The sequence below is a fragment of the Cupressus sempervirens genome, chromosome 1, assembly GCF_028749045.1.
Source record: "Cupressus sempervirens isolate cs-2001-9-10 chromosome 1, ASM2874904v1, whole genome shotgun sequence".
NCBI classification, from domain to species: domain Eukaryota; kingdom Viridiplantae; phylum Streptophyta; class Pinopsida; order Cupressales; family Cupressaceae; genus Cupressus; species Cupressus sempervirens.
The window spans coordinates 74015766-74087854 of record NC_143118.1 but is presented as its reverse complement, the minus strand read 5'-3'; the positions used below and the strand labels follow the sequence as shown (position 1 = coordinate 74087854).

General features: G+C 33.2%; 1 protein-coding gene across 1 annotated transcript; it reads left to right on the top strand.

Annotated features, from left to right (window-relative positions):
* The first annotated feature begins 70835 nt into the window (after positions 1-70835).
* On the top strand, positions 70836-71828 carry LOC149576237 (F-box/kelch-repeat protein At2g44130-like). Its single transcript, XM_089794093.1, has 2 exons — positions 70836-71505; positions 71602-71828. The coding sequence occupies exons 1-2, from the start codon at positions 70836-70838 to the stop codon at positions 71826-71828; spliced, it is 897 nt and encodes a 298-aa protein (XP_089650219.1).
* Positions 71829-72089: the final 261 nt, after the last annotated feature.

The following is a 72089-nucleotide window of genomic DNA, read 5'->3' as shown; positions in this document are numbered from 1 at the left end:
CTCTTCTCTCTTTACTTTGAAATTCACTAGTCACTTTTTCTACTTTGATTTTACTAACCCAATCTCTTATTGTTTTAAGGACATAGGTGGTTCTTTCTTTTAAGCTTTTAAACTCTTAAACTAAACAATGAATAGGAGGAAGATCTAGTAATTCAATTTTCTCATAGTAGAAGGGATCAACCAAGGAAACTTCATCATCATTTAAACCTATCACATTAATATCCACCTTGAAGTCTATCGCATGCCTTACAGTAAGCTGCATCCAATCTTTCTTCCATACTTTGAAATCATTTTCACAATCCTCTCAAAAGTCATCTAGAGTCAGAAAGTGACCGAGGCTAGGGTTTAGCTTTAACTAATTAACTGCATTGCTTTTACTATCGTAAGGGAAACACAGAGTATAAGGATGCAAATTAATTGTGGCAATGGATCTCTCCATGTTCCTTGCATTTGATGTAGTCTCATAGCTATAATATCCAATGCCGATAGGGAAAGGTATTTCATCTATTTTCCTATTCTTGCAAAATTTATTGATTTGACTAATCTACTTGCACATTTCAATCAAGAGCAATTTATCATCAACAAACCTAGGTAGCATTAGGCGATACCCATCATAGGTAGCTAATCTGATATAAGTGAACTTCAAGAACTGTCTGAAAACACTTCCATATTTTTGTACTTCCATTGTTCCTTCCGATATTGAAATTTTGGGTCCCATGTTTACTTGAACTTCTGTTATAGTCAACATTGTGAATGCATCATTCACCCTTCAAAAATGATGTAGGCTATTTTTATACTATATCTAAGGGAGATGGTTGTAAATAATAGCCATATCATCATATATACCTTGCTGATTAAACCCTGGCCAACTTTTGGTGCTTGCAATAACATAGAAAAGGTACTAAGTCATGTAGAAATAATTATTTTCTTGGAGTCCTATCGGCTCCCTATGTAGTGAGTCACTAATAATTTTAGCTCAATCAATGCACTGCTTCCCTTCGTAGACCATGTTAACAAATAGGAACATCCAACCTTCAAACACTTGTGAATCCCGAAGTCCTATTATTCTACTTAATAGAGTTACCATGTTCACTACATCTTCCTTTAACAATGATCTATGGATGTACTTGGATAGTTCAGATTTTCCTTTGCTTGGTTGCAAGAGCCATGACCTATCAACAATGTTGAAACACTAAGTTTGATTCAGCATTTAGTACTCCTTGGCAGTTCTTAAATTAATGTTGGCATATTGCATTTTGGAAGGTAATCAGAAGGAAATGGAAATAGAAATAGGATTTAGATGGACAATCACTTTATTATTTGATGAAATGTCTTCCCTAGTATTTGGATGATAGGCCTTCGTGCATTCCAACACTAGATCAGGGAACTACACTAAGATGGGGTTCTGTCCTACTCGAATCAGGCTACTTTCCAATATCTTTCTAGCTAAAGGGGTCGTGTCCTTACTCTCAAGAGATGACAAAAAATCTTGAAGGAAAACACTTAATAAATGTTATCACCATTGTCAAGAAGTGTGCTTTTTAAAATGGGAGCTAATCTGACCTTTGATATTTGTATTTCATAGTTTGGTTGGTGATCATCCTATTGATTTATTTACATGTTTTCAATTTCCTCAATGTACGTCACAAATTAGAGACTTCAAAAAACTTATTTAGAGATGCTCAAACATCAACTCCATTTGGAAACTCATCCGTCAATTCCCATATACTACTTTGTAAAAGTGCCTAAGCTAGCTCCAATATTTGGTTTTAGTACTTTTAATAACTCTACATGTATTTAATTAATGCATCATTTGAAGAAACATATATATAGAACTCTATCTTGATACTTATCTAATTGCCAAGTTAATTCACAAAACCACAAGTTGAGGGAAACCTGCCATTTGCTCGAATAGTTTGATCACATTCTAACTGCTCATTCCATCAAACCAATCAAATCTAGTCCAATGGATATGATGTATGCAAGAGCTTTTTGTTAAATCAATCAATGTTCATTCTTGATGCATTCGCATTGAGTGTTGTGGATTGGGAGATGTAGGGAAAACTACAACCGAGAGTATTGATGTTTCTCCAAATAGCTCACATCAAAAAGGTAGGAATTAAAGCAATTTGAATATCTAGGTAATAGCTGGCTCTATTTGTGGACAAGGACTAACAATGATGAAACTCGAATCCAGAATAACTAGAACAGTGCTTTATCCATTAGGTTGTAGAGTCACTTGAGGAACCACTTTGCAAAAGAGGGAACAAACACCAAAAATGGGACAACAAAAAGAAAAACCAAAAGCAAGACAAACTAATAGGAGCACACCAGAAATGAGACAACTTATATACAAAAAGGTGCCACACTACACCTTTACTAATGATAATGCTTCAAGTGTTGCCCATTGTAAGGTAAGGGCAACTGGGTACCACTTAGGTATGATAAAATAAAGTAATTTTTCATGCATACCTATTTGATTTGAAATGGACCTCTCCATAAGGAGTCAAATTTTCCATGTAAACCCTTTGGCTCTCTACACTTATCACAAAGTAGGATGAATCACCTTCCTAGAACACCCTCTGTTTAGCTTTTTTATCAAATAACTTCTTTATGTGGGATTGATGTTCTTGTATTCTGTCTACAACCACATCTCCCTTCTCTTCTAGTTTGGTCAAATATAATATTCACTTTTCAAGAGCATCTTTGAATTCATAGTTTTCAATAGCATCTTTTAAGTTCAAAATAGATAATTCCAAAGAAAGAGGGAAAACTAGTTCAGTACCATATAGGATTTCAAAGGGAGATAGTCTTGTTGCTCTCTTCTTTGTGGTATGATCTACCCATAGTGCATCATACAAGTGTTTGTGCCAAGACCTCTGATTAACATCTATCAATTTTCACACAAGGGACATAACATTTGTATTGCTCGATTCTTCTTGACCATTTCCTTGTGTGAAATAATCTGAGTGAGAGAGAATGATTCCATATTGATAGTAGAAGACTGATATCTCCTAGGAGGAAAATTTTGTAGCATTATCAGTAACAATCTTGTTAGGAACCCCAAACCTAACTAAATTATTTTTCTTGATGAAATTGCACACCACTTCTAAAGTCCTTTGCTTGACTGGAATGGCCTCTACCCACTTCATAAAAAAATTAGTTGCCATTAAAATGTAAGTATGTTCGAGTGTGGATGAAGGATGGATAGGACCAATTAAGTCCAAACCCCATTGTCGAAAGGGTTCTTCGATCACTATTGGTTTCAAGGGTAGTGCTGCTATTTGGACTCTTCCTTTGAAATATTGACATGATTCACACTTCTTGACACATTCTTCTGCATCTTCGAACATCCTAGGCTAGTAAAAATAGTTTCTCAAAATTTTATAGGCTATGATCAATGTTGAGTAATGACCTCCACATGTCTCATTATGAAACAATTGAAGCAACTCCTTCCTTTGTTAAGAATCTTCACATCTCAAGAACATACCATCTATTCCCTTCTTGTACAAATTGTCACCCGAGATAATGTACTTCACAGATTTCAATTTTTGGGTCCTCTTCTCTTTGGGTGATAGATGAACTGGGCATTCTCCATATGCCAAAAAATAGGTGATATTAGGAAACTAATTATTGACATTACTAATGAATAGAACTAATGGAATTTCTTCTTTTGTCTCTTCCTCATTCTTGGAGATCCTTCTATGATAGCTTTAGACAAACCTTTTCCCTTGACAAGCTTTGTAGATATCAAAGAATACTTTAATTCATGTTTCTTAAGACGGATACTCATGAATGCTACTGGGGCCTCAGCATTGTCTTTGTAAGGTTGAGTGAGTATAGCAAATAAGGTGTTCTTAGATGCATATCAATAAAAATGACAAAATTTAGAAAAATTTGGATAAGAAAGGGTAGGGGCATTAGCAATCACAGCCTTGATTTTTTCAAAAGAAGCCCTACCTTCTTTTGCCCATTTAAAATTTATATTCCCATTCATCATATCCACAATCAACTTCGTAATTTCAAAGAAGTCTAGTACAAACCTCCTTATGAAGTTTATCTACCCAAATAAAGACCTAACCCCTAGTTTACTCATGGGAAGTGATAATTGTTGGATAACTTTCACTCTTTTGGGTCTATTTGAATACCCTCTTTGGAAATAATGTGTCCGAGTAATTTTCCTTCTATCACTCCAAATATAGACTTCTTAGGATTTAGCAAGATGTGAAGGGTTCTACTTAAATGCAAGCTAGATTCCAAATGATGCACATGGTCTCTTCTATGTTTCAAAAATATTGTAAGATCATCAAGGTACATGACAATGATCTTATTCTTGAGATTTTCAAATGAATGATCCATTTCCCATTGAAAGGTGGGTCCAACATTTATCAAACCAAAAGGCATACGATTGTAGGAAAATGTACCCCATGGAGTGGTAAATGTTGTTTTATGATCTTTAGGTGCAACACTAATCTAATTATAACCAGAGAAACCATCTAACACTAACATGAGCTTAGAACCAGATACCATCTACAAAATATGATCCATGGTACGAAGCCCATAATTATACTTAACTGATGCCTAATTCAAACTCGAAAAGTTGACACATATTCTTATCTCACCATTCTTCTTCCTAACTAGGATGATATTGGCTACCCACGTTGAATGGTGAATAGGGTAGATAATCTTTTCTTTAAGCATTTTATCAACTTCATTAAATATAGCATCAATGACCTTCAGATTGAATTACCTTTTTGTTTGCCAAAATGGAGTTGAACTAGGTTTCAAAGGAATCTAATGTTTAAATTTTCTATTCATGAATTCTTTCAAACCTTCATAACCCCAAGCAAAAACATCTTGGTAAGATTTCAACAGATTTGTGAACTCTACTTTCTCTTCTGATGACAAATCTTTCCCTATAAGGACCATCTTTGGAATTTCTTTAGAACCAATGTTTACCTTCTTATAACCCAAAGAATTAGAAGATTTAGTATCTTCAACTTTCTCTTTCATTTTATCTTCCTTATCAAAAAGACTTTCAAGGGTGACTAACCCTCTTGGAATAACATTACCTTGCAATTGAATGATCTCAAGATTATCTCCTCATGATCCTTCAAAATTCAAATCTGAAAATGGAGGATGTCCCTCAAGAAATGTAATAATTTTCCCATCATCATCAAAGACTTGCCAGTGTCGATCATTATTCAGCACACTGGGTCTATGAATCATTTTTACTATGTAGATATGTTTGTTGAACTCAAGATGAGGAATAAGAAGAGAGGTAGAGACTATGAGACAATCAACTTTGGAATTTTTTTTCATGAGGGATAGCAGATAAAGAAAAAGCATCAAAATGCTCAATCTCATCCCACACTCTATTTCTATATGCCTTTAGTCTTGCATCCTTTGTTTGATATTACTTTCGCACCTAGTTAACAACTAATTCTACATCTCCCAATACCTTGAGTTGTTTGATCCCTTTTTCTCTTGCATAGTCAAGGTCAAGTAGAAGAGCTTCATATTTTGTGTTATTATTAGTGGTTTCAAAAACCAATTTATAAGCTTTTGAGAACTTTTCTCCTTTTCATGATATCAAAACTATCCTAACACCTAAACTAGATGAAGAAGAACTTTCATCAAATTACATGGAGCATAATTCATTGGTTACATTAGGCATAAGGGGCTCAGTAACATCCTCTTCAATAGATATCATCATATATATTCCATGTTCGGTATCAACATACAATATTTTTGCCCTTGGATCATATAATTTCAAGACTGTATATTTAGCTTTATGTTCAAGATTGAGTTTAACACTTTTATCTCGAATCAGATAAGGGCATGAAACATGTCCATCTTGATTTCACCACTGAGATCTTTGCAAAAATTTCTGCTTAATAACATCCCATAACTAGTTGAGAAGATATTCAATTTTGACCTCTTTTTGTGATGTGTTGCAAGGGCTACTTGAGCATCTTTTGACTAGCCAACCAGAGGGAATTGTTTCACCTCCATAGAAGAAACCTTTTTTGATGGTTTGTTTAAGAGATTCCTAGGGCATGGGCCACATTTGAAGGCATAACATTATCAGATGGACCAGAACCAGTGATACAATTACTTAAATTACATCTGGCTGTATAGAGGGAAATATAGAATGGATCAGGTTTATCTTACAAAGAAGCTGAAACAAATGATTCTTTCTCAATCATAAGCCCTTCTAGATTATTTTCCTCTTCTATAGAAACTCCTGACTCATGGTTGATAGTAATCTTACTTGAACCTTTTCCTTTACCAATGCATTCAATCAACCTTTCTAACTGATGTGGGTTGGCTTTCGGGTAGTCTAATTGGGAAATTTGTACTTTAGTCTTCATACAATGATCAATAGATCAAAAGAGTCTTCAAAAATGCAAGAAGATTTGACTTTATCTACTTCCTTTGCTTGCGAAGGCTCTTCTAGAGTATTCTTTCGAGATAGAATTTTCTTAGCAGTCTCATCAAAGGCTTTATCGTTTGCTTCTTTTTCCCACTTCTCTTCTAATCTTTGTCTCCAATTTGTTGTAGCCACATTGCAAGAATGATTGTTAATATCTTCAACTTTCTCATCATCAGATTCATATTCTAGAAAGTAAATGGAAGAGGACCCAATACTAGGTTCTCTTACATCTTTCGAGGCCACATATTCTTCTATTTTCACTACTATCAAATGTATTTGCAAGAATCTGGCCATCTCAGGACAACTTGCACCATCATGATCTATCATTAGGTGAAAATCACACATAGCAGCTTGATTACTGGATGATGGGAGATGCTCGATAGCTAATCTTGGTGTTGGCTGGGGTAGCCATTTAGATTTTTTATTTTCTTGATATGGCATATAATTCCTCCTTGAAATATCTTGATACAAAGGTGGAGGATTGTGGGGTAATTGGTTCTTGATTTGTAACACATCATTAGCCAATTTTTTATATAAAGGGTCATTCACAAGAGCTTGCTGACCCTTTACATTTTGTCGATCATGGCTCCATTTTACTGAACTAAGCAAGTCATCCTCCACCTCGATAGCCAAAGTTTGCGCGACTACTAGATTAGGAGCTCTTGCCATTTGTATTCGAAAACTTACATCAAAAGGTTGAGAATTGATGAAGAAAGTCATTTGATTTTCTTCAATGGGTCTTTTGGTTATAGGAATTTGATTTACTCTGATCAAAATGAGAAATGAATTCTTGCATTGGTTCATGAATTTCATTCTTCATTTGAGTTAATTAGGAGAGAATAAAATGTTCATCTTAGGCAGTTTAAAATCTCTTGAAAGCTTGAATCAAGGTTTTCCATGAAGTCACTGATTCAGTTGATAGCTGACCAAATCATTCAGCCGTAGCTTCTATGAGTATCTTAACAAAGAGACAAACATAAACATCTTCATGTTGAATTGCAAGAACCCCACTTGCTCCACTTGCTATAAAAAATGCATTGATGTGTTGATCAGTGGTGACTTTTCCATTACCAGAAAACTTAGGAAGAATTTTTCAAGAGCCAATGGGCATGTCATGTAATTGATTCCCTAAACCTAAGGTATCAATAGAAGCTCCCCATGGGACTGTGGGTGAGGTTCTTATTGTGCCATATTTGGGAGAATGATGTTCAAAGGATGCAAGTTTATGGCTAGAGGTACAAGGGTACTTGGTAGGATGAGAGCTTGAAAGGCCACAAGATAAACAATAGCCTTGGGTGGTGAAGATGGCCTACTAACAGACTTAACCTTCTTCCTCTTGGGTAAGTGCACCAAGTTGTGGTGCCAAAAGGGGGGTATAAGTGGACACCTTTTTTTCTTAAATCAGCAATTTTTGGACTTCAACAAGAATTTGAAGATAGTTACGCTCAAAATTTTAAGATATGACAAAAATAAAAGTCATAGTCCTCTGAATCTAGTTTCTAAACTACTAATTTTTTTCCAAAATGGTTTAGTTTTAGGTCCTCAAAAAAGGGGGCCACAAAAAGTGGTACTATTTATTCCAGAAAAAAATAGCATACTACAAAGTATGGCCCCCCTAAAATTTTAACTTTTTTTTTGAAAATCTTTAATCGCTCTAGTCAAAAGTTACCTAACACTATTTAGTTTATCCCAGATTTTTTGGGTAATTTTATAATGTGTATTTTTTTTTAATGAATTTTTTAATCAGACACATCCCAAAAATGTGAAATATATGTGTGCTCCCCCCAGAAATGATTGAAAACTAATCTAAAATCAAAACTTCTTTTTTTCAAAGTGTGTAGAATGGAGTCTAGTTTCTAAAAAACTAAGTTGTTGCAAAATTCGATGAACAAGCTCAAATCTACAGCCCAGTTAGTACATGTTGGTTTTTGACAAAAAATGGACATACATTCAAAAGAAATTATAGATGAAAGGCTTGAAATAGTTCAAATAAAAAATAAATTATATGGTTGTGTAGCTAACACAGAGACCTACAATGTCATCTAACCTGGTTTTCTCGATGCTCAACCACGAGGAAACTGGAAGGAGAGCACAAAAGAAAAATCAATCATTTTTTTAATGTTTGCAGCAAAACACGTCTCAGACTAGTTTATAGACTCCAAAGCTTTGGGTTGGACCCCCAAGCCAAAGCCAAACATTAGGCTTGGTAGAATGTAAAGCTTTAAACTATTTAAAGCCTTTTAAATTTACTTTTAAATAGCATGTACGCGCTTTGTAAATTTTTTTTTTTTAAAAGTGTGCACATGCTTTAATGCGTACACATTATAGCGTGTATGCACTATGGCTTGGCACACCCAAGCCATCGTGCGTGTGCACAATAGTGCATGTGCACTATAGCATGTGTGCACTTTGCAAAACTAGTATGAGAAAAAGAGGTGTCATCTTTTTGGCACCACAACTTGGTGCACTTACCCTCTTATTAGGAGTAATCGGCTTGAGATCTAACTTCCAAAGGGCTACAAAATCTTCATCTAGTAGACCTTTTTGTTTGTCCACTCGGGTATACGGTTTGTTAGCCAGTTTATTGGTTATTATTTACTTTCGCTTGGATGTGACCAAGATTCTATCTGTTTCTTCTTGGGATAACTACTATTCTTTCAATGACCAAGATTTTCTAACCAGTAGGAGCTCTTCACAAGATTTCCCCAAATTCTTCTTCTTCTTCTTCAAGAACTTGATTTACTTGATGATATTGCTAAGCACTTTGTCTACACCTCCAGGGTAGATTGTTCAAGTCTAAAATAATATCCTCCTGGGTATCTTAGAAGCCAACATTTTGTTGGAGAATAGGAAAAATGTTCTCATGGGGTACCACCATTGTGCTTCATCATAGGTGTATGTCAACCTTTTTACATTTAGTCTCCCTAGTAGAGTCACCAAAACTCTATTGGTAAATAGATTAGTCACTTAGGAAATACACGATTTAGCCCAATGGATTTTGTGGCAAATCGATGTCTCCAATAGTTGGATATGCCCTTGATATCTGGCATTCCTCTGCATTTAGAGGGGCAGCTCCCTTGTATGATGTAATTTTAAAGATTTTCAAATAAAGAATCTAAAATTTTAAAGATCAATAGAAAGCCATTCATGAAAAATGCTACACACGACTTCACAACTTTCTTGAGTCAACATAAAATGATAATAAAGCCAATCAAGAATTACACTTGAAAATGATCATTATTACCTTGCTAATTCATGATTTGTAAGCATTCACACAATACTATAAAATAAATAACCACAAAAAGAATCAATAGCTTATGCTACAACAATCTATATTTTAGAACAAGAAATCAAATGCATGTCTCATTTTATTTTCTTGCACCAAGAACATAAATAGAGATTTTTTATTTCAAAGAGAAACATTGTACACACTTTCCAAAATTTGTCTCCTAATCAAAATTTTAGCATAATGTTCCCTTATTCTAAAGTCCCTTACAAAGCCAAAAATACTCCTTATCTAGATGCATAGGTTAAGAACTACCTCTTTGTGGTTAATAACTAACTCAGAAACACATAATTTTGGAGAGGTTAATTAACCTCATTAAAATTAACCTATACAAAGAAAACTTCCAAAACCAAAACTTTAGCTAGAATTACTAAGAATGTATACATATCCAATCACAGGTCTTCTACCTATGAACTCTATCTATCTAGACATGATTGACTTATCTTGGAAAGTCCTATAAGCATCGAGGATGATTAACATTGAATCATAATCGAGAATGAACATGTTCTCCATCTTGAGTTTGGTTGTAAAGTATTTCTCCCGGATCTCTTCTGACTCTTGTTGATAGGCTGAAATGTTGCAATCTTCTAGAGTGACAATGACCAGACTGAGCTTCATCATAGTTTTGGCATCTGATACTCGAGTCTCTATTTCTAAATGAATTTGGATACTAAAAGAATATAGAAGAAATTGGGAATCAATATGTTGAACATCATGTACTGCCACCCCACCTGTGATAGTAGAGACTAGTTCATCTGCAGCTTTTTTTTTCAACTATTCCCATGAAGCTGTTAACTTTTCAAACTCAATGATCCCTTTGTTGATATTTATCACCTTCCAATTAATATTTTTACTCCATATACGTGTCTAATTCTTACTTGGACCAACAATAATTTTCTAGAGAACCAGGGTGTTTGTATCTAACTTGGCCATTTCTTGTAATTCATCAACTACCTTTTTCCAGGTGACTTTATGCTCTTTGCTTCTTTCTAGCTCTTTAGACATTTCTTGTACCTATTTCATGGCTTTTCCATATATTTCTTTCACTCTAATTATGAGCTTGAAGCATCTTCTATCATTTTGTTTATCCAAGCTTCAATCATCATACTATGTGACTTGTGTTTGTTTACTCTTTCAACAACAACATGATCAAGAATACCATCAGGGCCCGCTCAAGCTGGTACAGTAACTACTGCCTTTGTATTAGAAGAATAACTAATTGAATTGATGTAATACACCATCATTTAAACTTTCTCTTTGAGTTGCTCCTTGGATCTTTTATCTTTCTTTGCTCTTTGTAACATTTTCACAATAGTCTCTTCAAAATTCTGAAAGTCTCTTTCTGTAGTAGATGGACCAAGATCAACCTTATCCAGAATGAAATTTAACTTGGATACTTCATCAACATTCTTTTCAATTATGGGGTTGGCTATTTCTATGCATACCTTTCCTAAAGTTTTATCAATGGCCAACCTCGACATCACTTTAGTCATTTTCACTTTAGGAGGCTTCTGAAGGAAACTAGAGATTACATCAAATGGAGGTGGGATCATGCGAATCACTTTCTTCTTCTTTTGGAGACTTGTGGTGAACCATGAATGTGTAGTATCTGGAAGTGAAACTTGCATGTCACCTGTTATATTTTCCGCAATCATCATTAAATCTTTTGAATTAGATAATTGATTATGCAACTATGTGATGTCTATTAATGATATCTCAGGAGGAGTGAGGCTTGAATGAGGAATTACTATGTCATGAGAGGATGTAAATAGGATGTGTTGTTCAACAATTTAAGGAGTTCTTTCATCCTTCTCATTAAGTTCATTTCCTTTCTGATTCACTCTAGTAGATTTATCTTTCATTTTCGTCCTTCTTCTTTTGATTGTAAACTTAGCTAGCTGATTTAGATCTTCATCTTGATCTAGAGCACTCCCATCCAAATGTTGTATTTTCTCACCAGAAGTTGCCTCTAATTCCATTCAAGATGATGCTCCTTGATTATCTCTTCTCTCTTCACTTTGAATTTCACCAATCACTTTTTCTGCTATGATTTTACTGACCCAATCTCTTGTTCTTTTAAGGACATAGCCAGTTCTTTCTTTTAGGCTTTTTAACTCCTAAACTGACCAATCAATATGAGGAAAATCTAGTAATTCAATTTTCTCATAGTACAAGAGATCAACCAAGAAAACTTCAAAATCATTTATACCTGTCACACCAATATCCACCTTGAAGTCTATCATTTTCCTTACAGTAAGTCGTATTCTATCTCTCTTCCTAACTTCAAAATCATTTTTACAATCCTCCCAAAAGTCCTCTAGAGCCAGAAAGTGACTGAGGCTAGGGTTTAGCTATAACTCATTAACTACATAGCATTTACTATCATAAGGGAAATGCATAGTATACTTGGATGCAAATTAATTGTGGCAATGAATATCTATATGTTCCTTGTATCTGATGCAGTCTCATAGCTATAATATCTAATGTTGATAGGGAAAGGTATTTCATCTATTCTTCTATTCTTGCTAAGTTTATTGATTTGACTAATCTGCTTGCATATTTCAATCAAGAGCAATTTATCATCAAAAAACCTAGGTAGCATTAGGGGATACTTATCATAGGTAGCTAATTTTATATAAGTGAACTTCGAGAACTGTATGAAAACATTTCCATGCTTTTATACTTCCATTGCTACTTTTGATAAAATTTTGAGTCCCATGTTTCCCTGAATTTCTCTTACAATCAACATTGTCAACACATCCTTCACCTTTTGAAAATGATGCAGGCTATTGTCATACTATATCTAAGGGAGATGGTTGTAAATAATAGCTGTATCATCATATATACCTTTTGGGTGAAGCCTTGGCCAACTTTTGGTGCTTGAAATAGTGTAGAAAAGGTACGAAGTCACAAAAATAATCATTTTCTTGGAGTTCTATGAGCTACCTATTTAGTGAGTCACTGATAACTTCAGCCCAATCAATGTGTTGCTTCCCTTCATAGACCATGTTAATAAGTTCAGGAAAATGCAACCTTCAAACGCATGTGAATCACGAAGTCCTATTAGTTGACTTAATAGAGTTACCATGTTTGCTACATCTTCCTTTAACAATAATCTATGGATGGACTTGGCTAGTTGAGATTTCTCTTTCCTTGGTTGCAAGAGCCATGACCTAGCAACAGTGTTCAAACACTGAGTTTAATTTTCCATATAATACTCCTTGATGGTTCTTAAACTAATGTTGGCATATTGCACTCTGGTAGGTAATCAGAAGGAAATGGCAATAGAAATAGGATCTAGAGGGACAATCACTTTATTATTTGATGAAATGACTTCCCTACTATTTGGATGATAGGCCTTCATGTATTCCAACAGTAGATCAGGACACTACACTAAGATGGGGTGCCCTCTTACTCCAGCCAGGTCACTTTCCAAAATCTTTTCGGCTAAAGGATTCTTGTACTTGGTCTCAAGAGATTATCAAAAATCTTGAAGGAAAAAGCTACCTAAAATTGTATCACCAATGTCGAGAAGTGTACTTTTTAAAATGGGAGCATAATCCGGCCTTTGATATTTGTATTTCATGGTTCAACTGTTGATCTTCCTATTGATTACTTTAAATTTTTTCAATTTCCTCAATGTACTTTGCAAATTAGAGACTTCACAAAACTTATATAGAGACAATCAAACATCTACTCCATTTGAAAACTCATCCATCAATTCCCATATACTACTATGTAAAAGTTCCCAAGCTAGCTCCAATATTTGGTTTCAATACTTTTAATAAATCTACATGTATTTGATCAATGCATCATTTGAAGCAACATATATATAGAACTCTATCTTGATACCTACCTAATTGTCAAGTTAATTCACCAAACCACGAGTTGAGGGAAGCCTGCCATTTTGTCAAATAGTTTGATCACATTCTAAATGCTTATTCCATCAAACCAATAAAATCCAGTCCAAGGGATATGGTGTCTATAGGAGCCTTTTGTTAAATGAATCAATGTTCATTCTTGATGCATCTGCATTGAGTATTGTGGATTGGGAGATGTAGGGAAAATCACAGCCAAGAGTATAGATGTTTCTCCAAATAGCTCATGTGCTTTGACATGTATACACCTTCTAATCAAATGTGGTCACATACAAAGAGACACAGATGATTTGCTACATCAACCTCTGTTTTAAATACTCTAGCCTTGACCACATGGGTTGTCACATTGGTGGTGAAAGCTATTACTAGCTTCTTTACTTCTTCACGTCAATCTAAGACTCAGGAAGCATGTGCTTGGATGATCATATATTTTATTCAAAACTCAAAACTTTTGTCACATGCGGCTTGAACTATCTGCTAAAACTCGATTTGCAGGAAATGTCAGAGCTAAGCCATTACATAAAACAATTTAGAGGCTTTGCATTAGTTTATTACAAATGCTACTATCTCCCACATAGAAGTGGATGAAGGCAATTCTGGTAGTCAATGTTTCCAGAGCATTTGATCAAACACTTGTTGTATTTTCATCCATGAAGCTTTACATTTTCACTGTGATCATGTATGTGGGAAACTTGCAAGCTCTCAATCTAGAAGCACTCTGTATCTAATCTTTATTTGATCACCAATATTGCTCTTTATTTTAAAAGAATAAATCCAATTAGAAAGGCATCGAACTCCCTAATTTTCATCCTTCTAAGGGATGTTACTATTCATCACCTTTGTTTGTGTGGAATGTCCAATCATGCTGGGGAGTGTATGCCATGTTCTTTGAAACTTCAAATTTTCTATTCTAGATGTTGAGACTATTATGTCAGATAAATTACATGCTTAAATTGCTAGTTATTAACTCTATGTTTGAATGCCCTTCAACTCTTGGAAACCCGAACACAATTTTCATTGCTTCTACCTTTCATTTCCTTCACCTTTATCATTTGAAAGGTTAATAATTGTTTTAAAAATACATATTCTGGACTTGAATATTAACCTCTTTTTAAAAGGTTAATGTTTAATGCTCAATGGTTTGGTTGGGAATATGTGTTTTGACCCGCAAACCTTAACCTACTTAAAAGGTTAATTTTTGCAAACTTATCTTAGCCTATTGATAGAGAGGTTAATGGTTAAGATTTTGAAGTGAAATACGTATTTGAGCAATTGATCTTAACTATTTTTTAGAGGTTAATGGTTAATGATGCAATTGAAAATACCTAATTTTTGTTCCTTCATTAACCTACAACAACTTTGGACTCGGAAGCTAGATTTTGAAAATTCAAAGTGTTGGATGAAGCTGAGAATGAGCCAAAGATATTGAACTGAAAAATTTCTCAAAAAATTTGAGAGGAAATGACTATTTTAATGCTTAAAACAAGGCATATTTTGAAAATAACCATAGCATAAAAGAGGTAGAAATTGAGGCAATTTTGATATCCGAGTAACAAACATACATATATCATCATTAAAATAATGATGAACACATGAAATAACTAAGTAACTCAACACATATAAGTAACTCAACCAAATGTTTAATTAAAAATATGATAGAATTGTGCTAAAAGTATTTCAATTGTGTATCTATTCTAATGGTAGTGATGGAAGTTCTTGATTTGATACCCAATTGATCTAATATCTACAATTATTGACTTAATATCCTTAATTTTCAAAACATGCACCACTTGTTATATGATTTAAAAGCTTTTAGTAAAACAATGAATACCCATAATTGAATGAAATGTTCCCTTAGTTATAAAAAACAACTAGGAATGTGATACCACATCGGTTCTTTAAATATGAGTATTCTTTTTTTAGGCATTGGCTAATCTCTAGACAAAATGCACCAAAGACAAAAAGAAAAAAAGTCAAACATGATTCTTTTTAGATTCATGAAAACACAGCGAAATTTTCTCAAATTTTTTTATTTTTTTTATATGAAGACCAACTGCTGAAAATTTCAAAAAATTCATTGTGTTTTCATTTTTCTGAAATTTAGTCAATGGTGCAATTTGTAGGGAGGATAGCTGAATCCCTTTTTGCATGACTATTGGTCTAACTTTTTATTTGGATTGTTTTGACATCTTAGTAAAAAAATATGCTAATGTGACATGATAATGTCACATGATAATGTGGATATGGAATTTTCACATACAATTGTGAGTCTTCCCTCCATGTTGAAATAAGGGAGAAGAGTTTGCAATAATATGTGTATTAGATTTTTAGTACGAAAGTTCTATGGCATTGATGTAAGTGATAATTTTCTTGTAACCCATCTCCTTTGGTTGGAGAAGGCTAAGAAAAACTAGAGCTTGTTGGAAGCATCAAGTAAGCCTCCACTCACAATATCCCGACTGAAACAACTATATTGACACATAACTACACTTGCTAGATTTAGAATCTAGGTTGCCCAAACTCACCATTAGACTAGAAGTGACATAACCTATGTTGGCTTTCTTGGTTTTTATTAACAGTTTATGTGGGAACATAACAAACACATCTGCAATAGCCAACTTCCTTATTTGTCTCATCTATTCTCCAATTTTCTCAAATATATGAGGCCTACCTTCTTGTGAAAAATCAACAAAGAATTTATCATAATTGAAACGAGGAGCCCTCATGTCCTACAATGTAGGTGCACAAGCATGTTCAAGGTGTGAATGGTGGGTTTTAAGTCACATTCTATCATCTCATCATAGAGTTTAGCAACTTCATCTGGTTTATATAGATCTTCCATGACACTGATTAGAGCATTGTACATTTGGCTGTCATGAGGAATCCCAAATTTAGACTATTCCATCAAAAGAAATATCTGCACCGCTTTTAGTTTCATCTCTCTACTAGTTGCACAATATTTGATGGCAAATTTATCTGTTTTGACAAAACATTATCCATGTTCTTTAGTTTTTCCTCGCACATAGAAATTTTCTTTTGAAGAACTCTTCTAGGAGTGAAAATTTTGCATATTGCATTTCCCATTTCACTTCCTACTCTTTCTAACTTAATGTTATTTTAGGTTAAGTTTGTATACATTTGTGTTTGTGGAAATTATCTTTAAATTCTAAATTCAAAGTAGAAGAAATCTTCTCCATTATTATTATATTTATTTTGTGATGTTTGAAGTTCTATTTAAGAATTAATTTTAAATTGTTTTAACAATATATTATTAAATTGGAAGATATATTATTATGTTTTGAACTTGTCTAATCTTATAATAGTTTCTTCCACTTAATCAAACAATGTTTAGATTAAAAGCTAATATTAACTTTAATATATATATATATATATATATATATATATATATATATATATATATATATATATATATATAATTTGATTTGATTCTTTTATTGTATTTCACTAGATATTTTTATCAATATATTATTTTTTTAAATTAAAGAATCTACTTGTTGATATATTCTTTAAATATAATTTTATAATATCTATTTTTAAAAATAATTTATAACTTATTGATCCTTATTATGTTTAGTATAAAAACAATCTTAATATAATAAAAGTAGTAAAAAATATAATATAATTTTTCAATGCAACTGATATTTTAAAAATAGTGAGATCGATTAAAAAATAATAAGAACATCAGTCGTATTCTATATTTAGCACTGTTTTAGAAAAAATGAGTAAATATAGAAAAAATCAGTATATATGAAGGCACTTTCCGCTGGGTATAGACAGCACGGCATATGTTTCGAATTCATGTGAGCACTGGTAAGATTTGGCAAGCATCAAGATTATTTGAGAATCGTTTCAGCAGTGTAGAAATATATTGGTGGTGATGGACTATTTTAGTTCAATTCCAGAAGAGTTGGTAAGGGAAATCTTAATGAGAGTGCCTTTTGCATCTCATGGAAAAGCGAATATTGGAAAACTCAGAGTATCGGGAAGACTGCCTAACTGGTTTTACAATGACTGTTTTAGTCTTTGATTTTGTGTTTTCCAATGGAGAAAAGATGCGGATCCGCCCACCACAGAGATCGTGTTTGACAATGTGGAGAGAGATGAGATTTATATTGCAGGAGAAAGAGAATGTATTTGGTACAGTACGAGCCAAGCTGTAGTTTACAATGTGGAGAGAGATGAGTGGAGGCTTCTTCCTGACATGCTTCAAGAGCAATCTTTATGCCAGGTTCTTTTTATAAAACGAATAATCTATGTTTTCAGCTTGTTTGCTTAGGAGTTTGATCCACTCTGCCCAACGTCTGGTTTATTGAAGATTGTGAGCATCCCATTGTGGATGCTCTGACTGAATATGACTCTGCACGGAATTTGTGGGAGGAAGTTGATTGCTTCTTTCTAGCTCTTTAGAAATTTCTTGTACCTGTTTGATGGCTTTTCCATATATTTCTTTCACTCTAATTATGAGCATGAAGCATCTTCTATCATTTTGTTTATCCAAGCTTCAATCATCATACTATGTGACTTGTGTTTGTTTACTCTTTCAACAACAACATGATCAAGAATACCATCAGGGCCCGCTAAAGCTGGTGAAGTAACTACTACCTTTTAATTAAAAGAATCACTAATTGAATTGATGTAAGACACCATCATTTAAACTTGCTCTTTGAGTTGCTCCTTGGATCTTTTATCTTTCTTTGCTCTTTGTAACATCTGGGCTATAGTCACTTAAAAATTTTGAAAGTCTCTTTCTGCAGTAGATGGACCAAGATCAACCTTATCCAGAATGAAATTTGGCTTAAATACTTCATCAACGTTCTTTTCAATTATGGGCTTGGCTATTTCTATGCATACGTTTCCTAAAGTTGTATCAATGGCCAACCTGGACATCACTTTAGTTATTTTCACTTTAGGAAGCTTCTGAAGGAAACTAAAGATTACATCAAATGGAGATGGGATAATTTGAATCACTTTCTTCTTCTTTTGGAGACTGGTTTGGAACCATGAATGTGTAGTATCTGGAAGTGAAACTTGCATGTCACTTGTTATATTTTCAGCAATCATCATTAAATCTTCTGAATTAGATAATTGATTATGCAACTATGTGATGTCTATTAATGATACCTCAGGAGGAGTGAGGCTTGAATGAGGAATTACTATGTCATGAGAGGATGTAACTAGGATATGTTGTTCAATAATTTAAGGAGTTCTTTCATCCTTCTCATTAAGTCCATTTCCTTTCTGATTCATTCTAGTAGATTTATCTTTCATTTTTGTCCTTCTTCTTTTGACTGTAAACTTAGCTAGCTGATTTAGATCCTCATCTTGATGTAGACCACTCCTATCCAATTGTTGTATTTTCTCACCAGAAGTTGCCTCTAATGCCATTCAAGATGATGCTCCTTGGTTATCTCTTCTCTCTTTATTTTGAAATTCACCAGTCACTTTTTCTGCTATGATTTTACTGACCCAATCTCTTGTTCTTTTAAGGACATAGCCAGTTCTTTCTTCTAGACTTTTTAACACCTAAACTGACCAATCAATATGAGGAAGAATTAGTAATTCAATTTTCTCATAGTAGAAGAGATCAACCAAGGAAACTTCAAAATCATTTATACCTATCACACCAATATCCACCTTGAAGTCTATCATTTGCCTTACAGTAAGTCGTATTCTATCTCTCTTCTTGACTTCGAAATCATTTTTGCAATCCTCCCAAAATCCCTCTAGTGCCAGAAAGTGACTGAGGCTAGGGTTTAGCTATAACTCATTAACTACATAGCCTTTACAATTATAAGGGAAATGAATAGTATACTTGGATGCAAATTAATTGTGGCAATGAATATCTATATGTTCCTTGTATCTAATGCAATCTCATAGCTATAATATCTAATGTTGATAGGGAAAGGTATTTCATCTATTCTTTTGTTCTTCCTAAGTTTATTGATTTGACCAATCTGCTTGCATATTTCAATCAAGAGCAATTTATCATCAACAAACCTAGGTAGCGTTAGGGGATACTTATCATAGGTAGCTAATATGATATAAGTGAACATCGGGAACTGTACGAAAACATTTCCATACTTTTATACTTCCATTGCTACTTTCGATGAAATTTTGAGTCCCATGTTTCCCTGAATTTCTCTTACAATCAACATTGTGAACACATCCTTCAGCTTTTGAAAATAATGTAGGCTATTGTTATACTATATCTAAGGGAGATGGTTGTAAATAATAGCCGTATCATCATGTATACCTTTTGGGTGAAGCCTTGGCCAACTTTTGGTGCTTGCAATAGTGTAGAAAAGGTACGAAGTCACAAAAATAATCATTTTATTGGAGTTCTATGAGCTACCTATTTAGTGAGTCACTGATAATTTTAGCCCAATCAATGTGTTGCTTCCCTTCAAAGACCATGTTAATAAGTTTAGGAACATCCAACCTTCAAACTCATGTGAATCATGAAGTCCTATTATTTGACTTAATAGAGTTACCATGTTTGCTACATCTTCCTTTAACAATGATCTATGGATGGACTTGGCTAGTTGAGATTTCTCTTTCCTTGGTTGCGAGAGCCATGACCTAGCAACAATGTTCAAACACTGAGTTTGATTTTCCATATAATACTCCTTGACGGTTCTTAAAGTAATCTTGGCATATTGCACTCTAGTAGATAATCAGAAGGAAATGGAAATAGAAACAGGATCTAGAGGGACAATCACTTTATTATTTGATGAAATGACTTCCCTACTATTTGGATGATAGGCCTTCATGCATTCCAATACTAGATTAGGACACTACACTAAGATGGGGTGCCCTCTTACTCAAGCTAGGTCACTTTCCAATATCTTTTCGGCTAAAGGAGTCTTGTCCTTGCTCTGAAGAGATTATCAAAAATATTGAAGGAAAAAACGTCCTAAAATTGTATCACCAATGTCGAGAAGTGTAATTTTTAAAATGGGAGCATAATCCGGCCTTTGATATTTGTATTTCATGGTTCAACTGTTGATCTTCCTGTTGATTACTTTAAATGTTTTCAGTTTCCTCAATGTACTTCGCAAATTAGAGACTTCACAAAACTTATTTAGAGACACTCAAACATCTACTCCATTTGAAAACTCATCCATCAATTCCCATATACTACTATGTAAAAGTGCCCGAGCTAGCTCCAATATTTGGTTCCAATACTTTTAATAACCCTACATGTATTTGATCAATACATCATATGAAGCAACATATATAAATAACTCTATCTTGATACCTCTCTAATTGTCAAGTTAATTCACAAAACCACGAGTTGAGGGAAGCCTGCCATTTCGTCAAATAGTTTGATCACATTCTAAATGCTCATTCCATCAAACCAATCAAATCCAGTCCAAGGGATATGGTGTCTATCAGAGCCTTTTGTTAAATGAATCAATGTTCATTCTTGATGCATCTGCATTGAGTATTGTGGATTGGGAGATGTAAGGAAAATCACAGCCAAGAGTATAGATGTTTCTCCAAATAGCTCATGTGCTTTCACATGTATACACCTTCTAATCAAATGTGGTAACATACAAAGAGACACAAATGATTTGCTGCATCCACCTCTATTCTAAATACTCTAGCTTTGACCACATGGGTTGTCACACTGGTGGTGAAAGCTGTTAGTAGCTTCTTTACTTCTTCACGTCAATCTAGGACTCAGGAAGCATGTGCTTGGATGATCATATATTTTATTCAAAACTCAAAACTTTTGTCACATGCGGCTTGAACTATCTGCTAAAAATCGATTTGCAAAAAATGTCAAAGCTAAGGCATTACATAAAACAATTTAGAGGCTTTGCATTTGTTAATTATGAATGCTACTATCTCCCACACAGAAGTGGATGAAGGCAATTTTGGTAGTCAATGTTTCCAGAGCATTTGATCAAACACTTGTTGTGTTTTCATCCATGAAGTTTTACATTTTCACTGCGATCATGTACATGGGAAACTTGCAAGCTCTCAATCTAGAAGCACTCTATATCTAATCTTTATTTGATCACCAATATTGCTCTTTAATTTAAAAGAATAAATCCAATTAGAAAGGCATCAAACTCCCTAATTTTCTACCTTCTAGGGGATGTTATTATTTGTCACCTTTGTTTGTGTGGAATGTCCAATCATGTTGGGGAGTGTACGGCATGTTCTTTGAAACTTCAAATTTTCTATTCCAGATGTTGAGACTATTATGTCAGAAAAATTACATGCTTAAATTGCTAGTTATTAACTCTATGTTTGAATGCCCTTCAACTCTTGGAAACCCGAACACAATTTTCATTGCTTCTACCTTTCATTTCCTTCACCTTTATGATTTGAAAGGTTAATAATTGTCTTAAAAACACATATTCTGGACTTGAATATTAACCTCTTTTTAAGAGGTTAATGGTTTGGTTGGGAATATGTGTTTTGACCCGCAAACCTTAACCTTCTTAAAAGATTAATTTTTGTAAACTTATCTTAGCCTATTGATAAAGAGGTTAATGGTTAAAATTTTGAAGTGAAATACATATTTTAGCAATTGATCTTAACTATTGTTTAGAGGTTAATGGTTAATGATGCAATTGAAAATACCTATTTTTTGTTCCTTCATTAACCTACAACAAATTTGGACTGGGAAGCTGGATTTTGAAAATTCAAAGTGTTGGATATAGCTGAGAATGAGCCAAAGATATCGAAGGGAAAAATTTCTCAAAAAATTTGAGAGGAAATTACTATTTTAATGCTTAAAACAAGGCATATTTTGAAAATAACCATAGCATCAAAGAGGTAGGAATCGAGGCTGTTTTGATATCCAAGTAACAAACATACATATATCATCATTAAAATAATGATGAACACATGTAATAACTAAGTAACTCAACACATATATCAACTGAGTATGAAATAACATCCAATCAAATACGATAACTGAGTATCGCTAATCATAAAATATAATCAGAAAACTACCCTAAAAGAATCTGACAATACAATCATAAAAGTCAACTAGGGGAAGACATTACATCCACTCCTCCTAGACTTAGGCTTACTCTTGGAAGCCTACAAGAATCCAATACTACAATTTGAGAAGTGAACTAGGGGTAGGCATTACACTCCATATATTCCAAACCAAATGTTTAATTAAAAATATGATAGAATTGAGCTAAAAGTATTTCAATTATGTATCTATTCTAATGGTAGTGATGGAAGTTCTTGATTTGATACCCAATTGATCTAATATCTACAATTATTGACTTCAGATCCTTAATTTTCAAAACATTGTACCAATTATTATATGATTTAAAAGCTTTTAGTAAAACAATGAATACCCATAATTGAATGAAATGTTCCCTTAGTTATTAAAAACAACTAGGAATGTGATACCACATCAGTTGTTTAAATATGAGTATTCTTTTTGTAGGCATTGGCTAATCTCCAGAAAAAATGCACCAAAGACAAAAAGAAAAAAAGTCAAACATGATTCTTTTTTAGATTCACGAAAACACAGCGAAATTTTCTCAAAAATTTTGTTTTTTTTTTATATGAAGATCAAATGCTGAAAATTTCAAAAAATTCATTGTGTTTTCATTTTTTTGAAATTTAGTCAATGGTGCAATTTGTAGGGAGGATAGTTGCATCCCTTTTTGCATGACTATTGGTCTAACTTTTTATTTGGATTGTTTTGACATCTTAGTAAAAAAATGTGCTAATGTGACATGATAATGTCACATGATAATGTGGATATGGAATTTTCACATAGAATTGTGAGTCTTCCCTCTATGTTGAAAGAAGGGAGAAGAGTTTGTAATAATATGTGTATTAGATTTTTAGTACCAAAGTTCTATTCCATTGATCTAAGTGATAGTTTTCTTGTAACCCATCTCCTTTGGTTGGAGAAGGCTAAGAAAAACTAGAGCTTGTTGGAAACATCAAGTAAGCCTCCACTCACAATATCCTGACCGAAATAACTACATTGACACATAGCTACACTTGCTAGATTTAGAATCTAGGTTGCCCAAACTCACCATTAGACTAGAAGTGACAAAACCTATGTTGGCTTTCTTGGTTTTTCTTAACAGTTTATGTGGGAACATAACAAACACATCTATAATAGCCAACTTCCCTGTTTGTCTAATCTATTCTCCAATTTGGTCAAATATATGAGGCCTACCTTCTTGTGAAAAATCAACAAAGAATTTATCATAATTTAGACGAGGAGCCCTCATGTCCTGTAATGTAGGTGCACAAGCATGCTCAAGGTGTGAATGGTGGGTTTTAAGTCACATTCTATCAAATCATCATAGAGTTTAGCAACTTCATCTGGCTTATATAGATCTTCCATGACACTGATTAGAGCATTGTACATTTGGCTGTCGTGAGGAATCCCAAATTTGTACTATTCCATCAAAAGAAATATCTGCACCGCTTTTAGTTTCATCTCTCTACTAGTTGCACAATATTTGATGGCAAATTTATCTGTTTTGACAAAACATTATCCATGTTCTTTAGTTTTTCCTCGCACATAGAAATTTCCTTTTGAAGAACTCTTCTAGGAGTGAAAATTTTGCATATTGCATTTCCCATTTCACTTCCTACTCTTTTTAACTTAGTGTTATTTTAGGTTAAGTTTGTATACATTTGTGTTTATGGAAATTATCTTTAAATTCTAAATTCAAAGTAGAAGAAATCTTCTCCATTATTATTATATTTATTTTGTGATGTTTGAAGTTCTATTTAATAATTAATTTTAAATTATTTTAACAAGATATTATTAAATTGGAAGATATATTATTATGTTTTGAACTTGTTTAATCCTATAATAGTTTCTTCCACTTAATCAAACAAAATTTAGAGCTAATATTAACTTTTATATATATATATATATATATATATATATATATATATATATATATATATATATATATATATATATATATATATATATATATATATATATATATATATATATATATATATATATATATATATATATATATATAATTTGATTTGATTCTTTTATTGTATTTCACTAGATATTTTTATCAATATATTATTATTTTTAATTAAAGAATCTACTTGTTGACTTTAAACATAATTTTATAATATCTATTTTTAAAAATAATTTATAACTTATTGATCCTTATTACGTTTAGTATAAAAGCAATCTTAATATAATAAAAGTAGTAAAAAATATAATATAATTTTTCAATGCAACTGATATTTTAAAAATAGAGAGATCGATTAAAAATAATAAGAACATCAGCCGTATTCTATATTTAGAACTGTTTTAGAAAAAGTGAGTAAATATAGAAAAAATCAGTATATATGAAGGCACTTTCCGCTGCGTATGAGACGTTACAGCTATCAACTTTGTTTCGAATTCATGTGAGCACTGGCAAGATTTGGCAAGCATCAAGATTATTTGAGAATCGTTTCAGTAGTGTACAAATATATTTTAGTTCAATTCCAGAAGAGTTGGAAGAGAATATTAGAAAACTCAGAATTTTACGAAGACAGGAGGAGTCGTGGGAGGTCCAAAGAGTTGATATGTTTGATTGAGAATGTTCGCATAACTACATTTGACCCCGTTAACCAGGTATGGGGAAGACTGCTTCCCGTCCCTACCCAATTTGAATTCTACACATTCTCCAAGTGTGTTTGTGTCAAGCATAAACTGGTTTTACTTGGGTCAATATATGAGCGCTGCAGAGTGGGTACAAAGAGGAGGAAGACATCATCAAGCAGATCTGCCCGAGGGAGATGAGATTTATATTGCAGGAGGAAGAGAATGTATTTGGTATAGTACGAGCCAAACTGCAGTTTACAATGTGGAGAGAGATGAGTGGAGGCTTCTTCCCGAAATGCTTCAAGAGCAATCTTTATGCCAGGCTCTTTTTATAAACGGAATACTCTATGTTTCCAGCTTGTTTGCTCAGGAGTTTGGTCCACTCTGCCCAACGTCTAGTTTATTGAAGATTGTGAGCATCCCATTGTGGCCGCATCTGGGCGTTTGTATTGCTTCCAGAGGGATGCTCTGACTGAATATGACTCTGCACAGAATTTGTGGGAGGAAGTTGATGGTCTTCCTCGGCCTCTTGATTGTGTTGATGCCGCTGTGTTTGGGGATGATCGGATTTTCTTGAATGGGATTGAGCCAGATTGGAAACTGGGGTGAACACAGGGAGATGCATTTCTGTTGAGATGCCTCAATACCTGTGGCCACTATTACTATTTGATTGGTTTTCTTTTTCTTCTTCCTTCAAATTGACTATTATACTGGTTTTCTTTCTTCTTCCTTCTTGCTTTAATATATTAATTTGTGGGACATAAAAGTGTGATTGTCACAATCTTTGAATTAAATCATTTCAATAGATTATCTATATTTTATTTAATCTAATTATTACATTTAAGTTTATATTTTTCTAAATAATTTAATATAATATTCTATTTAAATTACTTGTAGTAATAATATTTTAATTATTTTAATATTAAATTTAAAAAGTATATTATTTTTTTATGTTTTCTATTTAAATTATTACAAAAATTAAATTAAAATCAATAGTTAAATTTTAAATGAAAGATAATCATTCATACAATATTTATATTAATAAATAATAATCAAATTAATCAATCTTAATAAGTCATAGAGTGAATTTAGATGTGATGGACATAGCAAGAAAATATTTAAACGTGCAATTTACTTTGAACTTAAATACCTAAAATTAATGTACTCTTTCAAAATTTAAACTAAAATCAATCAAATGAAATTGTAAAAAATGAAATATTAGGTATGAACAAAAAAATCTATTTTACTATAGAAAGTACATATGAGTTAGAAAGTAAGAAATTTATTGAGTCATAGAAATTAAATGAAATTACATGAACAAAAATATTCTATTTGATTTAAATTAAATTAAAACTATATCTATTTAAAAGGTATTGCTAGTTTCTTTATTGATTAATAAAGCTCAATTTCATAGTTTTAAATGAAAAAATATTAAACATTGAAAACCATCAATCAAGAAAATTATAAAAATTAAGATAATTATGTTTTCAATGAAATAATTACTATGACCTTTAGGATTAAAAATTGGCATAAGTTTATTGTATTCAATGTTGAACTACATGCAAAAATCATAAGGGAGTGTACAATAGGAACTACAGAAAGATGAAAATTTAAGAACTGAATTTGTGAATTTTGGTGTCTCAAATTGAAATATTGGCCAATTCTAATCTACATTGCCTAGCCGTATTCTCAGCTTTAAAAGAGCCTCATATATTTCTCAATATATATTTTTTCCAGAAGCTTATGTGTGGTGTAAGGTGGAAGTTTTTTGCGATGTGAGGTGGAAGATTGTTGGCAAATCTTTGGTGAACCTTTCAAGCAATAGAGGAGTGTTGTTGTTCAACCCTCCTCAAATGCTTTGTCAAAACTTCCAGCCAATCGCTGAATTTAAAATCTTGTACCTATATATGAAAGGAATGAGGACTATTGAAATAGATAATAAATGTACACAAAATTAATGATGTCTATTCAAACTTTTTGGGGGGGCTTATTTTTAAAATAAGAAAATAATATAAACCCCAACAGTAATGCAATCTCTAATTTTAGAGACTTTTAAAAGATGCTAGGTAAAATATACAAAATGTGCATTTATCACTATGCTATAAAGTTGAGTGGAGTAAAGCTCAATTTATCTAAAGTGATAGGAATGTTCATAAAACTTTAGAAGAAAAGTGATATTTACACTGATAAAGAGAAATAAAAATAGGTTTTTATTGTTAGTTTGTCAAATCGGACAATATCAACAAAGTTTATTAGTCATAAGAAATTCAAATCCCTAACTCTACCCTTGTATCAACACTTTTTCTTTGCACCAAGTAACAAGTCACATAGTTCAGGTTACTCTAGATCAATATTTTCTTGATGCACCAAAAGTGATGTCGCATTGGTAAAGCATTGAAGAGATGAATATTACTTTTGTAATAACTTCAGATAGATGTTGGCTTTACTCTACTTAGAATCATGGCTTCAAAGGGGAAATAATGACTCCTGGAAGTGGCCAATATGACTTTGATAAATGTAGTAAATAAAGGAAATTCTATGTCATAAAAGAAAATGAATCGGGTGAAATAAATAGGCATTCTGCATGGGGTGTTTAGCCCTCCCAAGCTAATGATCTGGGAGCTTTTCCTCTTAATTTACCATTTGCATAACTATCTCATTCCCCATCGTAATAGAAAGTATTTTCCATATTTCTGAGACCTACTCCATGCAAATTACCTAATTAAAACTCAATTAAAAAATAGAGATCAAGTTTAGATATAGAACTTAAAAGGAAACCATATATTAAAATTTTGCCCATGAAGAAAGAAAAGAATAGAAAGATATACACAAACCTTTACCACAACCATTCAACCAAAACAAAGAGACCATAAATCATGAAACTTACAATATTAGTGTTCCAATAATCAGAGACATCCCGTTTCAAAATAAAGGACAATCTAAGGGTTCCACAAAAGTCATGCCCAAATATCATTGTCATCATCTACAACCACGAAAGAAAAGAATGGAAGAGCAAAACATATTCAAAGAAATGTGAGGAAGAATTTTTTACCTCACTAAAATGTGAGTACGATGGACTAAGATGAAATCAGAAGAAGGGAAGCTCCAACATTAAATTGATCTATAAAGTGCACAAAAGACACCATAAAAGATGAACACTTATTAAATACATATGCTAAGTTTTAATACAATCTATGACACGCAAGAAGTTGCGTTTCTAAGCATGTAGCTTCATGCAACAAGCCATGTTTCTGAGTACTTTTATTTTTATTTTTTTACTTTTTTCAACTTAAAAAGAAAAATACTACCAGGAATAATGCTTTCAGCAAATCAAAAAAGGAAAGTAAAAATAATAAAATTTACTTCAATAGAAAAAAATCCTTCAAACCATAGAATAAATGAAACAAGCACAATCTATGAAAAACAAACTAATTCAAAGGAGTGATTCAAAACCTATAGTCTCCTGCCTTACGGCTCATATTGGGTACCTAAAACATCTTTGTAGATGACCTCTATCAAAAATAAAAATAGTGAGACCCATTAAAAATAATGAGAACATCAGACGTATTCTATATTTAGAACTATTTTATAAAAAGTGAGCAAATATAGAAAAAAACATTAGGTATCAAGGCACCTTTTGCTTAGTATATATAACATGGCATATGCTCGAAAATCTATATATTTGAGACGTTACAGCTATGAAGTTTGTTTCAGATTCATGTGAGCACTGGTAAGATTCGGTAAGCATCAAGATTATTTGAGAATCATTCTAGCAGTGTACAATATATTATTTGGTGGTGATGGATTATTTTAGTCTGATTCTAGAAGAATTGGTGAGGGAAATCTTAATGAGAGTGCTTTTTCCATCTCACGGGAGAGTGAAGGATGTATGTAAGAGGTGGAAGAGAATGTTGGAAAACTCAGAGTTCTACGAAGACAGGAGTCGTGGGAGGTCTGAAGAGTTGATATGTTTGATTGAGAATTTTCGCATAACTACATTTGACCCAGTTAACTAGTTGTGGGGAAGACTGCCTCCTGTCCCTGCCAAATTTAATCTCTACTCATTATCCAAGTGTCTTTGTGTGAAGCATAAACTGGTTTTACTAGGGCTAAGATATGAGAGCTGCAGCGTAGGTTCAAAGAGGAAGAGAATATCAAACACGACTATTTTGGTCTTTGATTTTGTGTCTTTCCAGTGGAGCAAAGGTGCAGATCCGCCCACCACAGAGATCATGTTTGATTTTGTGTGTTGTGCATCTCCTGAGGGAGATGAGATTTATATCGCAGGAGGAAGAGAATGTGATTGGAAGAGTGCGAGCCAGGCCGCAGTTTACAACTTGGACAGAGATGAGTGGAAGCTTCATCCCAACATGCTTCAAGCGGAGTGGCTCTTATCCTCGCTTTTTATAGAAGGAATGCTCTATGTTGTCATCTTGTTTGACGAGGAGCTTCAGCGGTTCGATCCAAAAAGAGGAGTTTGGTCCACTTTGCCCAACGTCTGGTTTGTTGAATATTGTGAGCATCCCATTGTGGCCGCATTTGGGCATCTGTATTGCTTCCACTGGGACGCTGTGGCACAATTTGAGTCTACACAGAATTTGCGAGCAGAAGTTGATGGGCTTCCTCAGCCGCTTGACAGGGTTGCTGCTGTGGTGTTTGGGGAGGATGGGATTTTTTTGAGTGGGATTGAATTGGACACCAACGATAAAGTTTTCTACATGTATTACCCTCCATTGCAAATAGGGGTTAACACAGGGAGATGTGTTTCTGTTGAGATGTCTCAATACTTGTCCCCCAGCAAGATCGAATCTTTGGCCACTATCATGCTTTGATTTTGATGCTGAGAGGGGAAACTATTATTTAGTAATTGAAAGTCTTTTCAATATATTTAGTACTTGTACTTGAATAATTTTAAAAAAAAATACTCAAAACATGCGTCATCTACAGCGTTACATTTCAAAATTAAGAATCAATGTCTATATTTAAAAGCATGAATATATTTACAGTCAATCATATTCTACTTCAATATATATAACTTATGAAGAATAATTTAATACGAGTTGCAATTTATTTGAGTAGAGTGTAACAGCAGAATTGGTTGGTAATGGAGTATTTTGAGGTAATTCCAGAAGATTTGGTTAGAAAGATCTTAATGAAAACGTCTTGTGAATCTCTCGCCATTCTGAAGACAGTTTGTAAAAATTGGAAGTCCGTGCTAGAAAATCCCAAGTTTTTTGAGGAAAGATTGAGTGAGCGTGGGTCTAAGGAGTTAATATGTTTTCTAGGAAATGTGGGTCCTCTGGTAACTATATACGACCCCATTAACAAATCATGGAAAACACTCCCTCCCGTCCCTACCCAATTTCAATTCTAATCATTTTCCAAATGTATCTACGTTAAACAGAAACTGGTTTTATTAGGTTCATATGAGCACAAGTACACTGCAGGTTTGAAGCACAAAAGACTGGCGAGAAATTACAGGGCCATTTTGATCTTTGATTTTGTGTGTTGTAAGTGGCGGATAGGTGTAGATATATTGCAAGAGGAATATTTTGCATGTTGTGCATCTTCTCATGAAGGACTGATTTATGTTGCAGGAGGAAGAATGAATGGTGAAATCACAAGCTAGGTTGTAGTTTACAATGTGGAGAGAGATGAGTGGAGGCTTCTTCCCAATATGCTTCAAAAGGATTGGTTGTGTTACTCTATTTTTATGGAAAACATGATGTATGTCATGAGAACGTATCATCAGGAGCTTCAACGATTTGATCCAGAAAAAGGAGTTTGGTCCGCTTCGCCCAACATCGGTTTGTTGAAGATTGTGTTGAGCACATTGTGCCTACATTTGGGCATTTGTATTGCTTACAGTTGGATGTTGTGACTGAATATGACTCGGTAGAGAATGTGTGGAAGATTGTTGATGATCTTCTTGAGCCTCTTGATAGGATTGATGCTGCAGTGTATGGGGATGGGATTTTCTTGAGCGGGCTTCAATCGGGCACCAACAATGTCATTTTCTATATCTACCAACCTCCATTAGAAATAGAAACAAAAAAAGAAATAGGGGCGGAACTGAAGAGACGGATATGGGTCTCCGTTGAGAAACCTCCACAATTTTCCAATATTGATAGGATCAAATCTGTGTCCACTGTGATTGTGATTGTTTGATTGGGGTTTTTCCAAATTTGGTTGTGGTTTTTCATTTGCTATAAAAATTTGAACTTTTCATTGATTTTGATAAGACTGACACAGAGTTGTTTGGTTCACCTTGTTTGTTTTAAAACAAATTTCTTTGTTCAGGTTTTTTTTTTTCAAATTGATTGTTATTTTATTGGGCTCTTCAAATTCATTTTGGTATTGTGGCTTTTCATTGGCTGTGAAGGACTAATCTCCAAAAAACTCATCTCCAAATAGTTTACTCACAATAGTCATATGCATTAAGCGACATCCGTGAATAAAGCTTCCAGCATATGCATAATGCACTCCTTCATATATTATTGTTTCATGGCTCCCCCTTAACAAAGTATCATAAAATAGATCAATGTCCTTATCGACCATAAAATTTACCTCTATTGCTAAGGCCACATGGAGTTGCATCACAAAAAATATTGCCTTCACCAACTGTACCATGTGATGAAAAACTATCAAATAATAGAAAGCATATATGCTTTTTTAGGTCTCAGCTAGAACATTACTATTATTAACCCCTGCAACCTCTGTCATACTAACATCATTATTGGCCTGGGAAATATCTATTATAACTCTCATAAATTTTCTTGTATTATTCTCTATTGTAGCTCTGGCTGCATGCTGACAAGTAAGGGTGCCTGTATACTCTGTTGTTCTTTTCAATTTCCTAGCAAACCAGACAATTTGACCAGCGTCTAGTGACTCCACATTAGAAATAGTCCTAGGTTTCCATTCTTCCATGACCACCATGACCAAACTTTCTGTCAAACCTATTCTCTCCAATGTTACTTCACTTCTTTGGCCATTTTCGTCCTTCATCTTTGGTTTCTTTAAAGTTTTTATCGGGTCAAGAGAACCCCATCAAATTATTTTCATCCATCGGGCCCTCAAAGTTAACAAACAGTTCACGATTGGCACTTAAAACCTTCTGTAACTTCTCACAGGCAGTCAATAAATGCTGACTAGCACGTACATTACTGGGCGCATCAATTTGATACTAACTTTTGAAAAAACTTGCAAAATACCTGAAAAACACATCACCAAAATCCTCTGCCATTTCAATGCCCAGATTTCCAGCAATGAATTGGGGCTGTGGTTGAAACATACCCGTTTGGCCTTTTGTGGGATCAATGCCTAATATAGTAGGACCGCAGACTTTATCTGTGGAGTTTGGTAGGCGCACAAAGCTATTAGGTGGCATGAATGTGTAGTGGCCGAGAAGACCAGTCAACATAGGACTGTTGGCAAGAGGTAAAGTTTGTGATGTACCATCTCCAACCACCATCGATGCTGAGGTTTACATATCAGACAAAGCATCATGCTCATTACCACTATGACTCTTTTCATCATAGTAACCACACTTAACTCCATTCAACTCCATTTTTCTGTCAAACTCACCATTTTCCATATCTAAAGACGAATCTAACTCACTGTCAAATCTCACGCTTTGTTCTCCTTGGCCTCCTCTATCTCCAAAAATGGGCCTCACCATTTTTAGGATGAGCAACAACTTGGGCTTCTTGACAGTCTTCCACTGTAGTCAATGCATCCCACTCTGCTTCTACTTCAGCAATCTACAACAAAAAATCATCAAGGACCTCATTCTCTGACATGCCAAGGGCTTCTAGATCATGTGCAGTCTTGAGCCGCTGCCTCTTTTTGGCCTCCTTGAGCTCTATAATCTCTGCACTCCTAAGATCTTCAGTTGCCAGGCACCAGAATCCTCTTGTGATTTCTTTCCACCAATAGGAAACATCTCTATCAATGAGACATGCATTTTTGTGAGAAAAGAGTCCTCTATCAAGATCTAATCATTTTCCTCTTCCTGAAACAGAGACTATTCAGAAAACTCCCACCCTTTGTCAAAGTTATCTTTCTCAACATTCAGCATATGACACAAAACCTCCAACTTCTGGACCAAGAAAAACAGTTGGTCTGTGAGTAAGAAGTTCTCCTCCTTCAATCTCACAAAATTTTCCTTTTCATAATCCTTCTCACTGTTGGCCTCAACTTCATCCTCACTCTCTTCAGCATCCTCCTCTTCAACCGAGTCCAGATTTTCAAGAAACTCATCAATAACAAAATCAATATCATCTTCTTCTTCCTCCATCTCTGCTCAAGCCAAAATTGGCTCCGATACCAATTGTAGACTCAAAACAAGTAGAGAAAAGACAATGAAAGCAACTAAACTTTAAAAATATACAAAACAAGAAGAAGAATAAACAAAGACACAATAAATTATAGTGGTTCACCACAGCTTGTGGCTACGTCCACTCTCAACAAGGAACCCACTTTATTATTCATTAAGCAATATTCAATACATGACTATGCAGATGTATATATACAACCACATTCAGCTAGAAGACAAAAAGAAGGGAATCTGAAGTGTCATGCAATTTGAAAAAGAATCATGTTTAACTTTTTCTTTTTTTTCTTGGTACATTTTGTCTAGAGATTAACCAGTCTCATTCTTCTTAGCCTATTTCAACCTTCTTTCAGTATTTTGGTTAAAAGTTTAAGAAAAAACTTTATAAAATACCTTTTTTTTTTCAAATTGATTGTTTTATTGGGACGGCGGACTGAAATTTGAAACTAAACCAAAAATTACTTTTTCTTTGAACTTGTCTACTTCTTTAGACAAAATAGAAATTGGTGTATAGAAAGATCTCTGTTCTAGAATGGAAAATCCGTTATCAAAGGCATTGAATCTGCTTCAACGCGCATTATTTTGTTCCTGTCATTATGGAATGTAGTTTCCTATAACTCCTGAATGATCATTAAATCTGCTTCACTAAGGTAATGTAGCGCTTCGTTGGGCTATTTATTTGTTATTTTTCTTAATTTTAATAAAGTGTGGCTTCTTGCTTTCCACTCTTATTCTTCGATGTCTCTCTTGTTTGTCTTTGTTATTACACTTTATGCAATCGAAACTTGAGATGGTTGATAGATCTCATTTTGGTTCAATATTATTATCTGGCCTCCTTCCTAATTTTCATCTTCTTATTTTCTGCATACAACAGTTTACTTGTATATTATTTACTTTGGCTTGAAATGTAATTTGGTTTACCAGTTACATATCAATTTCAATCTTCAATTAAGAGTTAAGAAAATAAAATCTTTAACGTTTTATAGTCCAATTAGACATGCATTATAATGGGCCCTTCGTTTTGAATGGCTTGCAAAGAGTCCACTAGGATTCAAGTCTTGCTAAGTGCAAGGTTCTGACATCATAAGGGATGAGGCTCCTCACCAAAATAGTTTTTATTAAAAGGGTTTTAAAACAAAATAATAGAATTGTTAAAAATGTAATATTCATAAACTTACATTTTGCTACATTTTATAAATTATCCTTAGCTACATTTTTGCGTTTTACTTGTCTTAGGCTTGAATGTCAAGAAATAAATGATAAGTATAAATTAAATTAATATTCTCTATTAAACATTGAATTATGAAATTAGATAAAAACCTTAAATATATTATAGATCAAGATATGGATCTACCCATTCAAAAGATAGTGGAAACAAGGATATCGATTGTAAATTTATGCTTAAAATAGAAATTGTAATATTTATTAGTACTTTTTAATGCATCTTCTATTTTAAGACTTTTAGAGTAAATACATGAGAATTATATAGGTATTTATATAAGTTTATTTAAAAATAGACAAAATTTCATAGAGTATATTTAATTTTAAATATATATCAATTAAATAACCATTGAATGATGATAATAGTATATTGGATGAAACAAATAGTGAGAATTAGGTAGTTAGCAAAAATGTTGAAATATGAAGTAGAAAAGCGAGTAAATTATCATTTTCATTAACTACTATTCCTAATAGCCTTAACCAAAAGATAGATAACTTTCATGTTCCTAAATTAAACTAAGAAGAGCCAACTCTCATAAAATTGCAAACACAACATGAGCTCTTTGCTAAAAACATGGGGGATGAACGGATGGAGGAGTTACTAGTAGAACAAAATTCGCAAAAAGTTATAGAAAATGAAATAAATGTTACTTACAATAAACTAAGGTTAGCTACCACCATAGAGGCTTTGGACAAGTCTCTTGTCCCAAAAGTGAATAAAAAAGGAGGAAGGAAGTCTGAAGCTGATCTTAGGAAATCAGACGGTAAAGTGGAAAATTAGGCTAAATTAACAATTCTTTGCTATGCAAGGAAGGGGAATCTCCTTCCCACAAAATAATGAAGATAATAAATATATAGGGGGAGGGGAATGAATCTAGTACCTATGCAAAGATGAAGGGTAAACACCAAGATCCACCTCCTAATCTAGGCCCAATTAACACAAGATAAAGTGTCAATTCGTAACCTATGCAAAAGGGTGAATTGCTTGGACTTTCTCCTTGACCTCCATAAAGAGAGGATTTTGTGTAAGTAGATACGCAATGTAAAATATGAATACAAAGTGATGAAAATATGTATTCAATTAGAAAATAGGAGAAGGCTCACATTGAAGGATACAAACCTATAAATGCTATGTCAAATGGTCTCCAAAAATGTTGAAACTCATATTATGGACATGAAACTATGAGATATACAAAATCCAAAAATCAATCGGCTCTAGGTCAGAGCTGACCTCTAGGAGAGGTGTTAATCTAGGATAGGGTCAATCTAGAGGGGTGGGGATGTAATGCATCCCTGACCTTTTATGCCATATCATGAGACCAATTTTGGATGTTTAAAGTTATACAAAAAGTTATTTGAATCTACACCTCGTTTTGTCTTTTGACGTCCATAACCTACAAGAAATGGATTTTTTTTTGTTGATTGGGGGGTTGCCCTTGATCAAACCCTAGTTTAGGAATTAACCTTGAAATTAAAATTAAAATATAGAATGCTAACAAGTAGTAGAAGTAGATATGATATGAAGCAATGTAAAATCGATGAATATGCTCTTGAATTTTGAATATAATCAAATATGTTGATGCAATAGCCTTGAGTACTCAACTTCAAAAATAACAGCAAATTAAATCAAAACAAAGAAAAACCTTTGTGAATGAATGTACTTGATATTCTCCTTAAGAGTGAATATAAATCTTAGGAGGGATGAATCTAGAAGATGCAACAAATGATCTTTGAATGTATGACAATAGATCTTGAATGTTGAAAATGTTATAAAAAGTTCTTGATGGTTGAATCCTTGACCTTCAATGAAGGACTTGCTTGAACACCCAAAATAGTTGAAGAATACTCTAAGACTTGAATGCTTGGGAGCTTGTTGCACACATAGCTGGAGAGATCATAGGTGCATGTGAATGATGAATGCAAAATGGAGAAAATAAGGTTCTTACAAAAGGATTCAAAATAAAATTTATCATATCCATCGATTGTGTAAGGGGAATAGTACCTCGAATTCCCTATAGGTTTAGTGAGAAGCTCCATTTTAGTGTAGAAAATAGATTTTGATGATTGGAATATGAAAATAAATGACACCAAAACAATAGGTCCTACCTCATTATTTGCATCATAGATTAGGAATACCAAGAGGATCTATTAGATCCCACCCTAATTCCATCTAGGAGGAATAAAAAGAAATAAGGAGGAAGGGAAGACTAAAAATTAAATGCAATTTATCATAAAATCATATTAAATGGGTGCTAAACTCTCACTAAATTAATGGGTATGTGTAGGATCATGGTGTACCAAACTATGGCCATATGTGGCAGTGAAAAATCAGCAAATCAGGTTTATGTCAACTTGACACATAATTCTGAAGTGGTTATGGACTTTATATCAAAAATTTGTAAGAAAATAATCTGTAAGAAATTGAATGTAGTTTCTAAACTACTAGGCCTTATCAAGAGAAAAAAATAATTAATTGGTCAAAAGTTTGAATTTTAATGCAGTACTAAGAAAATTTCAAGGCAAAAATAAAAAGTAGGTGTATGTTTGACCTCCTTAATCAAAATAAAATCGTAATTTTTTTAAATATAATTATAGATATGAAAAGTAGACTTGTGCTCGGAAGTGACGCATATTTTTCAGTCTTTTTATTCCAAATAAATAATTAAATATGAATTTTCTACTAGAACTTTTTCCAAAAACAAAGTCCCATGTCTGAGCATCCTAACTAATAGAAAATTTTAGCAAATTTAAATTTATTTATTTTTTATACTAGGCGAAGTATAGAATGTGACGCAACTTTTAGATTTAAAAAATGTTATACCATTTGAAAGTTATAGATATTTTTCAATCAGTATGTCAATCAACACTTTACAATAACTTTCATTGATAATTAACTAATAAATACTTATCGAACATAGAATTTGACATAAATTATATTGATGGAATCTAGAGGGCGATATAAAACAACTCTTTTCGTTTCATTCAATTTCAATCAAAATAACATTGTCAGACAGCTACCCGAAGTCTGAGTAGCACTAAAACCCACTTTAAACACATCTTTTGGGTTGATCGGGTAGGCTTGGTAAATACCAAGCCTAATCGGATATCTGATATGCTCCGATTGGGAAATTTCAAAACCCAACCCATTTTGGAGGGAAAATTAGGTTTAAACGTTATAACTTATGATTTATAAATTATTTCACTTATATTACTATGTATATATATATATATATATATATATATATATGTATATTTATGTATATATATTTATATACACATACATATACATATATATATGTATATATGTATGTATATATATATATATGTATATATGTATGTATATATATATATATATATATATGTATGTACATACATATATACATATATATATATATATATGTATATATATATGTATATATGTATATATATGTATATATGTATATATATGTATATATGTATATATATATATACATACATATATACATATATATATATATATGTATATATGTATATATACATATACATATACATATATATATATATACATATATATATATGTATATATATATATATATATGTATATATGTATGTATATATATATATATATATACATTATAACATAATGTAAAGATATAAGATATAATCTAGTAATATATAATAATACATTATGAACTAATCTTATTACAATCTATAAATATAATTTATATTATTATTTTTACTAAATATAATAACATAATTTATATATATATATATATATATATATAATACTTATTATATATTATTATATTAATATGTATGTTTTTAATATACATGTATATTATTAATATATATGAGTCAAAGGGGGTCATAAGTCAACCATTGACCCCCTTCGATGCATTAAACGATGACATATGTCCCTAGGGGTCCTAGGATCCCTAGGGAGATATTACAATGGTTAATATGGGTCAAAGGGGGTCATAGGGTGACCTATGACCCCCTTTGACTCATATATCTTAATAATATAAGTATATATTACTAACATTTATATTAATATATACATACATATATATATATATATATATATATATATATATATATATATATATACATATATATATATACATATATATATATATATACATATATATATATATATAAAGTTATTATATTTAATAAAAATATTACATTATTATATATATTAATAACATATATATATATGTATATATATATTACATTATTATATTTAATGAAAATATTACGTTATTATTATATATATATATATATATATATATATATATATATATATATATATATATATATATATATATATATATATATAATATATTATATTTGTATCTAATATATTTCTTTCACTCCAGTTATGAGTTTTGAAGCATCTTCTATCATTCTATTTATCCAAACTTTGATCATCATACTATATGACTTATGTTTGTTTACTATTTCAATAATAACATGATCAAGAATACCATTAGGGCCTGCCAAAGCTAGTGAAATAACTATTACCTTCGCATTAGAGGAATCACTAATCAAATTGATGTAAGACACTAGCATTTTGGACTTGCTCATTGAGTTGCTCCTTTGATCTTTTCTCTTTCTTCATTATTTGTATCATTTGGGCAACAATCACTTCAAAATTCTAAAAGTCTCTTTTTGCAGTAGATGGACCAAGATCAACCTTATCTAGAATGAAATTTGACTCAGATGCTTCATCAACATTCTTTTAAATTATGGGCTTGGCTATTTCTATGCATAGATTGCCTGAAGTTTTATCAACAACCAACTTGGACATCACTTTAGTCTTTTTCACTTTAGGAGGCTTTTGAAGGGAACTATAGATTACATCAAATGGAGGTAGGATCATCTGAACAACTTTCTTCTTCTTTTGGAGACTAGTTTGGAAATATGAATATGTAGTATCTAGAAGTGAAACTTGCATGTCACCTATTATATTTTCAGCAATCATCATTAAATCTTCTAAATTAGATTATTTTTTATCCAATTGTGTGATGTCTATTAATGATATCTCTGGAGGAGAGAGGCTCGAATGAGGAATCACTACATCATGAGAGGATGTAACTGGGATGTGTGGTTCAATAGTTTGAAGAGTTTTTTTATTCTTCTCATTAGGCTCATTTCCTTTTTGATCCACTCTAGTAGATTTACATTTCATTTTTGTCCTTCTTCTTTTAACTATAAACTTAGCTAGCTGATTTAGATCTTCATCTTGATCTAGAGTACTCATATCCACTTGTTGTATTTTCTCACCAGAAGTTACCTCTAATGCCATTCAAGAAGATTCTCCTTGATTATCTCTTCTCTCTTTACTTTGAAATTCACTAGTCACTTTTTCTACTCTGATTTTACTGACCCAATCTCTTATTCTTTTAAGCTTTTAAACTCTTAAACTGAACAATCAATAGGAGGAAGATCTAGTAATTCGATTTTCTCATAGTAGAAGGGATCGACCAAGGAAACTTCATCATCATTTAAACCTATCACATTAATATCCACCTTGAAGTTTATCACATGCCTTACAGTAAGCCACATCCAATCTTTCTTCCATACTTTGAAATCATTTTCACAATCCTCCCAAAAGTCATCTAGAGTCAGAAAGTGACCGAGGCCGGGGTTTAGCTTTAACTAATTAACTGCATAGCCTTTACTATCATAAGGGAAACACAGAGTATAAGGATGCAAATTAATTGTGGCAATCGATCTCTCCATGTTCCTTGCATCTGATGTAGTCTCATAGCTATAATATCCAATGCCGATAGGGAAAGGTATTTCATCTATTTTCCTATTCTTGCAAATTTTATTGATTTGACTAATCTACTTGCACATTTCAATCAAGAGCAATTTATCATCAACAATCATCTATAGGTAGCATTAGGGGATACCCATCATAGGTAGCTAATCTGATATAAGTGAACTTCGAGAACTGTATGAAAACACTTCCATATTTTTGTACTTCCATTGTTGCTTCCAATATTGAAATTTTGAGTCCCTTGTTTTCTTGAATTTCTCTTATAGTCAACATTGTGAATGCATCATTCACCCTTCAAAAATTATGTAGGCTATTGTTATACTGTATGTAAGAGAGATGGTTGTAAATAATAGCCATATCATCATATATACCTTGCTGGTTAAGCCTTGGCCAACTTTTGGTGCTTGCAATAGCATAGAAAAGATACAAAGTCATGTAGAAATAATCATTTTCTTGGAGTTCAATGGGCTCCCTATGTAGTGAGTCACTGATAATTTTAGCTCAATCAATGCACTGCTTCCCTTCACAGACCATGTTAAAAAATAGGAACATCCAACCTTCAAACACTTGTGAATCCCGAAGTCCTATTATTCTACTTAATAGAGTTACCATGTTCACTACATCTTCCTTTAACAATGATCTATGGATGGACTTGGATAGTTCAAATTTCCATTTCCTTGGTTGCAAGAGCCATAACCTAGCAACAATGTTGAAACACTAAGTTTGATTCATCATTTAGTACTCCTTGGCAGTTCTTAAATTAATGTTGGCATATTGCACTTTGGAAGGTAATTAGAAGGAAATGGAAATAGAAATAGGATCTAGATGGACAATCACTTTATTATTTGATGAAATGTCTTCCCTAGTATTTGGATGATAGGCCTTCGTGCATTCCAACACTAGATCAGGGAACTGCACTAAGATGGGGTTCTATCCTACTTGAATTAGGCCACTTTCCAATATCTTTCTAGCTAAAGGGGTCATGTCCTTACTCTCAAGAGATGACAAAAAATCTTGAAGGAAAATGCTTCCTAACTGGTATCACCAATGTTGAGAAGTGTACTTTTTAAAATGGGAGCTAATCTGACCTTTGATATTTGTATTTCATGGTTTGGCTGGTGATCTTCCTATTGATTTATTTACATGTTTTCAATTTCCTCAATGTACTTCACAAACTAGAGACTTCAAAAAACTTATTTAGAGATGCTCAAACATCTACTCCATTTGGAAACTCGTCCATCAATTCCCATATACTAGTTTGTAAAAGTGCCTAAGCTAGCTCCAATATTCGGTTTTATTACTTTTAATAACTCTGCATGTATTTAATTAATGCATCATTTGAAGAAATATATATATATATAGAACTCTATCTTGATACTTATCTAATTGCCAAGTTAATTCACAAAACCACAAGTTGAGGGAAAAGTGCCATTTGCTCGAATAGTTTCATCACATTCTAGTTGCTCATTCCATCAAACCAATCAAATCTAGTCCAATGGACATGACATCTGCAGAAGCTTTTTGTTAAATGAATCAATGTTCATTCTTGATGCATTTGCATTGATTTTTTTGGATTGGGAGATGTAGGGAAAACTACAGCCGAGAGTATCGATGTTTCTCCAAATAGCTCACATGCTTTGACATGTATACACCTTCTAATCATGTGTTGTTACATATAGAGGGAGAAAAATAATTTTCTGCATCCATGTCTATTTTGAATGCTTTTGCCTTGACCATGTGGGCTATCCAATCGGTGTTGAAAGTTGTTACTAGCTTCTTCACCTCTTCATGTCAATCCAAGACTCAGGAATCATGTGCTTGGATGATCATATATTTCATTCAAAACTCAAAACTTTTGTCACATACAACTTGAACTATCTGGCTAAACCCGATTTGTAGGAAATGGAAGAGCTAAGACATTACGTAAAACAATTTAGAGGCTTTGCATTTGTTAATTACCAATGATGCTATCTGCTGCATAGAAGTGGATGAAGGCAATTTTTGCAATCAATGTTTCTAGAGCATTTGATCAAACACTTGTGTTTTCGTCCATGAAGCTTTGCATTTTCACTATAATCATGTACATGGGAACCTTCCAAGCTCTCAAACTAGAAGCACTTTGTATTTAATCCTTATTTGATCACTAATATTGCTCTTTATTTTAAAAGAATAAATCCAATCAAAATGGTATCAAACTCCCTAACTTTCATCCTTCTAAGGGATGTTATTATTTATCACCTCTATTCATGTCGAATGTCCAATCATGCTAGGGAGTGTATGACATGTTCTTTGAAACCTTAGATTTTCTATTCCAGTTGCTGAGACTATTATGTTAGATAAATTACACACTTAAATTGCCAGTTATTACATCTATATTTAAATGCCCTTCAATTCTTGGAAACCCAAACATAATTTTCATTGCTTCTACCTTTTATTTCCTTCATATTTATCATTTGAAAGGTTAATAACTGTCTTAAAAACACATATTTTGGACTTGAATATTAACCTCTTTTTAAAAGGTTAATGGTTAATGGTTTGTTTGGGAATACATGTTTTGACCCCCAAACCTTGACCTTCTTAAAAGGTTACTTTTGCAAACATATCTTAACCTTTTGATAGAGAGGTTAACGGTTAAGATTTTGAAGTGAAATATGTATTTTGGCAATTGATCTTAACCTTTTTTTAGAGGTTAATGGTTAATGATGCAATTGAAAATATGTATTTTTGGTTCCTTCATTAACCTGCAACAAATTTGGACTTAGAAGTTGGATTTTGAAAATTTGAAGTGTTGTATGGAGCTAGGAACGAGCCAGAGATATTGGAGGGAAAATTTTCTCAAAAACTCTAAGTGGAAATGACTATTTTAATGCTTAAAATGAGGCATATTTTGAAAATAACCATAGCATCAAAAAGGTAGGAATTAAGGCAATTTTGATATCTAGGTAATAGCTGGCTCTATTTGGGGACAAGGACTAACAATGATGAAACTTGAATCCAGAATAACTAGAACAGTGCTTTATCCGTTAGGTTGTAGAGTCACCTGAGGAACCACTTTGCAAAAGAGGGAACAAACACCAAAAATGGGACCACAAAAAGAAAAACCAAAAGCAAGACAAACTAATAGGAGCACACCAAAAACGAGACAACTTATATACAAAAAGGTGCCACACTGCACCTTTTACTAATGATAATGCTTCAAGTGTTGCCCATTGTAAGGTAAGGGCAACTGTGTACCACTTAGGTATGATAAAATAAAGGAATTTTTCCTGCATACCTGTTTGATTTGAAATGGACCTCTCCATAAGGAGTCTAATTTTCCATGTAAAACCTTTGGCTCTCTACACTTATCCCAAAGTAGGATGAATCACCTTCCTGGAACACCCTCTATTTAGCTTTTTTATCAAATAACTTCTTTATGTGGGATTGATGTTCTTGTATTCTATCTACAACCACATCTCTCTCCTCTTCCAGTTTGGTCAAATATAATATTCACTTTTCAAGAGCATCTTTGAATTCATAGTTTTCAATAGCATCTTGTAAGTTCAAAATAGATAATTCCAAAGAAAGAGGGAAAACTAGTTCATTACCAATAGGATTTCAAAGGGAGATAGTCTTTTTGCTCTCTTCTTTGTGGTATGATCTATCCATAGTGCATCATACAAGTGTTTGTACCAAGACCTCTGATTAACATCTATCAATTTTCACACAAGGGACATAATATTTCTATTGCTCGATTCTTCTTGACCATTTCCTTGTGTGAAATAATCTAAGGAGTGAGAGAGAATGATTCCATATTGATAGTAGAAGGCTGATATCTCCTAGGAGGAAAATTTTGTAGCATTATCAGTAACAATCTTGTTAGGAACCATAAACCTAACCAAAACATTTTTCTTGATGAAACTGCACACCACTTCTAAAGTCATTTTCTTGACTGGAATGGTCTCTACCCACTTGGTAAAATAATTAGTTGCCATTAAAATGTGAGTCTGTTCGATAGTGAATGAAGGATGGATAGGACCAATTAAGTCCAAACCCCATTGTCGCAAGGGTTCTTCGATCACTATTGGTTTCAAGGATAGTGCTGCTAATTGGACTCTTCCTTTGAAATATTGACATGATTCACACTTCTTGACCCATTCTTCTGCATCTTTGAACATCTCAGGCTAGTAAAAATAGTTTCTCAAAATTTTATAGGCTATGATCAATGTTGAGTAATGACCTCCACATGTTTCATTATGAAACAATTGAAGCAACTCCTTCCTTTGTTCAAAATCTACACATCTCAAGAACATACCATCTATTCCCTTCTTGTACAAAGTGTCACCTGAGATAATGTACTTCACAGATTTCAGTTTTAGGGTCCTCTTCTCTTTGGGTGATAGATGAACTGGCCATTCTCCATATGCCAAAAAATAGGTGATATTAGAAAACCAATTATTGACATTACTAATGAATAGAACTAATGGAATTTCTTCTTCTATCTCTTCCTTATTCTTGGGAGACCCTTCTACGATAGCTTTAGACAAACCTTTTCCTTTGACAAGCTTTGTAGGTTTGATATTGAGATCATATTCTTCTACTTTAGCTATCTAAGAAGCTCTTTTGTTCACACTGATCTCTTGCCATGTTAGAAGAGTCTTCATTGTTGAATTGGGATCAAATACCTTGGACTGAGAGTTCAGGATGTAAAACCTAAATTTTTTCGCTACTATGACTAGAGCATATGTATTCTTCTCAATCAGAGAATACTTTAATTCATGTTTCTTAAGAGGGACACTCATGAATGCTACTGGGGCCTCAGCATTGTGTTTTTTAGGTTGAGTGAGTATAGAAAATTAGGTTCCTAGATGCATTACAATACGAATGAAAATTTTTAGAAAAATTTGGATAAGAAAGGTTAGGGGCATTAGCAATCATAGCCTTGATTTGTTCAAAAGAAGCCCTACCTTCTTTTGTCCATTTAAAATTTATATTCCCATTCATCATATCCACAATCAACTTCATAATTTCAAAGAAGTCCAGTACAAACCTCCTTATGAAGTTTATCTACCCAAGGAAAGGCCTGACCCCTAGTTTACTCATGGGAAGTGATAATTGTTGGATAACTTTCACTCTCTTGGGTCTATTTGGATACCCTCTTTGGAAATAATGTGTCCAAGTAATTTTCCTTCTATCACTCCAAATATAGACTTCTTAGGATTTAGCAAGATGTCAAGGGTTCGAATTCAATGCAAGCTAGATTCCAAATGATGCACATGGTCTCTTCTATGTTTCAAAAATATTGTAGGATCATCAAGGTACATGGCAATGATCTTATTCTTGAGATTTGCAAATGAATGATCCATTGCCTGTTGAAAGGTGGGTCCAACATTTATCAAACCAAAAGGCATACGATTGTAGGAAAATGTACCCCATGGAGTGGTAAAAGTTGTTTTATGATCTTCAGGTGCAACACTAATGTAATTATAACCAAAGAAACTATCTAACATTGACATGAGCTCAAACCTAGATACCATCTACAAAATATGAATCATGATAGGGAGGCGATAATTATCCTTAAGTGATGTCTAATTCAAAATACAAAAGTTGACACATATTCTTATCTCACCATTCTCCTTCCTAACTAGGATGATATTGGCTACCCACGTTGAATGGTGAATAGGGTAGATAATCTTTTCTTTAAGCATTTTATCAATTTCATTAAATATAGCATCAATAACGTTCGGATTGAATTGTCTTTTTGTTTGCCGAAAGGGAGTTGAACTAGGTTTCAAAGGAATCTGATGTTTAAATTTTCCATTCATGAATTCTTTCAAACCTTCATAACCCCAAGCAAAAATAGCTTGGTAACATTTCAACAGATTTGTGAACTCTACTTTCTCTTCTGATGAAAAATCTTTCCCTATAAGGACCATCTTTGGAATTTCTTTAGAACCAATATTTACCTTCTTATAACCCAAAGAATTAGAAGATTTAGTATCTTCAACTTTCTCTTTCCTTTTATCTTCCTTATAAAAAATAATTTCAAGGGTGACTAACCCTCTTGGAATAACATTACCTTGCAATTGAATGATCTCAGGATTATCTCCTCATGATCCTTCAAAATTCAAATCTGAAAATGGAGGATGTCCCTCAAGAAATGTAATAATTTTCCCATCATCATCAGAGACTTGCCAATGTCGATCATTATTCAGCACACTAGGTCTATGAATCATCTATACTATGTAGATATCTTTGTTGAACTCAAGATGAGGAATAAGGAGAGAGGCAGAGAATATGAGACAATCAACTTTAGAATTTTGTTCATGAGGGATAGCAGATAAAGAAAAAGCATCAAAATGCTCAATCTCATCCCACACTCTATTTCTATATTCCTTCAATCTTGCATCCTTTGTTTGATATTACTTCCGCACCTAGTTAACAACTAATTCTACATCTCCCAATACCTTGAGTTGTTTGATCCCTTTTTCTCTTGCATACTCAAGTTCGAGTATAAGAGCTTCATATTTTGTGATATTATTAGTGGTTTCAAAAACCAATTTATAAGCTTTCAAGAACTTTTCTCCTTTTCATGATATCAAAACTATCCTAACACCTGAACTAGATGAAGAAGAAATTTCATCAAATTACATGGACCATAATTCATTGGTAACAGTGGGCATAAGGGGCTCAGTTACGTCCTCTTCAATAGATGTCATCATATATATTCCATGCTTTGTATCAACATACAATATTTTGGCCCTTGGATCATATAATTTTGAGACTGTATATTTAGCTTTAGGTTCAAGATTGAGTTTAACCCTTTTATCTCGAATCAAATAAGGGCATGAGACATGTCCATCTTGATTTCACCGCTGAGATCTTTGCAAAAAATTCTGCTTAATAGCACCCCATAACTAGTTGGGAAGATATTCAATTTTGACTTCCTTTTGTGATGTGCTGCAAGGGCTACTTGAGAATCTTTTGACTAGCCAACCAGAGGGAATTGTTTCACCTCCATAGAAGAAACCTTTTTTGATGGTTTTTTTAAGAGAGTCCTAGGGCATGGGCCACATTTGAAGGTATAACATTATCAGATGCACTAGAATCAGTGATACAATTACTTAAATTACATACGACTATATAGAGGGAAACATAGAATGGATCAAGTTTATCTGACAAAGAAGCTGAAACAAATGATTCTTTCTCAATCATGAGCCCTTCTAGATTATTTTCCTCTTCTATAGAAACTCATGACTCATGGTTGATAGTAATCTTAAGTGAACATTTTCCTTTACCAATGCATTGAATGTACCTTTCTAACTGATGTGGGTTGGCTTTCGGGTAGTCTAACTGAGAAATTTGTACTTTAGTCTTCTTACAATGATCAATAAAATTAAAAGAGTCTTCAAAAATGCAAGAAGATTTGACTTTATCTACTTCCTTTGCTTGTGAAGGCTCTTCTAGAGTATGCTTCCGAGATAGAATTTGCTTAGCAGTCTCATCAAAGGCTTTATCCTTTGCTTCTTTTCCCCACTTCTCTTCTAATATTTGTCTCCAATTTGGTGTAGCCACATTGCAAGAATGATTGTTAATATCTTCAACTTTCTCATCATCAAATTCATATTCTAGAAAGTTAATGGAAGAGGTCCCAATAGTAGGTTCTATTACAACTTTCGGGGCCACATATTCTTCTATTTTCTCTACTATCAAATGTATTTTCATGAATTGGCCATCTCAGGACAACTTGCACCATCATGATCTATCATTAGGTGAAAATCACACGTAGCAGCTTGATTACTGGATGATGTGGGATGCTTGATAGCTAATCTTGGTGTTGGCTGGGGTAGCCATTTAGATTGTTTATTTTGTTGATAGAGCATATAATTCCTCCTTGAAATATCTTGATACAAAGGTGGAGGATTGTGGGGTAATTGCTTCTTGATTTGTAACACATCATTAGCCAATTTTTGATATAAAGGGTCAGTCATAGTGACAAGAGCTTGCTGACCATTTTCATTTTGTAGATCATGACTCCATTTTCTTGGACTAAGCAAGACATCCTCCACCTCGATAGCCAAAGTTTGTGCGACTACTAGATTAGGAGCTCTTGCCCTTTGTATTTGAAAACTTACATCAGAAGGTTGAGCATTGATGAAGAAAGTCATTTGATTTTCTTCAATGGGTCTTTTCTTGATAGGAATTTGATTTACTATCTCATCAAAATGAGCAATGAATTCTTGCATTGGTTCATGAATTTCCTTCTTCATTTGAGTTAATTACGAGAGAAGCAAATGTTCATCTTTTGCAATTTGAAATCTTTTGAAAGCTTGAATCAAGTTTTCCCATGAAGTCACTGATTCAGTTGGCAACTGACCAAACCATTCAGCCATAGCTTCTATGAGTATCTTAACAAAGAGACAAACATAAACATCTTCATGTTGAATTGCAAGAACCCCACTTGCTATAAAAAATGCACTGATGTGTTGATCAGTGGTGACTTTTCCATTACCAGAAAACTTAGGAAGAATTTTTCAAGAGCTAATGGGCATGTCATGTAATTGATTCCCTAAACTTAAGGTATCAATAGAAGCTCCCCATGGGACTATGGTTGTCGTGCTTTTTGTGCCATACTTGCGAGAATGATGTTCAAAGGATGCAAGTTTATGGCTAAAGGTACAAGGGTACTTGGTAGGATTAGAGCTTGAAGGGCCGCAAGATAAACAATAGCCTTGGGTGGTGAAGATGGCCTACTAATAGACTTAACCTTCTTCCTCTTCTTAGGAGTAATCAGCTTGAGATCTAACTTCCAAAGGGCTTCAAAATCTTTATCTAGTAGACCTTTTTGTTTGTCCACTCGGGTATATGGTTTGCTAGCTAGTTTATTGGTTATTGTTTACTTTCCCTCGAATGTGACCAAGATTATATCTGTTTCTTCTTGGGATAACTACTATTCTTTCAATGACCAAGATTTTCTAACCAATAGGAGCTCTTCACAAGATTTCCCCAAATTCTTCTTCTTCTTCTTCAAGAACTTGATTTACTTGATGATATTGCTAAGGACTTTGAGTACACCTCCAGGGTAGATTGTTCAAGTCTAAAATAATATCCTCCTAGGTGTCCTCGAAGCCAAGGTTTGGTTGGAGAATAGGAAAAATGTTCTCATGGGGTACCACCATTGTGCTTCATCATAGGTGTCTATCAACCTTTGCATTTAGTCTCCCTAGTAGAGTCACCAAAACTCTATTGGTAAATAGATTAGTCACTTAGAAAATACACGATTTAGCCCAATGGAGTTTGTGGCAAATCAATGTCTCCAATAGTTGGATATGCCCTTGATATATGGCATTCCTCTGCGTTTAGAGGGGTGGCTCCCTTGTATGATGTAATTTTAAAGATTTTCAAATAAAGAATCTAAAATTTTAGAGATCAATAGAAAGCCATTCATGACAAATGCAACACACGACTTCAGAACTTTCTTGAGACAACATAAAATGATAATAAAGGCAATCAAGAATTACACTTGAAATGATCATTATTACCTTTCTAATTCATGATTTGTAAGCATTCACACAATGCTATAAAAACATTCACCACAAAAAGAATCAATAGCTTATGCTGCAACAATCTATATTTTAGAACAAGAAATCAAATGCATGTCTCATTTTATTTTCTTGAACCAAGAACATAAATAGAGATTTTTTATTTCAAATAGAAATGTTGTACACATTTTCCAACATTTGTCTCCTAATCAAAATTTTAGCATAATGTTCCCTTATTCTAAAGTCCCCCAAAAAGTCCCTTACAAAGCCAAAAAGACTCCTTATCTAGACATAGAGGTTAAGAACTACCTCTTTGTGGTTAATAACTAACTCAGAAATACATAATTTTGGAGAGGTTAATTAACCTCATTAAAATTAACCTATAAAAAGAAAACTTCAAAAAACAAAACTTTAGCTAGAATTACTTAGAATGTATACATATCCAAACACTGGTCTTCTAGCTATGAACTGTATCTATCTATACATGATTGACTTATCCTGGAAAGTCCTATAATCATCGAGGATGATTATCATTGAATCATAATTGGGATTTAATAGGTTCTCCCTCTTGAGTTTATTTGTAAAGTATTTCTTCCGGATCTCTTCTGACTCTTGTTGATAGGATGAAATGTTGCAATCTTCTAGAGTGACTATTCATCATAGTTTTGGCATCCGATACTCGAGTCTCTATTTCTAAATGAATTTGGATACTAAAAGAATCAAGAAGAAATTGCGAATCAATATGTTGAATATCATGTACTGCCACCCCACCTGTGATAGTAGAGACTAGTTCATCTGCAACTTTTGTTTTCAACTATTCCCATGAAGCTGTTAACTTTTCAAACTCAATGATCCCTTTGTTGATATTTATCACCTTTCAATTAATAGTTTTACTCCATATACGTGTCTAATTCTTAGTTGGATCAACAATAATTTTCTTGAGAACCAAGGTGTTTGTATCTAACTTGGCTATTTCGTGTAATTCATCAACTACATTTGTATCTAACTTGGCCATTTCTTGTAATTCATCAACTACCTTTTTCCAGGTGACTTTAAGCTCTTTGCTTCTTTCTAGCTCTTTAGACATTTCTTGTACCTATTTGATGGCTTTTCCATATATTTCTTTCGCTCTAATTATGAGCTTGAAGCATCTTCTATCATTTTTTTTATCCAAGCTTCAATCATCATATTATGTGACTTCTGTTTGTTTACTCTTTCAACAACAACATGATCAAGAAAACCATCAGGGCCCGCTAAAGCTAGTGAAGTAACTACTGCCTTTGTATTAGAAGAATCACTAATTGAATTAATGTAAGACACTGTCATTTAAACTTGCTCTTTGAGTTGCTCCTTGGATCTTTTATCTTTCTTTGCTCTTTGTAACATTTGGGCAATAGTCACTTCAAAATTCTGAAAGTCTCTTTCTGTAGTAGATGGACCAAGATCAACCTTATCTAGAATGAAATTTGACTTGGATACTTCATCAACATTCTTTTCAATTATGGGCTTGGCTATTTCTATCCATACATTTCCTAAAGTTTTATCAACGGCCAACCTGGACATCACTTTATTCATTTTCACTTTAGGAGGCTTCTGAAGGAAACTAGAGATTACATCAAATGGAGGTGGAATCATCTGAATCACTTTCTTCTTCTTTTGGAGACCGGTTTGGAACCATGAATGTGTAGTATCTGGAAGTAAAACTTGCATGTCACCTGTTATTTTCAAAGGATGCAAGTTTATGGCTATAGGTACAAGGGTATTTGGTAGGATTAGAGCTTGAAAGGCTGCAAGATAAACAATAGCCTTGGGTGGTGAAGATGGCCTACTAATAGACTTAACCTTCTTCCTCTTCTTAGGAGTAATCCACTTGAGATCTAACTTCCAAAGGGCTTCGAAATCTTCATCTAGTAGACCATTTTGTTTGTCCACTGGGGTATATGGTTTGTTAGCCAGTTTATTGGTTATTATTTACTTTCCTTTGGACGTGACCAATATTCTATCTGTTTCTTCTTGGGATAACTACTATTCTTTCAATGACCAAGACTTTCTAACCAGTAGGAGCTCTTCATAAGATTTCCCCAAATTCTTCTTCTTCTTCTTCAAGAACTTGATTTACTTGATGATATTGCTAAGCACTTTGTCTAAACCTCCAGGGTAGATTGTTCAAGTCTAAAATAATATCCTCTTGGGTGTCCTAGAAGCCAAGGTTTGGTCGGAGAATAGGAAAAGTGTTCTCATGGGGTACCACCATTGTGCTTCATCATAGGTGTCTGTCAACCTTTTTGCATTTAGTCTCCCTAGTAGAGTCACCAAAAATCTGTTGGTAAATAGATTTCTCACTTAGAAAATACGTGATTTAGCCCAATGGAGTTTGTGGAAAATCGATGTCTCCAATAGTTGGATATGCCCTTGATATCTGGCATTCCTCTGCATTTAGAGGGGCAGCTCACTTGTATGATGTAATTTTAAAGATTTTCAAATAAAGAATCTAAATTTTAGAGATCAATAGAAAGCCATTCATGACAAATGCAACACACGACTTCACAACATTCTTGAGCGAACATAAAATGATAATAAAGGCAATCAAGAATTACACTTGAAAATGATCATTATTACCTTTCTAATTCATGATTTGTAAGCATTCACACAATACTATAAAAACATTCACCACAAAAAGAATCAATAGCTTATGTTGCAACAATGTATATTTTAGAACAAGAAATCAAATGCATGTCTCATTTTATTTTCTTGCACCAAGAACATAAATAGAGATTTTTTATTTCAAAGAGAAATGTTGTACACACTTTCCAAAAATTTTCTCCTAATCAAAATTTTAGCATAATGTTCCCTTATTCTAAAGTCCCCCAAAAAGTCCCTTACAAAGCCAAAAAGACACCTTATCTAGACACAGAGGTTAAGAACTACCTCTTTGTGGTTAATAACTAACTCAGAAATACATAATTTTGGAGAGGTTAATTAACCTCATTAAAATTAACCTATACAAACAAAAATTCCAAAAAAAAAACTTTAGATAGAATTACTTAGAATGTATACATATCCAATCACTAGTCTTCTAGCTATGAACTCTATCTATCTAGACATGATTGACTTATCCTGGAATGTCCTATAAGCATCGAGGAGTATTATCATTGAATCATAATTGGGAATGAACAAGTTCTCCATCTTGAGTTTGGTTCTAAAGTATTTCTCCCAGATCTCTTTTGACTCTTGTTGATAGGCTGAAATGTTGCAATCTTCTAGAGTGACTATGACCAAACTGAGCTTCATCATAGTTTTGGCATCTGATACTCAAGTCTCTATTTCTAAATGAATTTGGATACTAAAAGAATCAAGAAGAAATTGGCAATCAATATGTTGAATATCATGTACTGCCACCTCACCTGTGATAGTAGAGACTAGTTCATCTACATCTTTTGTTTTCAACTATTCCCATGTTGTTAACGTTTCAAACTCAATGATCCCTTTGTTGATATTTATCACCTTCCAATTAATAGTTTTACTCCATATATGTGTCTAATTCTTACTTGGATCAACAATAATTTTTTTGAGAACCAGGGTGTTTGTATCTAACTTGGCCATTTCTTGTAATTCATCAACTACCTTTTTCAAGGTGACTTTATGCGCTTTGATTCTTTCTAGCTCTTTAGAAATTTCTTGTACCTATTTGATGGCTTTTCCATATATTTCTTTCACTCTAATTGTGAGCTTGAAGCATCTTCTATCATTTTGTTTATCTAGGCTTCAATCATCATACTATGTGACTCTGCTTGTTTACTCTTTCAACAACAACACGATCAAGAATACCATCAGGGCCCACTAAAGCTGGTGAAGTAACTAATGCCTTTGTATTAGAAGAATCACTAATTGAATTGATGTAAGAAACCATCATTTAAACTTGCTCTTTGAGTTGCTCCTTGGATCTTTTATCTTTCTTTGCTCTTTGTAACATTTGGGCAATAGTCACTTCAAAATTCTGAAAGTCTCTTTCTGCAGTAGATGGACCAAGATCAACCTTATCCAGAATGAAATTTGAGTTGGATACTTCATCAACATTCTTTTCAATTATGGGTTTGGCTATTTCTATGCATACATTTCCTAAAGTTTTATCAACGGCCAAGCTGGACATCACTTTAGTCATTTTCACTTTAGGAGGCTTCTGAAGGAAACTAGAGATTACATCAAATGGAGGTGGGATCATCTAAATCACTTTCTTCTTCTTTTGGAGATTGGTTTGGAACCATGAATGTGTAGTATCTGGAAGTGAGACTTGCATGTCACCTGTTATATTTTCCGCAATCATCATTAAATCTTCTGAATTAGATAATTGATTATGCAACTATGTGATGTCTATTAATGATATCTCAGGAGGAGTGAGGCTTGAATGAGGAATTACTATTTCATGAGAGGATGTAACTAGGATGTGTTGTTCAAAAATTTAAGGAGTTCTTTCATCCTTCTCATTAAGTCCATTTCCTTTCTGATTCACTCTAGTAGATTTATCTTTCATTTTTGTCCTTCTTATTTTGACTATAAACTTAGCTAGCTGATTTAGATCTTCATCTTGATCTAGAGCACTCCTATCCAATTGTTGTATTTTCTCAACAGAAGTTTCCTTTAATTCCATTCAAGATTATGCTCCTTGATTATCTCTACTTTCTTTACTTTGAAATTCACCAGTCACTTTTTCTGCTATGATTTTACTGACCCAATCTCTTATTCTTTTAAGGACATAGCCAATTCTTTCTTTTAGGCTTTTTGACTCCTAAACTGACCAATCAATATGAGGAAGATCTAGTAATTCAATTTTCTCATAGTAGAAGAGATCAAACAAGGAAACTTCAAAATCATTTATACTTGTCACACCAATATCCACCTTGAAGTCTATCATTTGCCTTACACTAAGTCATATTCTATCTCTCTTCCTGACTTCGAAATCATTTTTGCAGTCCTCCCAAAAATCCTGTAGAGCCAGAAAGTGATTGAGGCTAGGGTTTAGCTATAACTCATTAACTACATAGCCTTTACTATCATAAGGGAAATGCATAGTATACTTGGATGCAAATTAATTGTGGCAATGAATATCTATATGTTCCTTGTATCTGATGTAGTCTCATAGCTATAATATCTAATGTTGATAGGGAAAGGTATTTCATCTATTCTTCTGTTCTTGCTAAGTTTATTGATTTGACTAATCTGCATGCATATCCCAATCAAGAGCAATTTATCATCAAAAAACCTAGGTAGCATTAGGGGATACTTATCATAGGTAGCTAATTTTATATAAGTGAACTTCGAGAATTTTACGAAAACATTTCCATACTTTTATACTTCCATTGCTACTTTCGATGAAATATTGAGTCTCATGTTTCCCTGAATTTCTCTTACAATCAACATTGTCAACACATCCTTCACCTTTTGAAAATGATGCAGGCTATTGTCATACTATATCTAAGGGAAATGGTTGTAAATAATAGCCGTATCATCATATATACCTTTTGGGTGAAGCCTTGGCCAACTTTTGGTGCTTGCAATAATGTAGAAAAGGTACGAAGTCACAAAAATAATCATTTTATTGGAGTTCTATGAGCTACCTATTTAGTGAGTCACTGATAATTTAAGCCCAATCAATGTGTTGCTTCCCTTCATAGACCATGTTAATAAGTTCAAGAACATCCAACCTTGAAACTCATGTGAATCACGAAGTCCTATTATTTGACTTAATAGAGTTACCATGTTTGCTACATCTTCCTTTAACAATGATCTATGGATGGACTTGGCTAGTTGAGATTTCTCTTTCCTTGGTTGCAAGAGCCATGACCTAGCAACAATGTTCAAACACTGAGTTTTATTTTCCATATAATAGTCCTTTATGGTTCTTAAACTAATGTTGGCATATTGCACTCTAGTAGGTAATTGGAAGGAAATGGCAATAGAAACAAGATCCAGAGGGACAATCACTTTATTATTTGATGAAATGACTTCCCTAATATTTGGAAGATAAGCCTTCATGCATTCCAACACTAGATCAGGACACTACACTAAGATGGGGTGCCCTCTTACTCGAGCCAGGTCACTTTCCAATATCTTTTCGGCTAAAGGAATCTTGTTCTTGCTCTCAAGAGATTATCAAAAATCTTGAAGGAAAAAACTTCCTAAAATTGTATCACCAATGTCGAGAAGTGCACTTTTTAAAATGGGAGCATAATCCGGCCTTTGATATTTGTATTTCATGGTTCAACTGTTGATCTTCCTATTGATTACTTTAAATGTTTTCAATTTCCTCAATGTACTTTGTAAATTAGAGACTTCACAAAACTTATTTAGAGACACTCAAACATCTACTCCATTTGAAAACTCATCCACCAATTCCCATATACTACTATGTAAAGTGCCCAAGCTAGCTCCAATATTGGGTTCCAATACTTTTAATAACTCTACATGTATTTGATCAATGCATCATTTGAAGCAACATATATATAGAACTCTATCTTGATACTATCTAATTGTCAAGTTAATTCACAAAACCACAAGTTGAGGGAAGCCTGCCATTTCGTCAAATAGTTTGGTCACATTCTAAATGCTCATTCCATCAAACCAATCAAATCCAGTCCAAGGGATATGGTGTCTATAGGAGCCTTTTATTAAATGAATCAATGTTCATTCTTGATGCATCTACATTGAGTATTGTGGATTGGGAGATGTAGGGAAAATCACAACCAAGAGTAGATGTTTCTCAAAATAGCTCATGTGCTTTGACATGTATACACCTTCTAATCAAATGTGGTAACATACAAAGAGACACAAATGATTTGCTGCATCAACCTCTGTTCTAAATACTCTAGCCTTGACCACATGGGTTGTCACATTGGTTGTGAAAGTTGTTCCTAGCTTCTTTACATCTTCAAGTCAATCTAAGACTCAGGAAGCATGTGCTTGAATGATCATATATTTTATTCAAAACTAAAAAATTTTGTCACATGCGGCTTGAACTATCTGCTAAAACTCGATTTGTAGGAAATGTCAAAGCTAAGCCATTACATAAAACAATTTAGAGGCTTTGCATTTGTTAATTATGAATGCTACTATCTCCCACACAGAAGTGGATGAAGGCAATTCTGGTAGTCAATGTTTCCAAAGCATTTGATCAAACACTTGTTATGTTTTCATCCATGAAGCTTTACATTTTCACTATGATCATGTACGTGGGAAACTTGCAAGCTCTCAATCTAGAAGCACACTGTATCTAATCTGTATTTGATCACCAATATTGCTCTTTAATTTAAAAGAATAAATCCAATTAGAAAGGCATCAAACTCCCTAATTTTCATCCTACTAAGGGATGTTATTATTTATCACCTTTGTTTGTGTGGAATGTCCAATCATGCTGGGGAGTGTACGACATGTTCTTTGAAACTTCAAATTTTCTATTCTAGATGTTGAGACTATTATATCAGATAAATTACATGCTTAAATTGCTAGTTATTAACTCTATGTTTGAATGCCCTTCAACTCTTGGAAACCCGAAAACAATTTTCATTGTTTCTACCTTTCATTTCCTTCACCTTTATCATTTGAAAGGTTAATAATTCTCTTAAAAACACATATTCTGGACTTGAATATTAACCTCTTTTTAAAAGATTAATGGTTAATGCTCAATGGTTTGGTAGGGAATATGTGTTTTGACCCGCAAACCTTAACCTTATTAAAAGGTTAATTTTTGCAAACTTATCTTAGCCTATTGATAGAGGGGTTAATGGTTAAGATTTTGAAGTGAAATACGTATTTGAGCAATTGATCTTAACTATGTTTTAGAGGTTAATGGTTAATGATGCAATTGAAAATACCTAATTTTTGTTCCTTCATTAACCTACAACAACTTTGGACTTGGAAGCTAGATTTTGAAAATTCAAAGTGTTGGATGAAGCTGAGAATGAGCCAAAGATATTGAAGGGAAAAATTTCTCAAAAAATTTGAGAGGAAATGACTATTTTAATGCTTAAAACAAGGCATATTTTGAAAATAACCATAGCATCAAAGAGGTAGGAATTGAGGCAATTTTGATATCCGAGTACCAAACATACATATATCATCATTGAAATAATGATGAACACATGTAATAACTAAGTAACTAAACACATATATCAATTGAGTATGAAATAACATCCAATCAAATTCGGTAACTGAGTACCACTAATCATAAAATATAATTAGAAAACTGCGCTAAAAGAATCTGACAATACAATCATAAAAGTCAACTAGGGGAAGACATTACATCCACTCCCCATAGACTTAGGCTTACTCTTGGAAACCTACAAGAATCCAACACTACAATTTGAGAAGTGAACTAGGGGTAGGCATTACACTCCATGTATTCCAAATCAAATGTTTAATTAAAAATATGATAGAATTGAGCTAAAAGTATTTCAATTGTTTATCTATTCTAATGGTAGTGATGGAAGTTCTTGGTTTGATATCCAATTGATCTAATATCTACAGTTATTGACTTAATATCCTTAATTTTCAAAACATTGCACCAATTATTATATGATTTAAAAGCTTTTAGTAAAACAATGAATACCCATAACTGAATGAAATGTTCCCTTAGTTATAAAAAACAACTAGGAATGTCATACCACATCAGTTTTTTAAATATGAGTATTCATTTTGTAGGCATTGGCTAATCTACAAACAAAATGCACTAAAGACAAAAAGAAAAAAAGTCAAACATGATTCTTTGTTAGATTCACGAAAACACAACGAAATTTTCTCAAAATTTTTTTTTTTTTATATGAAGATCAAATGCTGAAATTTTCAAAAAATTCATTGTGTTTTCATTTTTTTAAAATTTACTCAATGGTGCAATTTGTAGGGAGGATAGTTGCATCCCTTTTTGCATGACTATTGGTCTAACTTTTTATTTGGATTGTTTTGACATCTTAGTAAAAAAATATGCTAATGTGACATGATAATGTCACATGATAATGTGGATATGGAATTTTCACATAGAATTGTGAGTCTTCCCTCTATGTTGAAAGAAGGGAGAAGAGTTTGCAATAATATGTGTATTAGATTTTTAGTACCAAAGTTCTATGTCATTGATCTAAGTGATAGTTTTCTTGTAACCCATCTCCTTTGGTTGGAGAAGGCTAAGAAAAACTAGAGCTTGTTGGAGACATCAAAGAAGCCTCCACTCACAATATCCCAACCGAAACAACTACATTGACACATAGCTACACTTGCTAGATTTAGAATCTAGGTTGCCCAAACTCACCATTAGACTAGAAGTGACACAACCTATGTTGGCTGTTTTTATAAAAGGAATACTCTATGTTTTCAACTTGTTTGCTCAGGAGTTTGGTCCACTTTGCCCAATGTCTGGTTTATTGAAGATTGTGAGCATCCCATTGTGGCCGCATCTGGGTGTCTGTATTGCTTCCAAAGGGATGCTTTGATTGAATATGACTCTGCATAGAATTTGTGGGAGGAAGTTGATGGTGTTCCTTGGCCTCTTGATTGTGTTGATGCTGCTGTGTTTGGGGATGATGGGATTTTCTTGAATGGGATTGAGCCAGATACCAACGATAAAGTGTCGTACATGTATTACCCTCCATTGGAAACTGGGGTGAACACAGGTAGATGCATTTCTATTGAGATGCCTCAATACTTGTCTCACAGCATTATCGAACCTCTGGCCACTATTACTATTTGATTGGTTTTCTTTTTCTTCTTCCTTCAAATTGACTATTATACTGGTTTTCTTTCTTCTTCCTTCTTGCTTTAATATATTAATTTGTGGGACATAAAAGTATGATTGTCACAATCTCTGAATTAAATCATTTCAATAGATTATCTATATTTTATTTATTCTAATTATTATATTTAAGTTTATATTTTTCTAAATAATTTAATATAATATTCTATTTAAATTACTTGTATTAATAATATTTTAATTATTTTAATATTAAATTTAAAAAGTATATTATTTTTTTATGTTTTCTATTTAAATTATTTTGTATATTATTTAAATAAATCATACTAGAACTAATACAAATATTTGAGAAAAAAAAAAAGTAGAAAAATTAAATTAAAATCAATAGTTAAATTTTAAATTAAAGATAATCATTCATACAATATTTATATTAATAAATAATAATCAAATTAATCAATCTTAATAAGTCATAGAGTGAATTTAAATGTGATGGACATAGCAAGAAAATATTTAAACGTGCAATTTACTTTGAACTTAAATACCTAAAATTAATGCACTCTATCAAAATTTAAACTAAAATCAATCAAATGAAATTGTAAAAAAGGAAATATTAGGTATGAACAAAAAAGTTAGAAAGTAAGAAATTTATTGAGTCATAGAAATTAAATGAAATTGCATGAACAAAAATATTCAATTTGATTTAAATTAAATTACAGCTATATCTATTTAAAAAGTATTGCTAGTTTCTTTATTGACTAATAAAGCTCAATTTCATAGTTTTAAATGAAAAAATATTAAACATTGAAAACCATCAATCAAGAAAATTATAAAAATTAAGATAATTATGTTTTTGATGAAATAATTACTATGACCTTTAGGATTAAAAATTGGCATAAGTTTATTGTATTCAATGTTGAACTACATGAAAAAATCATAAGGGAGTGTACACCAAGAACTGCAACAAGATGAAAATTTAAGGACTGAATTTGTGAATTTTGGTGTCTCAAATTGAAATATTGGCCAATCCTAATCTACATTTCGTAGCCGTATTCTCATCTTTAAAAGAGCCTCATATATTTCTCAATATATATTTTGTCTAGAAGCTTATGTGTGGTGTGATGTAATGATCCCATCTTTTAGCAGTTGACCAAGTGTGTGTGCATTAGCCTTGTTCTACATGGTCCCGAGGGCTAACGAAGGGTTTAATGGGATCCTGGAGTGTTTTGGCCTAGTCATTTCCAGTTTGGGCCAAAACGAAGTTGATTTACTCAGTTTCAGGCATACTTACTATTTTTAGTAAGTCGGCAGGACACAGTGCAGGTCAATTTTGGTGATTGGAATTCGATACTCCTCGGTTAGAGCTTTCTGATGAGCTATCACTCGCATTATTCGGAGTCCGATTGCTAATACATTTTAATGCCTGAAGTTTTATTAAAGTAATGTCTAGTTAATTATAAAATATTAAAGTGTTACTTTAATATTTATTTTATGGTAGTGTGTACCCAAGGGAGACATAAGGGGTATTTTAATATATGTTTTATATATTACACATCTTTTATCCCACATTGCCCATATGAGTTGAGCGGACCCTTGGAAATAGAATAAAAGGAAGCATTTGTGGCTTCATTAGGCAGGTTGAATATGAGAAGAAATTGGTGTGTGAGTTGCAGCTTTGTTCTTGGCATTGGAGGACGTCTATCCTCTCTTGTAACATTCTAGATGTCATTCCCTTGGGGTTTGGCCTTTGGAATTCTTCCTTATTGGCTTCATTATCAGGCAGTTTAGTTGCATTTCCGGCTACAGGCAGATTTGATATTTTGCTCATATCTTCTTCACTACTTGTCCGACGCTTATGCCGCTTGGAGGGAATGGTATTATGAAGGTAGTGGACTGATTGGAGGACAAAGTATTGTAGCAGCAAGTTCGTAAGCATGGGCTGGAGTATTATGACAATATTGCTGAAGTAATTAGTGAGTTGATAAATCTGCCATGTATTTGGTTTTATGAATTCTGAAAATAACATTTTATTAGCAACAGTTCATTTCCACTTTGCATATTATTGTAGTTTCTTTCTTGTTTATGTTGTATGATACCAATTCCATGCATGAAACACAACAAACAAATAAACGTTTGATTTTCGGAGTTATAAGGGGTTTTAAGAAGTTGAATGTAAACTGTTTGACATAATTCCTTTCAGCAATTTGGTTTAATTTTTTGGGACATCCAAGGGTGTCCATTACAGTGGTATCAGAGCTATAAGTCCTGCCATCCTGTGGAGGTCTTATAGGGAATTTGGAACAGCAGGATAGAGGGAAAAAGTGTTTGACGAAATGTCAAAACACGAAACTTAGAAATAAATAAAAAACACAGGCTAAGCATTTATGTTTGAGCATGCGACAGGGGTCTTATAATTTCCGCGATACCAAAGCAAGACAAAATAGGATTTCAGACTTGCAAAGCAAACAGTTTAGTACATCCGTGTAGGGGGACATTGAATCCAACCATACAGACACAGAGGAGATATTCTGTGATCAGGACAATAATATGGGTGATCGAGATGACAGGAATACAGGATTAGGCGAAGGCAGAAATGTTGGTCCAGATCAAGGGGAGGTACTGTTCAGACAATTATTGGGTACATTAGAGAAGGGGCAACATATGCAATAGGAGCAGAATAGGCAAATGGATATGATGTTGCAGCTTATGGCTAGACAAATGGGCATCAACATTGATGATTTTTATGCTGCTGCAGAGTAGAAGGTAGTTGATTCCTCAGGTGGGATCGAGAAACGTATAGAGCTAGCCAGTTATGATGTTGGTGATGTGGGTATTTCGACAGAGTCTATAGAGACATGCGTGCAAAGTCAGGAGACCACATATGAAGCCTTGTTAGGGGATGATGATGTAGCAATAGTGAAATTAGGAGAATGCAAGGGAACTGTCATATCAACAACCACTTTTATGTTAGTTGAACCATCCAATGAGGAGTTTGGTAATAAACATTTGGTTGTAGATGTGTGCTCTGATGATAGTACACTTGTTATTGCTAATGAGGTGAGCAATATAGTGACAGAGTCATATTATACTATCGATCAACAAAGTGTTAATGTTCACTCTTGGGATAATATTATGTTCAACATGGATGCAACATTGTCTTATGACAATCTGATGTTGAGGCTGATGTTGATCATTCACCTGAGTGGAGTTGGGCTCAGTTTACACTATCTACAAAGATTTAGTTTTGTGTTGCAGCAGTTGGGAGGAAGAGGTTTCATAGATCTTCTATGGAGCCACCTTCTAGTGACATCCAGACTTATACTTCATCAACACAAGTTTTGGGAGCTAACTTGCAGGACATGTGGTTGGTCCTAATGATGTTCATTTGTAATTTGTTTAATGTCTATATGGATATCACACATTACTTCAATTGGGATCCGGGTGGAGGTTGGAGTTCATTATGTTACTTAATTGCTTGAGGACAAGCAATTTCAAGGAGGGTGGATTTGTAATGATCCCATCTTTTAGCAGTTGACCAAGTGTGTGTGTGTTAGCCTTGTTCTACATGGTCCCGAGGGCTAACGAAGGGTTTAATGGGATCCTGGAGTGTTTTGGCCTAGTCATTTCCAGTTTGGGCCAAAACGAAGTTGATTTACTCAGTTTCAGGCATACTTACTATTTTTAGTAAGTTGGCAGGACACAGTGCAGGTCAATTTTGGTGATTGGAATTCGATACTCCTCGGTGAGAGCTTTCCGATGAGCTATCACTCGCATTATTCGAAGTCCGATTGCTAATACATTTTAATGCCTGAAGTTTTATTAAAGTAATGTCTAGTTAATTGTAAAATATTAAAGTGTTACTTTAATATTTATTTTATGGTAGTGTGTACCCAAGGGAGACATAAGGGGTATTTTAATATATGTTTTATATATTACACATCTTTTATCCCACATTGCCCATATGAGTTGAGCGGACCCTTGGAAATAGAATAAAAGGAAGCATTTGTGGCTTCATTAGGCAGGTTGAATATGAGAAGAAATTGGTGTGTGAGTTGCAGCTTTGTTCTTAGCATTGGAGGACGTCTATCCTCTCTTGTAACATTCTAGGCGTCATTCCCTTGGGGTTTTGCCTTTGGAATTCTTTCTTATTGGCTTCATTATCAGGCAGTTTAGTTGCATTTCCAGCTACAGGTAGATTTGATATTTTGCTCATATCTTCTTCACTACTTGCCCGACGCTTATGCCGCTTGGAGGGAATGGTATTATGAAGGTAGTGGACTAATTGGAGGAAAAAGTATTGTAGCAGCAAGTTCGTAAGCATGGGCTGGAGTATTATGACAATATTGCTGAAGTAATTAGAGAGTTGATAAATCTGCCATGTATTTGGTTTTATGAATTCTGAAAATAACATTTTATTAGCAGCAGTTCATTTCCACTTTGCATATTATTGTAGTTTCTTTCTTTTTTATGTTGTATGATACCAATTCCATGCATGAAACACAACAAACAAATAAACATTTGATTTCTGGAGTTATAAGGGGTTTTAAGAAGTTGAATGCAAACTGTTTGACATAATTCCTTTCAGCAATTTGGTTTAGTTTTTTGGGACATCCAAGGGTGTCCATTACATGTGAGGTGGAAGTTTTTTGTGTTGTGAGGTGGAAGATTGTTGGCAAAGCTTCGGTGAACCTTTCAAGCAACAGAGGAGCATTGTTGTTCAACCCTCCTCAAATGCTTTGTCAAAACTTCCAGCCAATCGCTGAATTTAAAATCTTGTACCTATATATGAAAGGAATGAGGACTATTGAAATAGATAATAAATGTAAATGAAATTAATGATGTCTATTCAAACTCTTTGGGGGGCTTATTTTTAAAATAAGAAAATAATATAAACCTCAACAGTAATGCAATCTCTAATTTTAGAGAATTTTAAAAGATGCTAGGTAAAATATACAAAATGTGCATTTATCACTATGCTATAAAGTTGGGTGGAGTAAAGCTCAATTTATCTAAAGTGATAGGAATGTCCATAAAACATTAGAAGAAAAGTGATATTTACACCGATAAAGAGAAATAAAAATAGGTTTTGATTGTTAGTTTGTCAAATCGGAGAATATCAACAAACATTATTAGTCATAAGAAATTCAAATCCCCAACTCTACCCTTGCATCAACACTTTTTCTTTGCACCAAGTAACAAGTAACATAGTTCAAGTTACTCTCGATCAATATTTTCTTGATGCATCAAAAGTGATGTCACATTGGTGAAGCATTGAAGAGATGAATATTACTTTTGTAATAACTTGAGATAGATTTTGGCTTTACTCTACTCAGAATCATGGCTTCAAAGGGGAAATAAGGACTCCTAGGAGTGACCAATATGACTTTGATAAATGTAGGAAATCAAGGAAATTCTATGTCATAAAAAAAATGAATCGGGTGAAATGAATAGGCATTCTGCATGGGGTGTTTAGCCCTCCCAAGCTAATGATCTGGGAGCTTTTCCTCTTAATTTACCATTTGCATAACTATCTCATTCTCCATCGTAATAGCAAGTATTTTCTATATTTCTAAGACCTACTCCTTGCACATTACCTAATTAAAACTCAGTTAAAAAATAGAGATCCAGTGTAGATAAAAAACTTAAAAGAAAACCATATATGAAAATTTTGCTCATGAATAAAGAAAAGAATAGAGAGATATACAAAAACCTTTACCACAACCATTCAATGAAAACAAAGAGACCATAAATCATGAAACTTACAATATTAGGGTTCCAATAATCAGAGACATCCCTAATTTTCATCCTTCTAAGGGATGTTACTATTCATCACCTTTGTTTGTGTGGAATGTCCAATCATGCTGGGGAGTGTATGCCATGTTCTTTGAAACTTCAAATTTCCTATTCTAGATGTTGAGACTATTATGTCAGATAAATTACATGCTTAAATTGCTAGTTATTAACTCTATGTTTGAATACCCTTCAACTCTTGGAAACCCGAACACAATTTTCATTGCTTCTACCTTTCATTTCCTTCACCTTTATCATTTGAAAGGTTAATAATTGTTTTAAAAACACATATTCTGGACTTGAATATTAACCTCTTTTTAAAAGGTTAATGTTTAATGCTCAATGGTTTGGTTGAGAATATGTGTTTTGACCTGCAAACCTTAACCTACTTAAAAGGTTAATTTTTGCAAACTTATCTTAGCCTATTGATAGAGAGGTTAATGGTTAAGATTTTGAAGTGAAATACGTATTTTAACAATTGATCTTAACTATTTTTTAGAGGTTAATGGGTAATGATGCAATTGAAAATACCTATTTTTTGTTCCTTCATTAACCTACAACAAATTTGAACTCGGAAGCTGGATTTTGAAAATTCAAAGTGTTGGATGAAGTTGAGAATGAGCCAAAGATATTGAACTGAAAAATTTCTCAAAAAAATTGAGAGGAAATGACTATTTTAATGCTTAAAACAAGGCATATTTTGAAATTAACCATAGCATCAAAGAGGTAGAAATTGAGGCAATTTTGATATCCGAGTAACAAACATACATATATCATCATTAAAATAATGATGAACACATGAAATAACTAAGTAACTCAACACATATAAGTAACTCAACCAAATGTTTAATTAAAAATGTGATAGAATTGAGCTAAAAGTATTTCAATTGTGTATCTATTCTAATGGTAGTGATGGAAGTTCTTGATTTGATACCCAATTGATCTAATATCTACAATTATTGACTTAATATCCTTAATTTTCAAAACATGCACCAATTGTTATATGATTTAAAAGCTTTTAGGAAAACAATGAATACCCATAATTGAATGAAATGTTCCCTTAGTTATAAAAAACAACTAGGAATGTGATACCACATCGGTTCTTTAAATATGAGTATTCTTTTTGTAGGCATTGGCTAATCTCTAGACAAAATGCACCAAAGACAAAAAGAAAAAAAGTCAAACATGATTCTTTTTAGATTCACGAAAACACAGTGACATTTTCTCAAATTTTTTTTTTATTTTTATATGAAGACCAAATGTTGAAAATTTCAAAAAATTCATTGTGTTTTCATTTTTCTGAAATTTAGTCAATGGTGCAATTTGTAGGGAGGATAGATGCATCCCTTTTTGCATGACTATTGGTCTAACTTTTTATTTGGATTATTTTGACATCTTAGTAAAAAAATATGCTAATGTGACATGATAATGTCACATGATAATGTGGATATGGAATTTTCACATAGAATTGTGAGTCTTCCCTCCATGTTGAAAGAAGGGAGAAGAGTTTGCAATAATATGTGTATTAGATTTTTAGTACGAAAGTTCTATGCCATTGATCTAAGTGATAATTTTCTTGTAACCCATCTCCTTTGGTTGGAGAAGGCTAAGAAAAACTAGAGCTTGTTGGAAGCATCAAGTAAGCCTCCACTCACAATATCCCGACTGAAACAACTATATTGACACATAGCTACACTTGCTAGATTTAGAATCTAGGTTGCCCAAACTCACCATTAGACTAGAAGTGACATAACCTATGTTGGCATTCTTGGTTTTTATTAACAGTTTATGTGGGAACATAACAAAAACATTTGCAATAGCCAACTTCCTTATTTGTCTCATCTATTCTCCAATTTGGTCAAATATATGAGGCCTACCTTCTTGTGAAAAATCAACAAAGAATTTATCATAATTGAAAGGAGCCCTCATGTCCTACAATGTAGGTGCACAAGCATGTTCAAGGTGTGAATGGTGGGTTTTAAGTCACATTCTATCATCTCATCATAGAGTTTAGCAACTTCATCTGGTTTATATAGATCTTCCATGACACTGATTAGAGCATTGTACATTTGGCTGTCATGAGGAATCCCAAATTTGTACTATTCCATCAAAAGAAATATCTGCACCGCTTTTAGTTTCATCTCTCTACTAGTTGCACAATATTTGATGGCAAATTTATCTGTTTTGACAAAACATTATCCATGTTCTTTAGTTTTTCCTCGCACATAGAAATTTTCTTTTGAAGAACTCTTCTAGGAGTGAAAATTTTTCATATTGCATTTCCCATTTCACTTCCTACTCTTTCTAACTTAATGTTATTTTAGGTTAAGTTTGTATACATTTGTGTTTGTGGAAATTATCTTTAAATTCTAAATTCAAAGTAGAAGAAATCTTCTCCATTATTATTATATTTATTTTGTGATGTTTGAAGTTCTATTTCATAATTAATTTTAAATTATTTTAACAATATATTATTAAATTGGAAGATATATTATTATGTTTTGAACTTGTCTAATTTTATAATAGTTTCTTCCACTTAATCAAACAAAGTTTAGATTAAAAGCTAATATTAACTTTAATGTATGTATATATATATAATTTGATTTGATTCTTTTATTGTATTTCACTAGATATTTTTATCAATATATTATTTTTTTAAATTAAAGAATCTACTTGTTGATATATTCTTTAATTATAATTTTATAATATCTATTTTTAAAAATAATTTATAACTTATTGATCCTTATTATGTTTAGTATAAAAAGAATCTTAATATAATAAAAGTAGTAAAAAATATAATATAATTTTTCAATGCAATTGATATTTTAAAAATAGTGAGATCGATTAAAAAATAATAAGAACATCAGTCGTATTCTATATTTAGAACTGTTTTAGAAAAAATGAGTAAATATAGAAAAAATCAATATATATGAAGGCACTTTCCGCTGGGTATAGACAGCATGGCATATGTTTCGAATTGATTCCCTAAACCTAAGGTATCAATAGCAGCTCCCCATGGGATTGTGGTTGTGGTGCTTGTTGTGCCATAGTTGGGAGAATGATGTTCAAAGGATGCAAGTTTATGGCTAGAGGTATAAGGGTACTTGGTAGGATTAGAGCTTGAAAGGTCGCAAGATAAACAATAGCCTTGGGTGGTGAAGATGGCCTACTAACAGACTTAACCTTCTTCCTCTTCTTAGGAGTAATCAGTTTGAGATCTAACTTCCAAAGGGCTTCGAAATCTTCATCTAGTAGACCTTTTTTTTTTTTCCACTTGGGTATATGGTTTTTTAGCTAGTTTATTTGTTATTATTTACTTTCCCTTGGATGTGACCAAGATTCTATCCGTTTCTTCTTGGGATAACTACTATTATTTCAATGACCAAGATTTTCTAACCAGTAGGAGCTCTTCACAAGATTTCCCCAAATTCTTCTTCTTCTTCAAGAACTTGATTTACTTGATGATATTGCTAAGCACTTTGTCTACACCTCTAGGGTAGATTGTGGCAAATCGATGTCTCCAATAGTTGGATATGCCCTTGATATCTGGCATTCCTCCATGTTTAGAGGGGCAGCTCCCTTGTATGATGTAATTTTAAAGATTTTCAAATAAAGAATCTAAAATTTTAGAGATCAATGGAAAGCCATTCATGACAAATGCAACACACGACTTCACAACTTTCATGAGTCAACATAAAATGATAATAAAGGAAATCAAGAATTACACTTGAAAATGATCATTATTACCTTGCTAATTCATGATTTGTAAGCATTCACACAATACTATAAAAACATTCACCACAAAAAGAATCAATACCTTATGCTGCAACAATCTATATTTTAGAATAAGAAATCAAATGCATGTCTCATTTTATTTTCTTGCACCAAGAACATAAATAGAGATTTTTTATTTCAAAGAGAAATGTTGTACACACTTGCCAATATGACTTTGATAAATGTAGGAAATCAAGGAAATTCTATGTCATAAAAAAAATGAATCGGGTGAAATGAATAGGCATTCTGCATGGGGTGTTTAGCCCTCCCAAGCTAATGATCTGGGAGCTTTTCCTCTTAATTTACCATTTGCATAACTATCTCATTCTCCATCGTAATAGCAAGTATTTTCTATATTTCTGAGACCTACTCCATGCACATTACCTAATTAAAACTCAGTTAAAAAATAGAGATCAAGTGTAGATATAAAACTTAAAAGAAAACCATATATGAAAATTTTGCTCATGAATAAAGAAAAGAATAGAGAGATATACACAAACCTTTACCACAACCATTCAACGAAAACAAAGAGACCATAAATCATGAAACTTACAATATTAGGGTTCCAATAATCAGAGACATCCCATTTCAAAATAAAGGACAATCTAAGGGTTCCACAAAAGTCATGCCCAAGTGTCATTGTCATCATCTACAACCATGAAAGAAAAGAATGGAAGAGAAAAATATATTCAAAGAAATGCAAGGAAGAATTTTTTACCCCACTAAAATGTGAGTACGATGGACTAAGATGAAATCAGAAGAAGGGAAGCTCCAACATTAAATTGATCTCTAAAGTGCACAAAAGACACCATAAACGATGAACACTTGTTAAATACATCTGCTAAATTTTAATACAATCTATGACATGCAAGACGCTGTGTTTCTGAGCATGTAGCTTCATGCAACAAGCCATGTTTCTGAGTACTTTTTTCTTATTTTTCTACTTTTTTCAACTTAAAAAGAAAAATACTACTAGGAATAATGCTTTCAGCCAATCAAAAAAGGAAAGTAAAAATAATAAAATTTACTTTAATAGAAAAAAATCCTTCAAACCATAGAATAAATGAAACAAGCACAATCTACAAAAAATAAACTAATTCAAAAGAGTGATTCAAAAACTATAGTCTCCTACCTTACGGCTCGTATTGGGTACATAAAATGTCTTTGTGGATGACCTCCATCAAAAATAAAAATAGTGAGACTGATTAAAAATAATCAGAACATCAGACGTATTCTATATTTAGAACTATTTTATAAAAAGTGAGCAAATATAGAAAAAAACATTAGGTATCAAGGCACCTTTTGCTTAGTATATATAACATGGCATATGCTCGAAAATCTATATATTTGAGACGTTACAGCTATCAAGTTTGTTTCGGATTCATGTGAGCACTGGTAAGATTCGATAAGCATCAAGATTATTTGAGAATCGTTCTAGCAGTGTATAATATATTATTTGGTGGTGATGGATTATTTTAGTCTGATTCTAGAAGAATTGGTAAGGGAAATCTTAATGAGAGTGCCTTTTGCATCTCACGAGAGAGTGAAGGATGTATGTAAGAGTTGGAAGAGAATGTTGGAAAACTCAGAGTTTTACGATGACAGGAGGAGTCGTGGGAGGTCCGAAGAGTTGATATGTTTGATTGAGAATGTTCACATAACTACATTTGACCCAGTTAACCAGTTGTGGGGAAGACTGCCTCCTATCCCTGCCAAATTTAAACTCTACTCATTATCCAAGTGTGTTTGTGTGAAGCATAAACTGGTTTTACTAGGGCTAAGATATGAGAGCTACAGGGTAGGTTCAAAGAGGAAGAGAATATCAAACATGACTGTTTTGGTCTTTGATTTTGTGTCTTTCCAGTGGAGCAAAGGTGCAGATCCACCCACCACAGAGATCATATTTGACTTTGCATGTTGTGCATCTCCTGAGGGAGATGAGATTTATATCACAAGAGGAAGAGAATGTGATTGGAAGAGTGCGAGCCAGGCCTCAGTTTACAATGTGGACAGAGATGAGTGGAAGCTTCATCCCAACATGCTTCAAGCAGAGTGGTTCTGTTCCTCACTTTTTATAGAAGGAATGCTCTATTTTGTCAGCTTTTTTGAGGAGGAGCTTCCGCGGTTCGATCCAAAAAGAGGAGTTTGGTCCACTTTGCCCAACGTCTGGTTTGTTGAAGATTGTGAGCATCCCATTGTGGCCACATTTGGGTGTCTGTATTGCTTCCACTTGGATGCTGTGGCACAATTTGACTCTACATAGAATTTGTGGGCGGAAGTTGATGGGCTTCCTCAGCCGCTTGATAGGGTTGATGCTGCGGTGTTTGGGGATGATGGGATTTTCTTGAGTGGGATTGAATCGAACACCTACGATAAAGTTTTCTACATGTATTACCCTCCATTGGAAATAGGGGTTAACAGAGGGAGATGTGTTTCTGTTGAGATGTCTCAATACTTGTCCCACAGCAAGATCAAATCTTTGGCCACTATCATGCTTCGATTGTGATGCTTAGAGGGGAAACTATTATTTAGTAATTGAAAGTCTTTTCAATATATGTAGTACTTGTACTTGAATAATTAAAAAAAAAAATACTCAAAACATGCGTCATCTACAGCGTTACATTTAAAAATTAAGAATCAATGTCTATATTTAAAAGCATGCCTATATTTAGAGTCAATCATATTCTACTTCAATATATATAACTTATGAAAAATAATTTAATACGAGTTGCAATTTATTTGAGCAGAGTTAACAACAGAATTGGTT

Coding starts and splice junctions, on each gene's coding strand:
- LOC149576237 (XM_089794093.1), top strand. CDS start 70,836: ATGAGAGTGCCTTTTGCATCTCACGAGAGAGTGAAGGATGTATGTAAG. Junction 71,506..71,601: donor CGTCTGGTTTGTTGAAGATT/GTGAGCATCCCA, acceptor TGTGGGCGGAAG/TTGATGGGCTTCCTCAGCCG.